The sequence below is a fragment of the Pristiophorus japonicus genome, unplaced genomic scaffold, assembly GCF_044704955.1.
Source record: "Pristiophorus japonicus isolate sPriJap1 unplaced genomic scaffold, sPriJap1.hap1 HAP1_SCAFFOLD_30, whole genome shotgun sequence".
Taxonomy (NCBI): domain Eukaryota; kingdom Metazoa; phylum Chordata; class Chondrichthyes; family Pristiophoridae; genus Pristiophorus; species Pristiophorus japonicus.
Window position 1 is genome coordinate 12366144 of NW_027252779.1, and position 72089 is coordinate 12438232.

General features: G+C 46.9%; 1 protein-coding gene and 2 non-coding genes across 3 annotated transcripts; all 3 read left to right on the plus strand.

Annotated features, from left to right (window-relative positions):
• Nucleotides 1–11505: 11505 nt before the first annotated feature.
• On the plus strand, nucleotides 11506–22524 carry LOC139248892 (zinc finger protein 664-like). The gene is made up of 2 exons (XM_070872241.1): nucleotides 11506–11706; nucleotides 21354–22524. The coding sequence occupies exon 2, from the start codon at nucleotides 21461–21463 to the stop codon at nucleotides 22052–22054; it is 594 nt and encodes a 197-aa protein (XP_070728342.1). The 5' UTR covers nucleotides 11506–11706; nucleotides 21354–21460; the 3' UTR covers nucleotides 22055–22524.
• An 18837-nt stretch (nucleotides 22525–41361) lies between these two features.
• trnae-uuc (transfer RNA glutamic acid (anticodon UUC)) lies at nucleotides 41362–41434 on the plus strand. Its single transcript has one exon. It is a non-coding gene; the product is annotated as a tRNA-Glu (tRNA).
• Nucleotides 41435–55755: 14321 nt separating this feature from the next.
• Nucleotides 55756–55828, plus strand: trnak-cuu (transfer RNA lysine (anticodon CUU)). The gene has a single exon. It is a non-coding gene; the product is annotated as a tRNA-Lys (tRNA).
• The last annotated feature ends 16261 nt before the right edge of the window (nucleotides 55829–72089 follow it).

The following is a 72089-nucleotide window of genomic DNA, read 5'->3' on the forward strand; positions in this document are numbered from 1 at the left end:
TGAATTAATGTGGGTAGTGTTAATTGGGATAGATTTTAGTGGGATCATTCTGTGCTGAATGCGTTGCTGGTCTGCGGGGTTGTCCACAGTCCCAATGATGAGGTGCTGTTGACAACAAATCCAGGATTCCCTTACATTGTGACACCAAATCCAGGGACCACTTACATTGTGACACCAAATCCAGGGACCACTTACATTGTGACACCAAATCTGATATGTCCTTACTATACCGTATAAATGCACACGAGGCCCATACTTGAGAGAAGGTCACTCTGTGACCAGTTACCTTTATTACCAATACCACAAGTGATGAAGGTGGGTGGAGCTTCCCCTTTTATACTTGAAGTCCAGGTTAGGAGTCTCTCCCACAAGTTCACCCCATTGTGGTCAATGTTCTCAAGGTGTACAACTTCGGTCAGCTTATACATGTGTTACAATGATAGTTGAATACATGACATCACCTCCCCGCAAAGTCTTATTGAGATCACAGGTTAAGTATCTCTGGTGGTTTACACTCCCTAGTAGAGCGCCAGAGTTGGGGTTCCGGTTGTTGGGCGCTGGCCTGAGTTTCTGCCGTTTGCGCTACCTCAGGCCTGTCTGGACTGCCCACAGTGACTGGGCTCTCCTCCACTTGGTTCCGGTGTTCAGTCACCTGTGGTGGAGTAAACTCTACATCGTGTTCTTCCTCTGCTTCTTCTATGGGGTTGCTGAACCTCCTTCTAGTTTGATCCACGTGTTTGCGGCAGATTTGTCCATTGGTAAGTTTAATTACCAAAACCCCAATTCCCCTCTTTGACAATCACAGTGCCTGCAAGCCATTTGGGCCCTGCAGCTTAATTAAGGACAAAAACAGTGTATTGACATCAATAATTGCGCCCTCGCATTCCTTTCATGGTAGTCACATTGTGACTGACGCCTGCTCTCAACAATTTCTTTCATAGCAGGGTGTATAGGGATAACCTGGTTTTGAGAGACCTTTTCATTCGCAGCTCTGCGGGTGGAACCCCTGTGAGCGAGTGTCGTTTTGACCTATTGGCCTACAGGAGGCGTGATAAAGCACTTTGAAGGGAACCCCCTTGGATTCTGAGCATCCCCTGTTTGATTATCCTCACTGCTCGTTCCGCCTGGCCATTTGAGGCCGGCTTGAACGGTGCCATTCTGACATGGTTGATTCCGTTGCCTGCCATGAAGTTTTGGAAATCAATGCTTGTGAAGCACGGGCCATTGTAGCTGACCATGACATCCGGTAGACCATGGGCAGCGAACATTGCCCGTAGAATTTCTACCGTGGCAGAGGATGTGCTTCAATTTAAAATGGCACACTCAATCCATTTGGAGTAGGCGTCTACTACAACTAAAAACAGTTTTCCCATGAAAGGACCTGCATAGTCCACATGGATGCGTGACCATGGCTCGGCGGGCCAGGACCAGGGGCTAAGGGCGGCTTCCCTAGGTGCGTTGACCAGCTGAGCACACATGTTGCACCTGCGAACACAAAGTTCCAGGTCTGCATCTATTCCTGTCCACCAAATGTGTGACCTGACAATTGCCTTCATCATGATAATGCCCGGGTGCTCATTGTGAAGTTCTCTGATAAACACCTCTCTGCCCCTCTGGGACATGACTACTCGGTTTCCCCATAGTAGGCAAGCGGCCTGAATCTAGAGTTCATCCTTGTGCCTATGAAACGGTTTAAATTTCTCAGGGCATGTCCTGTACGTGGCTGCCCAGTCCCCTTCAGGACACATTTCTTAACTAAAAAGACAGTAGCCGGTCTTTATTTGTCCAGACTTTAATCTGACGGGCTGTCACAGGTGAACCTTCGCTTTCGAAAGCTTCAACAGCTATGACCATCTCAGCATCATGCTCAGTTGCCCCCTCAGTGGTGGCAAGTGGGAGCCTGCTGAGTGCGTCGGCACAGTGTTCAGTGCACTGTCTATGCTGAATTGTGTAGTCATAGGCAGCTAACGTAAGTGCCCACCTCTGTATGCGGGCCGACGCATTCGCATTTATGGCCTTTTTGTCGGCCAAAAGGGATGTTAGGAATTTATGATCTGTCTCCAGCTCAAATTTCCTGCCAAACTAGGGCCTTCCAAGAGCAATTCTTTTACGTCAGCCTGAGCCAGAAGCAGTGTGGGAGCTGTCTGCTCTTTACAACGGAGGTGTTCACAGAACTCTGCCACCTCTTGTACCCAAACCTGAAGCATCACTCCATGACAAGGACAGTGCTGCTACTAGCTGTGAAGGTGACCGTGATTCTGAATTTCCTCAGTCTGGGATACTTCCAGGCAGTCTTCTCTCTTTCCAGAGAGAAGCAGGTAGAGCATGGGCCATGTAATGTTAACAGTTTGTTGGAGCATAACAAGTTGCGTGCTCTATCAAAAGCAACTTTCCTGGCTGTTCCCCCAGACCCAATCGCGACCTTTGCGTGGGAGCACGTGTAGCGGCTCTAACAGCATGCTCAATTTGGGAAGAAAATTCCCAAAATATTTCAGGAGCCCCAGAAATGAATGCAGGTCCGTCGTGTTACTGGGTATGGGTCCTCTCCGGATCGCTTCCGTTTTGGACACAGTAGGTCTGATCCCATCTGCTGCTACCCTCCTCCCCAGGAATTCTACCTCTGGAGCTAAGAATACGCACTTTGCCTTTTTCAGTCGCAGCCCTACCCGGTCCAGTCTGTGTATCACTTCATCCAGGTCGTGGAGGTGTTCTTCAGCATCGCGACCCGTGATGAGGATGTCGTCCTGAAAAACCACTGTCCTTGGAATCAACTTGAGGAGGCTTTCCATATTTTGCTGAAAGATCACGGTGGCTGAACGAATCCCGAACGGACATCTGTTATACTCACACAACCCCTTGTGTGTCGTGATGGTGGTCAGCCTTTTCGACTCACTCGCCAGCTGCCGGGTCATGTGAGCTGAGGTCAGGTCCAATTTTGAAAATGGTTTTCCAGCGGATAGTGTCGCAAAGCGGTCCTCCGCTCTCGGTAGTGGGTACTGGTCTTGGAGTGACACCCGATTGATGGTGGCCTTGTAAGCACCAAATATCCTGATCGACTCATCCGCCTTGACCACCGGCACAATCGGGCTCGCCCAGTCACTGAATTCAACTGGCAAGATGACGCCTTCCCTCAGCAGGCGGTCAAATTTGCATTCTATTTTTTCCCACATCATGTACGGCACCGCTCTGGCCTTGTGGGGTATTGTCTGGCGTCCGGGTTTATGTGAATCACTACCGTAGCCCCTATGAAATTGCCGATGCCGGGTTGAAATAATGAGTCGAATTTGTCGAGGACCTGTGAGCATGTTACTCGCTCCATAGAAGAAATGCATTGACATCGCCCCATTTCCAGTTCATGACAGCAAGCCAACTCCTCCCCAGTAGTGTGGGACCATCCCCCAGGACAATCCAGTGTGGCAGCCTGTTCTCCTAATGATCTCCGTAGCTGTGCATCAATCGGCAATAATTTTGGCCTCCTGGCCTTGGACACCCACAATCTTTCAAACTGGTTGATACTCATCAAGGACTGGCTTGCCGCCGTGTCTAGCTCCATTAACACTGTGATGCAATTGAGGAGCACTTTCATCATTATCGGTGGCGTCTTGGTAAATGAACTGTATATGTGCTTCACATGAACTCGCTGAACTTCAGCTTCCAGTGATTTTCCCCAGTATTTATTTGGCCTCGTAGAGCTTACATCGGGCCCGTCCTCCTCGTACATTAACCTGGCTTCAGGCTTCCTGCACATACGCGCCAAATGACCGCTGACATTGCAGTTTCTGCAGGTATATTGCTGATACATGCGGGCTCTGGCTTGGTGTTTGGCTCCACACCTCCAGCATGAGCTGGAGGACCCGTTGTTTGAAACAAAAGGTCCATTACCAGTCGATCGTCTCTGACTGTCTCTGTAACTCTCCTTAAGTGTACCATTAACAGGTGTTGATGGCCCCATTACTGGCCGCATTGTCCATTGCAAGCGTATGAATCACCGTTCAGCTAGCCATTGTCTCTGTTGAATTCCCTTTTTGGGTTCGACTGCACGCTGGGGCATGTCCGATTGCCCTTGTCTGCGTGGAGAACTGTGTGCCGCGTTAACAATGTTGACTCCCTGGTCGTTTGCCGAATTTGAGCCAAGATTTTTGTCATACATCATTCTGGTCTCTTCCTCCCCTGAGATAAATGTCTGGGCTATCAGAGCCTCCGCTTCCAAGGTCAAGTCTTTGGTCTCAATCAGGTTCCTGATAACCCCAGCACGCCCGATGCCCTCAATAAAAAAGTCTCGCATCCTCTCTGCTCTGCCTGTATCTGTGAACTTACATACACTCGCCAGTCGCCGGAGATCTGCCATGAAGTCAGGAATGCTTTTCCCTTCTCACCGCCAGTGCATGTAAAACTGGTGTCTCGCTAATGTGCATGCTGCTTGCAGGTTTAAGGTGTTCCCCGATCAACTTACTTAGCTCTTCGAACGTCTTGTCCCCAGCTTCTCTGGTGCTGGAAGGGCCTTCATCAGGGAGTACGTTCTGGATCCACAAACCGTCAGGAGATGAGCTCTGCATTCGTCGGCCGAATCTTGTCCCAACCATTCCTTAGTGACAAAATTTTGATGTAGTCTCTCAAAGTCGTTCCAATCATCGCCAACACAGTACCTCTCTTCTGTGCTACCCGTGGCTTGCTCACGTGGTTTAAATCCCAGTTTGTCGTCGCCAATGATATGTCCTTACTATACAGTATAAATGGATACGAGTCCCATACTTGAGAGAAGGTCACTCTGTGACCAGTTACCTTTATTACCGAGACCTCAAGCGATGAAGGTGGGTGGAGTTTCCACTTTTATACCTGAAAGTCCAGGTTAGGAGTGTCTGCCACAAGTTCACCCCTTTGTGGTCAATGTTCTCAAGGTGTACAACTTAGGTCAGCTTATAAATGGATTGCAATGATAGTTGAATACATGACAACATCCAGGGACCACTTACATTAAAACACTAAATCGAGGAACCACTTGCATTGTGACTCCAAATCAGGGGACCATTTGTATTGGGGCATCAAATCCAGAGACCACTTAGACTGAGACATCAAATCCGTGGACCCCTTAAACTGAGGCACCAAATCCAGGGACCAGTTACAATGAATCATCAAATCCAGGACCATTACAATGAGACTACAAAATTACAGAATGACACAGAAATGAGCCATTCGGACTACCCAGTCCGTGCCGGTGATTATGCTCTGCTTGTTAAGGAGAGAGCTTCAGTATGGAGAATGGTCATGCCGGTGAAAGCAGCTCTAGTGGGAGAGGTGGATAATAAATGAAGAGACGATGGAGGAATCAGACGGTGACTGGTGGGGCATGGTGACAGATTATCGTCAGAAGTCCTTTTTAGGCAGGTTGATGATTAGATGTAACCAGTGCAACAATTGTATCTATCTGTTATTGTTCCAAAATTCACAAATCTAATGTCACTAATTTATTTTTCCATGAGAAATGTAGAGATTACGATGTGCTGTTGACAGAAAGAAGCGAGGAAACCAGGCTTGCGCAGGAAAGAAGGTTCCTTGAATGAATACATTGTGAGGCTGTTTTGTGACTCGGCTTGTGAGGTTAAAAACAGGAAATGGAAAAGAGCATGTCCAGTAACACTTACATTGCCAATAGTGCTTTCTAAGTTAATCATTATATCCTAAGCCGAATATCCTATTGACCATCTGAATCACTAATCCCAATCCTAACAAATAACCACAAACCACAACCACTAAACCTACATCTAAACCCAACCCTTAACCAAGGCTAAGAACATAAGAAATAGGGGCAGCAGTAGCCATCTGGCCCTTCCGCCCACCCCGCCATTCAATAAGATCTTGGCTGATCTGATCTTGGCCTCAATTCCATTCCCCTGCCCTCTCCCCATAAACCTTGTTCCACTATCTTTCAAAAATCACTCTATCTGCAACTAAAATATTTTCAGTGACCCAGACGCCACTGTTCTTTGGGGTAGATAATTTCAAAGATTCACGACCCTCTGAGAGAAGAAATTCCTCTTCATTTCCATTTTAAATAGGAGCCCCCTTATGCTTAGACTTTGCCACCTAGTTCTCGATTCCCCCACAAGATGCGGGAGATCGAGAGCCAGCGGCAGTTGGTGAGAGGGGAGCGACCTGTCAAAAGCCCAGCGGGAGATCGAGAGCCAGCGGCAGTTGGTGAGAGGGGAGCGACCTGTCAAAAGCCCAGCGGGAGATCGAGAGCCAGCGGCAGTTGGTGAGAGGGGAGCGACCTGTCAAAAGCCCAGCGGGAGATCGAGAGCCAGCGTACTGGTGCAGCTACAGCGGGAGAGAAAGCAAAATAGAAGTAGAAAGTAATCAAAAAGTGACGTCACAGCCAATGGGGTAAGTGATTGGCTGGTGATTGGTGAGTAGCTTTTCTTTTATTTTTTATATCAGTAAGTGAACTATAACATTGTTATTACCAATTTAAGGGTATCTAAGGTTAAGACATGGCAGGAGAGCTCGGTCATGTGATATGCTCCTCCTGTACCATGTGGGAACTCGGGGACACTTCCGGTGTCCCTGACGACTACGTGTGTGGGAAGTGTATCCGCCTCGAGCTCTTGACGGTCCGCGTTGCGGAATTGGAGCTGAAGGTGGATTCACTCTGGAGCATCCACGATGCTGAGAATGACGTGAGTATCACGTGTAGTGAGTTGGTCTTACCGCAGGAGAAGGGTCCACAGCCAGATAGGGAATGGAAGACCAACAGGAAGAGCAGTGCAAGAAAGATAGTGCAGGAGTCCCCTGTGGTCATCCCCCTGCAAAACAGATACACTGCTTTGAGTACTGTTGGGGAGGATGACTCATCAGGGGAGGGCAGCAGCAGCCAAGTTCATGGCACCGTAGGTGGCTCTGCTGCAAAGGAGGGCAGGAAAAAGAGTGGGAGAGCGATAGTGATAGGGGATTCGATGGTGAGGGGAATAGATAGGCGTTTCTGCGGACGCAACCGAGACTCCAGGATGGTATGTTGCCTCCCTGGTGCAAGGGTCAAGGATGTCTCGGAGCGGGTGCAGGACATTCTCAAATGGGAGGGAGAACAGCCAGTTGTCGTGGTGCACATTGGTACCAACGACATAGGTAAAAAAAGGGATGAGGTCCTACGAAAAGAATTTAAGGAGCTAGGAGCTAAATTAAAAAGTAGGACCTCAAAAGTAGTAATCTCGGGATTGCTACCAGTGCCACGTGCTAGTCAGAGTAGGAATCGCAGGATAGCGCAGATGAATACATGGCTTGAGCAGTGGTGCAGCAGGGAGGGATTCAAATTCTTGGGGCATTGGAACCGGTTCTGGAGGAGGTGGGACCAGTACAAACCGGACGGTCTGCACCTGGGCAGGTCCGGAACCAATGTCCTAGGGGGAGTGTTTGCTAGTGCTGTTGGGGAGGAGTTAAACTAATATTGCAGGGGGATGGGAACCTATACAGGGAGACAGAGGGAGACAAAAAGGAGGCAAAAGCAAAAGACAGAAAGGAGATGAGGAAAAGTGGAGGGCAGAGAAAACCAAGGCAAAGAACAAAAAGGGCCACTGTACAGCAAAATTCTAAAAGGACAAAGGGTGTTAAAAAAACAAGCCTGAAGGCTTTGTGTCTTAATGCAAGGAGTATCCGCAATAAGGTGGATGAATTAATTGTGCAAATAGATGTTAACAAATATGATGTGATTGGGATTACGGAGACGTGGCTCCAGGATGATCAGGGCTGGGAACTCAACATCCAGGGGTATTCAACATTCAGGAAGGATAGAATAAAAGGAAAAGGAGGTGGGGTAGCATTGCTGGTTAAAGAGGAGATTAATGCAATAGTTAGGAAAGACATTAGCTTGGATGATGTGGAATCTATATGGGTAGAGCTGCAGAACACTAAAGGGCAAAAATCGTTAGTGGGAGTTGTGTACAGACCTCCAAACAGTAGTAGTGATGTTGGGGAGGGCATCAAACAGGAAATTAGGAGTGCATGCAATAAAGGTGCAACAGTTATAATGGGTGACTTTAATATGCACATAGATTGGGCTAGCCAAACTGGAAGCAATACGGTGGAGGAGGATTTCCTGGAATGCATAAGGGATGGTTTTCTAGACCAATATGTCGAGGAACCAACTAGGGGGGAGGCCATCTTAGACTGGGTGTTGTGTAATGAGAGAGGATTAATTAGCAATCTCATTGTGCGAGGCCCCTTGGGGAAGAGTGACCATAATATGGTGGAATTCTGCATTAGGATGGAGAATGAAACAGTTAATTCAGAGACCATGGTCCAGAACTTAAAGAAGGGTAACTTTGAAGGTATGAGGCATGAATTGGCTAAGATAGATTGGCTAATGATACTTAAGGGGTTGACTGTGGATGGGCAATGGCAGACATTTAGAGAACGCATGGATGAATTACAACAATTGTACATTCCTGTCTGGCGTAAAAATAAAAAAGGGAAGGTGGCTCAACCGTGGCTATCTAGGGAAATCAGGGATAGTATTAAAGCCAAGGAAGTGGCATACAAATTGGCCAGAAATAGCAGCGAACCTGGGGACTGGGAGAAATTTAGAACTCAGCAGAGGAGGACAAAGGGTTTGATTAGGGCAGGGAAAATGGAGTACGAGAAGAAGCTTGCAGGGAACATTAAGGCGGATTGCAAAAGTTTCTATAGGTATGTAAAGAGAAAGAGGTTAGTAAAGACAAACGTAGGTCCCCTGCAGTCAGAATCAGGGGAAGTCATAACGGGGAACAAAGAAATGGCAGACCAATTGAACAAGTACTTTGGTTCAGTATTCACTAAGGAGGACACAAACAACCTTCCGGATATGAAAGTGGTCAGAGGGTCTATTAAGGAGGAGGAACTGAGGGAAATCTTTATTAGTCGGGAAATTGTGTTGGGGAAATTGATGGGATTGAAGGCCGATAAATCCCCAGGGCCTGATGGACTGCATCCCAGAGTACTTAAGGAGGTGGCCTTGGAAATAGCGGATGCATTGACAGTCATTTTCCAACATTCCATTGACTCTGGATCAGTTCCTATCGAGTGGAGGGTAGCCAATGTAACCCCACTTTTTAAAAAAGGAGGGAGAGAGAAAGCAGGGAATTATAGACCGGTCAGCCTGACCTCAGTAGTGGGTAAAATGATGGAATCAATTATTAAGGATGTCATAGCAGCGCATTTGGAAAATGGTGACATGATAGGTCCAAGTCAGCATGGATTTGAAAAAGGGAGATCATGCTTGACAAATCTTCTGGAATTTTTTGAGGATGTTTCCAATAAAGTGGACAAAGGAGTACCAGTTGATGTGGTATATTTGGACTTTCAGAAGGCTTTCGACAAGGTCCCACACAGGAGATTAATGTGCAAAGTTAAAGCACATGGGATTGGGGGTAGTGTGCTGACGTGGATTGAGAACTGGTTGTCAGACAGGAAGCAAAGAGTAGGAGTAAATGGGTACTTTTCGGAATGGCAGGCAGTGACTAGTGGGGTACCGCATGGTTCTGTGCTGGGGCCCCAGCTGTTTACATTATACATTAATGATTTAGACGAAGGGATTAAATGTAGTATCTCCAAATTTGCGGATGACACTAAGTTGGGTGGCAGTGTGAGCTGCGAGGAGGATGCTATGAGGCTACAGAGTGACTTGGATAGGTTAGGTGAGCGGGCAAATGCGTGGCAGATGAAGTATAATGTGGATAAATGTGAGGTTATCCACTTTGGTGGTAAAAACAGAGAGACAGACTATTATCTGAATGGTGACAGATTAGGAAAAGGGAAGGTGCAACGAGACCTGGGTGTCATGGTACATCAGTCATTGAAGGTTCGCATGCAGGTACAGCAGGCGGTTAAGAAAGCAAATGGCATGTTGGCCTTCATAGCGAGGGGATTTGAGTACAGGGGCAGGGAGGTGTTGCTACAGTTGTACAGGGCCTTGGTGAGGCCACACCTGGAGTATTGTGTACAGTTTTGGTCTCCTAACTTGAGGAAGGACATACTTGCTGTTGAGTGAGTGCAGCGAAGATTCACCAGACTGATTCCCGGGATGGTGGGACTGACCTATCAAGAAAGACTGAATCAACTGGGCTTGTATTCACTGGAGTTCAGAAGAGTGAGAGGGGACCTCATAGAAACGTTTAAAATTCTGACGGGTTTGGACAGGTTGGATGCAGGAAGAATGTTCCCAATGTTGGGGAAGTCCAGAACTAGGGGTCACAGTCTAAGGATAAGGGGTAAGCCATTTAGGACCGAGATAAGGAGAAACTTCTTCACCCAGAGAGTGGTGAACCTGTGGAATTCTCTACCACGGGAAGTAGTTGAGGCCAATTCACTAAATATATTCAAAAGGGAGTTAGATGAAGTCCTTACTACTCGGGGGATCAAGGGGTATGGCGTGAAAGCAGGAAGTGGGTACTGAAGTTTCATGTTCAGCCATGAACTCGTTGAATGGCGGTGCAGGCTAGAAGGGCTGAATGGCCTGCTCCTGCACCTATTTTCTATGTTTCTATGTTTTTTAAGATGAAACAGAGATCAGTGGGGAAGCTAAAGACCTGATAAAGGAAGTATTTAAACAATTATTTTGATGCAAGAAATACTGCAAGGTATGTTAGTAACAAGTAATTGTAATCAACTAACCCATCAAAATTAGCAAAGGCAATTACAAAGGTCAGAACATTTCAAAGTTGATCACATGCAGTTTGTGTGGAGATCTATTAAGCGCATTCAAAAATCGTTAAATACAGAAAATAACAGATTTACAGTCTTACGAAAGATAGTTCTTTCAAGGGTTGGTTGAAAGGAACGTCAAATGAGTGTAAAGTGAGTCACGCCGGTTCAGTCTGAGACATCCACAAGCCGTATACTCAAATGAAACAAGTTTGGGATTTGATGTGGTAAAGATGAATTACGTGAGAAGTGAAATAATCTAGAGAAAGAAAAGGCCCAAAATGGAAGGGAAGGGAACATTAATTAGTCTCTTTTTATGGAGAAATCACATATTGGACACAGGGTGTTTGAAACAAGCTGATTTATTCAGTATTGAGACAGAACATTAATCTCCAGCTCAGGGACAGGATTATTCAGAGCAGCAGAAACAAAGTCTGAGTGCCAGAATGAACATGGTTCAGTGCCCAATGGGAGCCCAGTAAATCCTGTCCCGTTCTCTCACCTGGTCTTTGGTATTTACCCAGCATTCCCCGCGACGGAGGATGTGCCGTCCCCAGCGACCCAGTGCGCAGGCGCGAGACCTGGCTCTGTTTGGAGCATGCGCGGTGAGTGCAATGGCGGCGTGGACATGGTGATTATCTTTTCCGCAAAACAGCTCACTGTCCGCGGGGCGGAGGTGAGTAATGGACCAGCGGGTAGCCGGGGAGGCTATATAAAGAACTGGTGCCCGCCGGAAGCCCGGAATAATAACCGGAATATCGGCGACTGCAGCCTCGAGGCTTTCTCCCGGTCACAGGCCCGGGGTAACGGCGGCCACCTTTGTACAGTAAGGCAGAGTCAGTCCTCCGCCATCTTGATTCAGTGAGCAGCAAAGCGCATGCGCGGCCATCTTGGTAAAGTAACAGCTGAGTTATTTTATTCTCACACCTCGGATTTCTCATTGTTCTGATCTCCAAAGTGTATCGTCCCAACCTTCTCAACCTGTCCTCATCAGAGAACCCCCTCCTCGCCGGAATCAGCCTCTGAACTGCCTCCAATGTAAGTATATCCTTCCTTAAACACACAGTATTCCAGGTGTGGTCCCACCAATACCCTGCACATTTGTAGCAGGACTTCTCTGCTTTTTATTCTATCCCCCTTACAATAAAGGCCAACATTACATTTGCCTTCCTGACCTATTCCTGAACCTGCAGACTCATTTTTGTGTTTTATGCACAAACACCCTCAGGTCTCTCTGTCCTGTAGCACTTTGCAATTTTTCTCCATTTAAATTATAATTTGCTTTTCTGTTATTTCTGCCACCGTGGATAACCTCACATTTTCCCATATTATACTCCATCTGACAAATTTTTGCCCACCCATTTAGCCTGTCTATATCCCTTTACAGATTTTTTGTGTCCTCAATTTGCTTTCCCACCCATCTTTGTATCATCAGCAAACTTGGCTACATTACACTCGGTCCCTTCTTCCAAGTCATTAATATAGATTGTAAATAGTTGAGGAGCCAGCACCGATACCAGCGGCACCCCACTGGTTACCATTTGCCAACTGGAAAAAGACCCATTTATCCCGACTCTCTGTTTTCTGTTACTTAACCAATCCTCTATCTATGCTAATATACTGCCCCCAACCCAGTGAGCTTTTATCTTGTGCAGTAACCTCTTATATGGCACCTTATCAAATGCCTCCTGGAAATCCAAATACACCAAATCCACTGGTTCCCCCTTACCCAGCAAATTTGTCAAAAATGATTTCCCTTTCATGAAGCCACACTGACTCTGCTGGATTGAATCATGCTTTTCCAAATGTCCCGCTTCTGCTTCCTTAATAATGGACTCCAGCATTTTCCCAATGACAGATGTTAGGCCAAGTGGTCTATTGTTTCCTGCTTTTTGTCTGCCTCCTTTTTTAGAGAGAGGCATTACATTTGCAGTTTTCCAATCTGTTGGAACTGCCCCAGAATCCAGGGAATTTTGGTAGATTACAACTCATGTGTCCACTATCTCTGCAGCCACTTCTCTTAAGACCCTACGATATAAACCATCAGGGCAAGGTGACTTGTCTGCCTTTAGTCCCATTATTTTACCGAGTACTACTTCATTATGAATAGTTATTGAATTAAGTTTTTCCCTCACTATAGCTCCTTGATTATCCACTTCGGTATTACTCTCAGTGACCGAGTGTTTTACTCTTATTAAACTGATCTCTGACTGTTTCTGTCAGATATTAACTCCTGCACGGTCCCAGCAAACACTCCCAGTCCCTCGTCCCTCCGATGTTGCTGCAGGATTTCTTTGTGAACACGGGCTCATGGAGAGAAACATCCTGTACGGAATGATCCCAAATTGATCATCTCCAAGGGACAAGGCTTGCAGCTTTAATCATTCTCTATCCTTTTCCCCCAGGCCCAGTTCCTTTGCTCCGATTCTGATAAAAGTAAATTGGGAAAAGTGCACTTTAATTTTTACAGATTGAATTATTGCAGAGAGCTGCACATGCGCGGTTCAGCCCCACCCCCTGTGTCGATTCCCAGTGAGCAGAAGAGCGCATGTGCCCTCCCCTCCCCCAGCCCTGCCCGTGATCGCCATTCACTCAGTGAGCGGAAGAAGATGGTTTAAAACAGCCAGGAATGGAGACACCGCGGCCCCGGGGTAAGGCAGCGAGCAGCAGCCTCCTTACAGCAGCACAGCGCATTGGGAGCGTGTCCGCAGATGGGCTCAGAGATCGGCATTGCGTCCGGGGGGAGTTCAGGGGGAGTCGGGGGCTGTGTGTAAGAGGCAGAGTGGACCAAGAATCAGTGTCAGTGTGTGGTGTGAGTGGGGGAAGGGAGAGGCCATTCTCGGGCTGTGTGTGGACAGCGTGTGTCCAGGGTAAGGGAGACAGAATGGGCAGAATCTGCTGTTTTCAATCTGCTGCTTTCTCTCTCCAAACCAGGAGTGAACGTTCCTGGTTTAGTTCCCTCGGGGGCTGTGTGTAAGAGGCAGAGTGGAGCAGGAACTCGTTCTGGAACATGATGTGAGTGGGGGAAGGGAGAGGCCATTCTTGGGCTGTGTGTGGACAGTGTCAGGTAACAGAGAAAGTAAACCACCTCGCTCTTTCAAATCATTGCTGCTTTCTTTCCCCACATCAGCAGTGAATGTTCCTGATTCAGTTCCAATCTCACCGTGTCTGTTGTTCTTGGGCAGTGAGCAGTGGAAACACAGCCTGACAGTGAGGGTGTGGGCAATTTCACAAAGTGCATCTATTGCAGGCACCAGGAGAGGAGTGTGGGAGAAGATATTTTAAACACCGTTTATATTGTTTTGGTGAGCTGAGTTCTCCAGAACCATGTTGCTGATGATCAAGAGATACATTGTCGCTCCTTCATATTCTCCCCTGCATCCATATCTTAGAACTAATAATGTTCTCGTATTATTATTCTCAGAGCAAAATTCTTCAGCCAGAACAAATGTGAGCTTTCCTCCACCTGGAATACAAGGAATAGTGCAGGTAGCTCCTTCTCACACACAGTAAGTAGATTATCACTCACAGAGCGCAGAGACAGAACTGGCCTCAATTCTATTGTCACAGGCAGCAGAAGCTGTCAGTCCCACAGTGATTCGAAGTGGCAGAGTTACATTGTGAATCTTACAGCCACATGGAGCAGTATAATCACATGCTGTTTCACCATTGAAACAGATCACACTGAAAGGTACATTAAACACCCACACTCACTTGCCAGAAACTGGCAGGTAGAGAATAAAAGACAATCATCTATCAGAAAAAATGTCCAATAGAATGTATAAACCACACTCTCATATCAGAAGCTGATGGGTACAGAGCAAAAGCCATATTCATGTTTCAGAATCTGACAGATTCATTATTTAAACCCCTGAACATACCAGAAGATGACAGGTGCAGAATAAAACCCACATTCCTGTACCATAGACTGACAGATACAATATACAACACACACCCACATATATGAAAGTGACAGTAACAGAATAAAATCCCCACTTGCATACCAGAGAGTGAGAGGTAAAGTGTAAATCCCATGAGCACATGTCGGAGAACTGAAAGGCAGTAAGTAAAATTTTTACTTGCTTCGCAGAAACTGATAGGGGCAGAGTAAACCCCACACACACATCAGAAAAATGACAGGTAGAAGGCAAAATCTTCACTCACATATCAGAGAAATACAGGTTAAAAGTAAAATTGATTCTCATGTTCACATACCAGAGACAAGCAGATACAGAGTAAATTCCATACACACATAGCAGCAACTAACAGGTACAGTCTAAAACATACAATCAAGAAGCAGGAACAAATAGGTACATTCTAACATAGCAGAAACTGAGAGGCACAGATTAAACCTGAACACACAACAAAACCTGACAGTTACAGAAAAATACACACACTTGCATATGAGAGACTGAGAGATACAGTATAATACCCATACTCACATATCAGAGGCTAACTTATTACAATCCTATTCCCATAACATAAATTGACATACAGTGACATGCCCAGACTCATGAACCAGTAATTGACAGGTACAGGGTAAAGACCTCTCTTTCATTCCAGAAACTGACAGGTACAAAGGAAAGCCCACTCACAATTAAGCAGAAACTGGCAGGTATAGAGTAAGGCTCATAATCACATGTCAGAACTTGATGGGTACAAAATAAAACCCAGACTCCCATAGCAGAAATGGAGAGATACAGAGAAAGGCCCACACTCACACAGCAGAGACAGATAGATACAGAGTGAAACTCAGACTCATTTACCAGAGACCGACAGATTCAGCATAAACACTCGCCTCCATAACACAAATTTACAGTTAGAAAGTAAAACGAATACTCTATCAAGAATTGGGGGTACACAGTAAAACAATACTAACAGACTGGAGAATGACGGGTATGGAGAAGAGCTCACATTCACATAACAGAGATGGACAGATACAGCACAAAATACACACTCACTCACCAAGAATGGAAAGATACATTGAAACATTGAAAATAGGTGCAGGAGCAGGCCATTCGGCCCTTCGAACCTGCATCACCATTCTATAGGATCATGGCTCATCATGCAACTTCAGTACCTCATTCCCGCTTTCTCTCCATACCCCCTGATCCCCTTAGCCGTAAGGGCCACATCTAACTCCCTCTTGAATAAATCCAACAAACTGGACTCCACAACTTTCTGTGGTAGAGAATTTCGCAGGTTTACCACTCTCTGGGTGAAAAAGTTTCTCCTCATTTCAGTCCGATAAGGCTTACCCCTTATCCATAGACTGTGACCCCTGATTCTGGACTTCCCCAACATCAGGAACATTCTTCCTGCCTTTAACCTGTCCAGTCCCGTCATAATTTTATATGTTGGTATGAGATCCCCTCTCATTCTTCTAAATTCCAGTGAGTATAAGCCTAGCCGAGCCAGTCTTTCTTCATATGTCAGTCCTGCCATCCCATGAATTTGTCTGGTGAACCTTCGATGCACTCCCTCAACAGCAAGCACGTCCTTGCTCAGATTAAGAGACCAAAACTGCACACAATACTCAAGGTGTGGTCTCACCAAGGCCCTGTACAATTGCAGTATGACTTCCCTGCTCCTATACTCAAATCCCGTCGCTATGAAGGCCAGCATGCCAGTTGCTTTCTTTACTGCCTGCTGTTCCTGCATGCCTACCTTCAGTGACTGATGCACCATGACACCCAGGTCTATTTGCACCTCCCATTTTACTAATCTGTCACCATTCAGATAATCTGCCTTCCTGTTTTTGCCCCCAAAGTGAATAACCTCACATTTATCCACATTATACTGCATCTGCCATGCAATTGCCCATTCACCTAACCTGTCCAAGTCACCCTGCAGCCTCTTAGCATCCTACTCACAGCTCACACTGCCACCCAGCTTAGTGTCATCTGCAAATTTGTTGATATTACGTTAAATTCCCTCATCTAAATAATTAATGGATGTTGTAAATTGCTGAGATCCCAGCACTGAACCTTACGGCACCCGACTAGTCAATGCCTGCCATTCTGAAAAGGACCCGTTTATTCCCACTCTTTGCTTCCTGTCTGCCAACCAGTTCTCCCTCCACATCAATACATTACCCCCTATACTATGTACCTTAATTTTGCACACTAATCTCTTGTGTGGGACGTTGTCAAAAGCCTTTTTTAATTCCAAATACACCACATCCACTGGTTCTCCCTTATCCCCTCTACTAGTTACATCCTCAAAAAACTCAAGAAGATTTGTCAAGCATGATTTCCCTTTCATAAATCCATGCTGACTTGGACCGATCCTGTCACTGCTTTCCAAATGCTATGCTATTACATCTTTAATAATTGATTCCAGCATTATCCCCACCACCAATGTCAGGCTAACCGGTCTATAATTCCCTGTTTTCTCTCTTCCTCCTTTTTAAAAAGTGTGGTTACATTAGCTACCCTCCAATCCATAGGTACTGATCCAGAATCTATAGAATGTTGGAAAATGACCACCAATGCATCTGCTATTTCGAGGGCCACTTCTTTAACTACTCTGGGATGCAGACTATCAGGCCCTGGGGATTTATCGGCCTTCAGTCCCATCAGTTTCCCTCCAACCATTTCCTGACTAATAAGGATTTCCCTCAGTTCCTCTTTTTCGCGAGACCCTCGGTCTCCTAGTTTTTTCAGGAGGTTATTCGTGTCTTCCTTAGTGAAGACAGAACCAAAGTATTTGTTCAATTGGTCTGTCATTTCCTTGTTCCCCATTATGAATTCACCTGATTCTGACTGCAAGGGGCCGACATTAGATTTCACTAATCTTTTTCTCTTCACATATCTATAGAAGCTTTTGCAGTCAGTTTTTTATGTTCCCTGCAAGCTTACTCTCATACTCTATTTTCCCCCTCCTTATTCCTCCTCTGCTGAATTCTAAATTTCTCCCAGTCCTCAGGTTTGCTGCTTTTTCAGGCCAATTTATATGCCACTGTCCCTAATTTCCCTTGTTAGCCACGGTTGAGCCACCTTTCATGTTTTATTTTTACGCCAGACAGGGATGTATAATAGTTGTAATTCATCCATGTGATCGTTAAATGTCTGCCATTGCCTATCCACCATCAACCCTTTAAGTATCATTCGCCAGTTTATCCCAGCCAAATCACGTCTCATACCACTAAAGTATCCTTTAAGTTCAGGACCCTAGTCTCTGAGTTTACTGTGTCACTCTCCATCTTAATGAAGAATTCTACCATATTATGGTCACTCTTCCCCAAGGGGCCACGCGCGACTAATTGCTAATTAATCCTCTCTCGTTACACAAGACCCAGTCTAGGATGGCCTGCTCACTAGTTGGTTCCTCGACATATTGGTCGAGAAAACCATCCCTTATACACTCCAGGAAATCCTCCTCCACAATATTGCTACCGGTTTGGTTAGCCCAATCAATATGTAGGTAAAAGTCACCCATGTTAACTGCTGTACCCTTATTGCACGCGTCTCTAATTTCCTTTTTGATGCCATCCCCGACCTCCCTACTACTGTTAGTTGTGTTTGTTTACAGACCACCAAACGTTTTCTGCCCTTTGTTGTTTCGCAGCTCTCCCCATACAGATTCCACATTATCCCAGCCAATGTCCTTCCTTACTATTGCATTAACCTCCTCTTTAACCATTAACTCTACCCCACCTCCTTTTCTTTCTTCAATATTGAATACCCCTGCATATTATGTTCCCAGCCTTGGTTACCCTGGAGCCATGTCTCTGTAATCCCAATTACATCATATCCATTAACAGCTATATGTGCAGTTAATTTGTCCACCTTGTTACCAATGCTCCTCGCTTTGAGACTCGGAGCCTTCAGGCTTCTTTTTTTAACACTCTTTATCCTTTTAGAATTATGTTGTAATGTGGCCCTTTTTGATACAGAATGAAACCCACCAGCAATTACCAGAAATTGACAGGTACAGGATAAAATCCACGCTCTCGTATCAGAAACTAACATACAGAGTAAAACCCTCATCCACATACCAGAGATGGACAGATATGAGTAAAATCCACACTCCCATACCAGACTGCATAAGAAAATAAGAACATAAAAAATAGGAGCAAGAGCAGGCCATACGGCCCCTCGAGCCTGCTCTGTCATTTAATACGATCATGGCTGATCCGATCATGGACTCAGGACCACTTCCCTGCCCGTTCCCCATAACCCCTTATTCCCTTATCGGTTAAGACACTGTCTATCTCTGTCTTCAATATATTCAATGTCCTGGCTTCCACAGGTCTCTGAGGCAGCGAATTCCACAGATTTACAACCCTCAGAGAAGAAATTCCTCCTCATCACAGTTTTAAATGGGGGGGCCCTTATTCTAAGATTATGTCCCCTATTTCTAGTCTCCCCAATCAGTGAAAACATCCTCTCTGCTACCACCTTGTCAAGCCCCCTCATTATCTTATACGTTTCGATAAATCACCTCTCATTCGTTATTCTCAATTCAATGAGTAGAGGCCCAACATCCTCAACCTTTTCTCTTTAAGTCAACCCCTCATCTCCAGAATCAACCCAGTGGACCTTCTCTCAACTTCCTGCAAAGCAAGTGTATCCTTTCATAAATATGGAAACCAAAACTGCATGCAGTATTCCAGGTGTGGCCTCACCAATAACTTGTATAACTGTAGCAAGACTTCCCTGCTTTTATACTCCAGCCCCTTTGCAATAAAGGCCAAGATTGCATTGGGCTTCCTGATCACTTGCTGTACCTGCATATTAACCTTTTGTGTTTCATGCACAAGTACCCCCAGGTCCCGCGGTACTGCAGCACTTTGTAATCTCTCTCCATTTAAATAATAACTTGCTCTTTGATTTTTTTTTTCTGCCATAGTGCATGACCTCACACTTTCCAACATTATACTCCATCTGCCAAATTTTTGCCCATTCACTTAGCCTATCTGTGTCCTTTTACAGATTATTTGTGTCCTACTCACACATTGCTTTTCCTCCCATCTTCATAACGCCAGCAAACTTGGCTACGTTACACTCGGTCCCTTCTTCCAAGTCGTTAATATAGATTGTAAATAGTTGGGGTCCCAGCACTGATCCCTGCGGCACCCCACTAGTTACTGATTGCCAACCCAAGAATGAACCATTTACCCCAACTCTCTGTTTTCTGTTAGTTAGCCAATCCTCTATCCATGCTAATATATTACCCCCAGCCCGTGAACTTTTATCTTGTGCAGTAACCTTTGATGAGGCACCTTGCCAAATGCCTTCTGGGAGTCCAAATACAACACACCCACTTTATCCACCCTGTTCATTACATGCTCAAAGAATTCCAGCAAATTTGTCAAACTTAACTTCCCCGTCATAAATCCATGCTGACTGCCTGACCGAATTATGCTTTTCCAAATGTCGTGCTAATGCTTCTTTAAGAATGAACTCTTCAACATTTTCCCAACCACAGATGTTAGGCTAACTGGTCTACAGTTTCCTGCTTTTTGTCTGCCTACTTTTTAACTGAGCACGGCTCTCAGTCCCCGGGCAACACCGAGTGTGGCTCTCAGTCCCCGGGCAACACCGAGTGTGGCTCTCAGTCCCCGGGCAACACCGAATGTGGCTCTCAGTCCCCGGGCAACACCGAGTGTGGCTCTCAGTCCCCGGGCAACACCGAGTGTGGCTCTCAGTCCCCGGGCAACACCGAGTGTGGCTCTCAGTCCCCGGGCAACACCGAGTGTGGCTCTCAGTCCCCGGGCAACACCGAGTGTGGCTCTCAGTCCCCGGGCAACACCGAGTGTGGCTGTCAGTCCCCGGGCAACACCGAGTGTGGCTCTCAGTCCCCGGGCAACACCGAGTGTGGCTCTCAGTCCCCGGGCAACACCGAGTGTGGCTCTCAGTCCCCGGGCAACACCGAGTGTGGCTCTCAGTCCCCGGGCAACACCGAGTGTGGCTCTCAGTCCCCGGGCAACACCGAGTGTGGCTCTCAGTCCCCGGGCAACACCGAGTGTGGCTCTCAGTCCCCGGGCAACACCGAGTGTGGCTCTCAGTCCCCGGGCAACACCGAGTGTGGCTCTCAGTCCCCGGGCAACACCGAGTGTGGCTCTCAGTCCCCGGGCAACACCGAGTGTGGCTCTCAGTCCCCGGGCAACACCGAGTGTGGCTCTCAGTCCCCGGGCAACACCGGGTGCGGCTCTCAGTCCCAGGGCAACACCGGATGCGGCTCTCAGTCCCCTGGCAACACCGAGTGTGGCTCTCGGGGCCTGAGTCAGAGCCACCGGGCCCGGCACCAGCAACCCCCGGGGGCAGCACCTCCCCCACACCAGGAAAAAAACAACTTACATTTCTCCAGCAGGCCCAGCAATTCCCAGCCGCTCTGTACCAGGGTAGGCGCTGGATGTGGAAGTCACTCACTGGCCTCCTGTGTGGGTCTGTTTGTTACATCAGTTTGAGCTGGATGGAGAGCGGGGAGAAGCTGCTGGGTTTCACCCCCAGTACTTCTGGGCCCAGTGGGAACAACAATTTCCCATGTGGGCCTGTCGAAGGAGGTGGGTTCCCTTCCCTGAAGTACAGCAGTGACCCAGATGTGTTTTTACGACAATCCGGCAGCTTTCATGTCACTTTTTTCTAGTGCCGGCCCCACAAATGACCAGATTCATTAAGCTGAATTTCACAACCTGCCTTTGTGTTTTTGTAGGTTCTCTCTCACACTCCCTTTTACAGGGTGTTAAAAGGGGAGGATTTGTCGACTGGAAGCTCAAACCAAACATCACCTCAAGATCTTGCAGTCACTCGGTACATCCGGACTGGAATATCATCAGCTTTTGACCATGGAAGCAGAAGGGACCATTCACAGTGGGGAGAAACGGTCCACGTGCTCTGTGTGTGGACAAGGCTTCAGTCAATCATCCAAACTGGAGAGACACAAGTGCAGTCACACTGGGGAGAAACCATTTAAATGTGGGGATTGTGGGAAACGTTTCAACTACCCGTCCCAGCTGGAAACACATCGACGAGTTCACACTGGGGAGAGGCCGTTCACCTGCTCCGACTGTGGGAAGGGATTCATTCAGTCGTCCGACCTGCTGATACACCAGCGAGTTCACACTGGGGAGAGGCCGTTTACCTGCTCCGAGTGTGGGAAGAGATTCGCTGTATCATCCAGCCTGCTGACACACCAGCGAGTTCACACTGGGGAGAGGCCTTTTAAATGTTCTGAGTGTGGGAACGGATTCACTCGGTCATCCCACGTGCTGAGACACCAGCGAGTTCACACTGGGGAGAGACCGTTCACCTGCTCTGAGTGTGGAAAGAGATTCACTACCTCATCCAACCTGCTAACACACCAGTGCGTTCACACTGGAGAGAGGCCGTTCACCTGCTCTGAGTGTGGAAGGGATTCTCTCTGTCAGGCAACCTGCTGAGACACCAGCGAGTTCACAAGTGACTGCAGGGGTTGGATTCTGTTGTTATTGCTGCTGGTAATCACATCCTGGACTGAATTGTATTCATTCTGATAGTTGGGGTTTATAAATCCTGTAACGCTGATGTTAATAACTCCTGTCACTGGATTGGAGTTTAATATTTGGGATATAGACACACAAATTAGTGTTGCTTTCAACACATTGCTGTGGATTTTTGTCTTTCCCACCTGAGTGTTTAGCATCACCTGACTGGAGCTGAGAAAGGACAATCTGTGGGGAGGATTTTACAGGGGGAAACAGAACTTTAGCCTCGACACAGTCCTTCAGGGCCACAACAAGATCATCTCATTCTTCTGAACTCCAATGTGTCTCGGCCCAACCTAATCAACCTATCGTCATAAGTCAACCCTCTCATCTCCGGAATCAACTCTGGAATCTGCAGCAGACATTAGCAAGGACATGAGGCTTATTAAATGGCACATATTTCATTACAGACAAGGTTAGTCTGGGAGTAATGCTCAGTTACAACATGAGAACATAAGAAATAGGAGCCGGAGTTGGCCATTTGAGCCCTCGGGCCTGCTCCGCCATTCAATAAGATCATGGCTGATCTGATCATGGACTCAGTTCCACTTCCCTGCCCGCTGCCCATAATCCTTTACTCCCTTAATCGCTCAAACATCTGTCTATATTTCCGCCTGAAATATATTCAAAGACCCAGCCTCCACAGCTCTCCTGGGCAGAGTATTCCACAGATTTACAACCCTCAGAGAAGAAATTTCTCGTCTCAGTTTTAATTGGGTGGCCCCTTATTCTAAGACTATGTCCCCTAGTTTTAGTTTCCCCTATGAGTGGAAACATCCTCTCTGCATCCACCTTGTCAAGCCCCCTCATTATCTTATGATTCGATAAAATCACCTCTAATTCTTCTGAACTCCAATGAGTTTAGGCCCAATCTACTCAACATATTTTCATAAGTCAATCCCCTCATCTCCAGAATCAACCTCGTGAACCTTCACTGAACAGCCTCCAATGCAAATATATCCTTTCGTAAATACGGTGACCAAAATACGGAGTCCATTACAGGCAAAATGCCAATCAAACCAGCAGCACACTGGCAACTTAACAGTGTTTCATTGGCCTACAGGCTTTTCTTAAATAGATTTGCTGAGTGGATATAAACTTAAACCAGGTTTACAGGCGTGATGCTCTATTCACATATTGAAGGTAGACACATAGAAACATAGAAAATAGGTGCAGGAGTAGGCCATTCGGCCCTTCTAGCCTGCACCGCCATTCAATGAGTTCATGGCTGAACATGCAACTTCAGTACCCCATTCCTGCTTTCTCACCATACCCCTTGATTCCCCAAGTAGAAAGGACTTCATCCATCTCCTTTTTGAATATATTGAGTGAATTGGCCTCAACAACTTTCTGTGGTAGAGAATTCCACAGGTTCACCACTCTCTGGGTGAAGAAATTCCTCCTCATCTCGGTCCTAAATGGCTTCCCCCTTATCCTTAGACTGTGTCCCCTGGTTCTGGACTTCCCCAACATTGGGAACATTCTTCCTGCATCTAACCTGTCTAACCCCGTCAGAATTTTAAACGTTTCTATGAGGTCCCCTCTCATTCTTCTGAACTCCAGTGAATACAAGCCCAGTTGATCCAGTCTTTCTTGATAGGTCAGTCCCGCCATCCCGGGAATCAGTCTGGTGAACCTTCGTTGCACTCCCTCAATAGCAAGAATGTCCTTCCTCAGTTTTGGAGACCAAAACTGTACACAATACTCCAGGTGTGGCCTCACCAAGGCCCTGTACAATTGTAGCAACACCTCCCTGCCCCTGTACTCAAATCCCCTCGCTACGAAGGCCAACATGCCATTTGCTTTCTTAACCGCCTGCTGTACTTGCATGCCAACCTTCAATGACTGATGTACTATGACACCCAGGTCTCTTTGCACCTCCACTTTTCCGAATCTGTCACCATTCAGATAATAGTCTGTCTCTCTGTTTTTACCACCAAAGTGGATAACCTCACATTTATCCACATTATACTTCATCTGCCATGCATTTGCCCACTCACCTAACCTATCCAAGTCGCTCTGCAGCCTCATAGAATCCTCCTTGCAGCTCACACTGCCACCCAACTTCGTGTCATCCGCAAATTTGGAGATACTACATTTAATCCCCTCGCCTAAATCATTAATGTGCAGTGTAAACAGCTGGGGCCCCAGCACAGAACCTTGCGGTAACCCACTAGTCACTGCCTGCCATTCTGAAAAGTCCCCATTTACTCCTTCTCTTTGCTTCCTGTCTGACAACCAGTTCTCAATCCATTTCAGCACACTACCCCCAATCCCATGTGCTTTAACTTTGCACATTAATCTCTTGTGTGGGACCTTGTCGAAATCCTTCTGAATGTCCAAATATACCACATCAACTGGTTCTCCCTTGTCCACTCTACTGGAAGCATCCTCAAAAAATTCCAGAAGATTTGTCAAGCATGATTTCCCTTTCACAAATCCATGCTGACTTGGACCTATCATATTACCTCTTTCCAAATGCACTGCTATGACATCCTTAATAATTGATTCCATCATTTTACCCACTACCGATGTCAGGCTGACCGGTCTATAATTCCCTGTTTTCTCTCTCCATCCTTTTTTAAAAAGTGGGGTTACATTGGCTACCCTCCACTCCATCGGAACTGATCCAGAGTCAATGGAATGGTGGAAAATGACTGTCAATGCATCCACTATTTCCAAGGCCACCTCCTTAAGTACTCTGGGATGCAGTCCATCAGGCCCTGGGGATTTATCGGCTTTCAATCCCATCAATTTCCCCAACACAATTTCACAAATCCAAGTCAGCATGGATTTGTGAAAGGGAAATCATGCTTGACAAATCTTCTGGAATTTTTTGAGGATGTTTCCAGGAGAGTGGATAAGGGAGAACCAGTTGATGTGGATAAGGGAGAACCAGTTGATGTGGTATATTTGGACTTTCAGAAGGCGTTCGACAAGGTCCCACACAAGAGATTGATGTGCAAAGTTAGAGCACATGGGATTGGGGGTAGTGTACTGACATGGATTGAGAACTGGTTGTCAGACAGGAAGCAAAGAGTAGGAGAAAATGGGTACTTTTCAGAATGGCAGGCAGTGACTAGTGGGGTACCGCAAGGTTCTGTGCTGGGGCCCCAGCTGTTTACACTGTACATTAATGATTTAGATGAGGGGATTAAATGTAGTATCTCCAAATTTGCAGATGACACTAAGTTGGGTGGCAGTGTGAGCTGCGAGGAGGATGCTGTGAGGCTGCAGAGCGACTTGGATAGGTTAAGTGAGTGGGCAAATGCATGGCAGATGAAGTATAATGTGGATAAATGTGAGGTTATCCACTTTGGTGGTAAAAACAGAGAGACAGACTATTATCTGAATGGTGACAGATTAGGAAAAGGGGAGGTGCAAAGAGACCTGGGTGTCATGGTACATCAGTCATTGAAGGTTGGCATGCAGGTGCAGCAGGCGGTTAAGAAAGCAAATGGCATGTTGGCCTTCATAGCAAGGGGATTTGAGTACAGGGGCAGGGAGGTGTTGCTACAATTGTACAGGGCATTGGTGAGGCCACACCTGGAGTATTGTGTACAGTTTTGGTCTCCTAACCTGAGGAAGGACATTCTTGCTATTGAGGGAGTGCAGCGAAGGTTCACCAGACTGATTCCCGGGATGGCGGGACTGACCTATCAAGAAAGACTGGATCAACTGGGCTTGTATTCACTGGAGTTCAGAAGAATGAGAGGGGACCTCATAGAAACATTTAAAATTCTGACGGGGTTAGACAGGTTAGATGCAGGAAGAATGTTTCCAATGTTGGGGAAGTCCAGAACCAGAGATCACAGTCTAAGGATAAGGGGTAAGCCATTTAGGACCGAGATGCAGAGGAACTTCTTCACCCAGAGAGTGGTGAACCTGTAGAATTCTCTACCACAGAAAGTTGTTGAGGCCAATTCACTAAATATATTCAAAAAAGAGTTAGATGAGGTCCTTACTACTAGGGGGATCAAGGGGTATGGCGAGAAAGCAGGAATGGGGTACTGAAGTTGAATGTTCAGCCATGAACTCATAGAAGGGCCGAATGGCCTACTCCTGCACCTATTTTCTATGTTTCTATGTTTCTATAAGGATTTCCCTCAGTTCCTCTTCCTTACTAGACCCTCTGACCCCTTTTATATCCGGAAGGTTGTTTGTGTCCTCCTCAGTGAATACCGAACCAAAGTACTTGTTCAATTGGTCCGCCATTTGTTTGTTCCCCGTTATGACTTCCCCTGATTCTGACTGCAGGGGACCTACGTTTGTCTTTACTAACCTTTTTCTCTTTACATATCTATAGAAACTTTTGCAATCCGTCTTAAAGTTCCCTGCAAGCTGTGGGGTACATGCTAAGTCCAGTAGCTGAAAGTGATTAACAGACTGGGTTTTGTGTTTACTGATCCCAGGCATGTTACCAGTACCAGCAAAATCCAAGCCCATGGAATAATTGGGACACTGGCAGCATGGATATGAAAGTGGCTAAGTGATACAGACAGTAGTGGTGAATGGTTGTTTTTCAGACTGGAGGAAGTGCTGTTCCCCAGGGGTCGGTATTGGGGCCACTGCTTTTTTTGATCTATATTAATGACCTATGTACAGGGCACAATTTCCAAATCTACAGCTCACACAAAACTTGGAAGAACAGTGAACAGTGAGGAGGATGGTGATGGACTTCAGAAAGACATGTCCACGCATTCCACCAGCGTGTCTATGTGGCGGATGAAATTTAACGTAGAAAAGTTCAAAAGCGATACATTTTTGAAGGAAGAAAGAGGAGAAGAAATATAAACTAAAGGGTACAATTGTAAAGTGGTGCGTGAACAGAGAGACCCAGGAGTGTGTGTGCACCAATCACTGAAGTTTGCAGCGCTGGTTGAGAAAGTGGACACAAAGACTTACTGGATCCATTTTTCATGAATAAAGGTAAAGAGTACAGAAGTGTGGGTATTATGTTGAACCTGCATAAGACACTGGTTCGGCCTCAACTGGAGTATTGTGTGCAGTTCTGGGTCATCATCATCATAGGCAGTCCCTCGGATCGAGGAAGACATGCTTCCACTCTAAAAATGAGTCCTTAGGTGGCTGAACAGTCCAAAGCGAAACCACAGTCCCTGTCACAGGTGGGACAGATAGTCGTTGAGGGAAGGGGAGGGTGGGACAGGTTTGCCGCACGCTCTTTTTGATGCCTCCGGTTGACTTCTGCATGCTCTCGGCGATGAGACTCGAGGTGCTCAGCGCCCTCCTGGATGCACTTCCTCCACTTAGGGTGGTCTTTAGCCAGGGACTCCCAGGTGTCAGTGGGGATGTTGCACTTTATCAGGGAGGCTTTGAGGTTGTCCTTGTAACGTTTCCTCTGCCACACCTTTGGCTCGTTTGCTTTGCGAGTCTCGTGTCTGGCATGCGAACAATGTGGCCTGCCCAGCGGAGCTGATCAAATATGGTCAGTGCTTCAATGCTGCAGATGTTGGCCGAGTCGATGACGCTAACGTTGGTGTGTCTGTCCTCCCAGGTAATTTGTATGATCTTGCGGAGACATAGTTGTTGGTATTTCTCCAGCAACTTTAAGTGTCTACTGTACATGGTCCATGTCTCTCAGCCATACAGGAGGGTGGGTATTACTACAGCCCTGTAGACCATGTGCTTGGTTGTAGATTTGAGGACGTGGTCTTCAAAGACACTTTTGCTCAAGTGGCGGAAGGCTGCACTGGAGGCGGTGTTGAATCTTGTCGTCGATGTCTGCTTTTGCTGACAAGATGTTCCTGAGGTATGGGAAATGGTCCACGCTGGCCAGGGCCGCGCCATGGATTTTGATGACTACGGGGGGGTGGGTGGAGGGAGTGCTATGTGGTGAGGACAGGCTGGTGGAGGACCTTTGTCCTATGGATGTTTTGTGCAAAGCCCATGCTTTCGTAACGTCAGTAAATAGGTCGACTATAACTTGGAGTTCAGCCTCTGTATGTGCGCAGACACAGGTATTGTTCGCGTACGGTAGCTCAACGACAGAGATTGGGGTGGTCTTGGACCTGACCTGGAGACGATGAATGTTGAACAGGTTCCCGCTGGTTCTGTAGTTTAGTTCCACTCCGGCGGGGAGCTTGTTGACTGAACTGGAGCAATTCTGGCTACAGCATTTTAGTAAGTATACAAAGGCCTTTTGAGAGCGTGCAGAAAAGATTTAGGAGAATGATTCCAGGGATGAGGGACTTCAGTTACGTGGATAGTCTGGAGAAGTTGGGATTGTTCTCAGAACAGAGAAGATTGAGAGGAGATTTGACAGAGGTGTTCAAAATCATGAGGGGTCTGGACAGAGTAGCTAGAGTGGGATTAGTAGAAGCTCTTGCAGATAGCCGGCATGGGCTCGACGGGCCAAATGGCCGCCTTCCATGTTGTAACCAGTCTCTGATTCTATGATGATGAAAAATGTGTTGCCCAGAATGCTCCATCTCCCGGGCACTGGGACCCAGTTGGGAACAGAGACACTGAAGCCCCGCCCACTCTCTGTTCCTGAACCAAGATGGCCGTGCATGCGCCCTGGTCCCGCCCTGTGCAAGATGGCGGCCAGAGACCCCGCTCCCCCGGGCCTGTCACCACGGGGCCTGTGGGATCTAATTCGGGGCCTGAGATTTATTCTGTGTCTAAGCCGTGCTGTACCTGCCCTGGGATTGTTTGATGAGATCGTGTAGAGGGAGCTTTACTCTGAATCTAATCAGTGCTGTACCTGCTCTGGTCGTGTTCAACAGGACAGTGTAGAGGAAACGTTTTAATACATATGATAAATGACGGACAGGTAAAGACCATCTGGTCCATCAAGCCTGTCCCACACAATTGCGTTATATCACAGCGAAGACACTCCAATCCACCCGAATCCATGTGATACTTGGGAGAGGCAAAAATACAGATTTTTTAAAAAACATAGGATAATTTGGGAAAATAAAATCTGGGAAATTCCTCTCCAACCCATGTAAGCGATGGAAACTAGTCCAGGAGATCACTCTGACCATTAAACTCCCTGCAGTACCTACCTTCTGTAAGTGTTAATCTCCGCCACAGCCAGAAACAGATCCAGCTTTTACTTGAAGGAATTCAGTGAGTCTGTATCCACCACATGAGAGGGCAGCTTGTTCCAGATGTCTACTGTTCTCTGGGAAAAGAACCACCTCCTGATGTCTAACCTAGATCTAGCCTTGTACAACTGAAATTTGTGTCCCCTGATGCTGCCTAACCTATTTAATTGAAATAAACAGTCAGCTGGAACACTCTTTCACGTTCATTATCTTGTAAACCGCAATCATATCGCCCTAAGTCTTATTGCTCTAAGGTAAAGAGTCCCAACTCTTTTAACCGATCTTGGTAACTAAGATGCTTTAGACTTGGAATTCGTCTAGTGACCCTTTCCAGAACCTCAATATCACCCACCATGTGAGGACACCAAAACTGGACACAGTATTCCAAGTGTGGCCTGACTAAGGTCTTGTATTAGGACAAAACAGTACTCCTCGACTTATACTCAATTGTCCCATCGATCCACCCCAACACCCTATTTGCTCTAACTGTCGCTACACTGCATTGCTCGTGTGCCTTTAAGGATGTATTCACTAGAATGTCCAAATCTCTTTCTATCTCCACCATCATTAATGCCTTTCCCTAGAGGGTGTATGAATGTTGAGCATTTGCCCTGCCCACATGCATCACACTGAACTTATCTAAGTTATACATCATTTTCCAGTCATGAGGCCAGTGTCCCAACACTTCAAGTTCTGCCTGAATCAGACGAGCCTCTTCTACAGTTCGAGCACTCGCACAGATATTGGTATCATTTCAAAATTGTGCCCCCAACCCCAAAATCCAGATCATAAATAAAAATAGCAAAAAGCAACGGTGCCAACACTGAACATTGCAGGACACCACTGGTGACCGGTCTCCAAACAGATCCAAATCCATCTATAACTGCTCTTTACCCACATCCTGCCGGCCAGTTCTGTATCCAGCTCAATATATTATCAGTACCAGAGGCTCCGATCTTATAGAGAAGCCTCTTGTGTGGTACCTTTTCAAAAGGTTTTTGGAAATCTAAGTAGACAATGTCTTCTGGGCTTCCCTCATCCACCAACTTTGTAACTTCTTCAAAAAATACAATTAGAGTTGTGAGACATGAACTCTTTATGAAGCCATGTTGGCTTTCCCTAATATCTTCCTCCCTATCCAAGTATTCATATATTGCATCCCTTATGATTCTTTCCAGCATCTTACCTATTACTGATATTAAACTGATGGGCCGATAGTTACCCAGGTCTGCTTTGTCACATTGTTTTAAAAATGGGGATTACTTTAGCCTCCTTCCTATCTGTAAGGACCATTCCAGAGTGCAGTGAGTTATTAAACATACAGGCCAGGGGCTCACACAGCACATGTCCCATCTCCCGGAGGGGCTCACAGAGCACATGTCCCATCTCCGAGAGGACCCTCACACAGCACATGTCCCATCTCCCAGAGGGGCTCACACAGCACATGTCCCATCTCCCGGAGGACCCTCACACAGCACATGTCCCATCTCCCAGAGGGGCTCACACAGCACATGTCCCATCTCCCGGAGTACCATCACACAGAACATGTCCCATCTCCCGGAGGACCCTCACACAGCACATGTCCTATCTCCCAGATGACCGTCACACATCACATGTCCCATCTCCCGGAGGGGCTCTCACACCGCACATGTCCTATCTCCCGGAGGGGCTCTCACACAGCACATGTCCTATCTCCCGGAGGGGCTCTCACAGCACATGTCCCATCTCCCGGAGGGGCTCTCACAGCACATGACCCATCTCCCGGAGGGGCTTACACAGCACATGACCCATCTCCCGGAGGGCCTCAAACAGCACATGTCCCATCTCCCGGAGGGGCTCACACAGCACATGTCCTATCTCCCAGATGACCGTCACACATCACATGTCCCATCTCCCGGAGGGGCTCTCACACCGCACATGTCCCATCTCCCGGAGGGGCTCTCACACAGCACATGTCCTATCTCCCGGAGGGGCTCTCACAGCACATGACCCATCTCCTGGAGGGCCTCACACAGCACATGTCCCATCTCCCGGACGGCCTCACACAGCACATGTCCCATCTCCCAGAGGACCCTTGGCTGGCTGCTCTATGTATTTTTATGTGGTTATTTTTTTTCTAAAACAATATTCTTATCTATTATAATGTTACAGAGAAAAACTAGTGTTATTAAATTCTAATATTTGAGCATGATCTTCAAGGGTGAAGACTGATGCAAAGTACTCATTAATATTTCCGCCATACTCAGTGAGTACTTTGTAAACTGTCCTTGAACACCCTTCAGTGGCCCAACACAGTCTTTGATCGTTCTCTGACTCTTTCCATAAATAAAAAAGGCTCTTCCCATGGCTGCCACAGTTGCCTACAATTCTTTTTTGCAAATAACCTTTTTGCTGATCGAATAGCAGCTTCCGTTTTCTTTGAATTGAACACTATTTATTTGAGTGTTAAATTTCTTTAATTTATAGAGACATTTCTGTTTACATGTTATTTGTCTTTGTACAGAGCCAGTCAGCAACCTTGACTTTTTCTTACCACATTTCCATCTTTTGATTTTGGCTACGTTAGTTTTCAACATTTTATTTCTGAAATACGTTCCATTTATATTCAACATCGGTCACATCACCACCGAGTAGGGTTGGCCAATTTACCTGTTGCAAGTCCTCTGTCATTTTGGAGAAGTTTGTCTTTCTGAAATGCCGTGCGACTTGCAGGTTCTCAGTCACTTTGGTTCTCCCGGCCAATTGGGACCCTACAATGTGATCACTGTTGCCCAGATGTTCCCCCACACGGAGACCTGATACGAGGTCAGGCTCACTACTAAACACCACATCCAATATATAATTTTCCCAAGTTACCTCATCAACATGTTGAGTCAGGAAACATTCTTGTATATTTTCAATAAATAAGAACATAAGAACATAAGAAATAGGAGCAGGAGTAGGCCATAAGGCCTCTTGAGCCTGCTCCGTCGTTCAATAAGATCATGGCTAATGCGATCATGGACTCAGCTCCACTTCCCTGCCCGCTCCCCATAACCCCTTATCCCTTAAATAAATTTAAGACAGAAATAGACAGTTTTTTAATGTCCCAACTTCCCCAGCTCTCTGAGGCAACGAATTCCACAGATTCACAACCGTTTGAGAGCAGGAATTTCTTGTCTTCTCAGTTCTAAATGGGTGGCCCCTTTTTCTAAGATCAGGCCATCTAGTTATAGTCTCCCCCATAAGTGGAAACATCCTCTCTGCATCCACCTTGTCAAGCCCTGTCATAATCTTATATGTTTCTATAAGATCACCTCTCATTCATAGAAACATAGAAAATCGGTGCAGGAGTAGGCCATTCGGCCCTTCGAGCCTGCACCCCCATTCAATAAGATCATGGATGATCACTCCCTCAGTACCCCGTTCCTGGTTTCTCTCCATACCCCTTGATCCCCTTAGCCGTAAGGGCCATATCTAACTCCCTATTGGATATATCCAATGAACTGGCATCAACAACTGTCTGCGGTAGGGAATTCCACAGGTGAACAACTCACTGAGTGAAGAAGTTTCTATTCATCTCAGTCCTAAATGGCCTACCCCTTACCCTAAGACTGTATCCCCTGGTTCTGGACTTCCCCAACATTAGGAACATTCTATCAGCCTCTATCCTGTCCAGTGAGAATCTTTTATGTTTCTATGAGATCCCCTCTCATCCTTCTAAATTCCAATGTATAAAGGCCCAGGTGATTCAGTCTCACTTCATATGTCAGTCCTGCCATCCCGGCAATCAGTCTGGTGAATCTTCGCTGCACTCCCGCAATAGCAAGAACACCCTTCCTCAGATTAGGAGACCAAAGCTGAACACAATATTCCAGGTGAGACCTCACCAAGGGCCTGTGTAACTGCAGTAAGACCTCGCTGCTCCTCTACTCAAATCCCCTAGCTATGAAGGCCAACATATTTGCCTTCTTCACCGTCTGCTGAACCTGCATGCCAACTTTCAATGACTGATGAACCATGACACCCAGTTCTCGTTGCACCTCCCCTTTTCCTAATCTGCCACCATTCAAATAATATTCTGTCTTCGCGTTTTTGCCCCCAAAGTGGATAACCTCACATTTATCCACATTATACTGCATCTGCCATGCATTGACCCACTCACCTAACCTGTCCAAGTCAACCTGCAGTCTTTCAGCATCCCCCTCACCGCTCACACTGCCACCCACTTTAGTGTCATCTTCAAACTTCGTGATAATACACTCAATTCCTTCATCCAAATCATTGATGTATGTTGTAAAGAGCTGGGGTCCCAGCATTGAGCACTGCGACACTCTACTAGTCACTGCCTGCCATTTCGAAAGGGACTCGTTTATCCCGACTCTCTGCTTCCTCTCTGCCAACCAGTTCTCTATTCACGCCAGTATATTACCCCCAATGCCATGTGCTTCGATTTTGCACACCAATCTCTTGTTTGGGACCTTGTGAAAAGCCTTTTGAAAGTCCAAATACATGACTTCCACTGGTTCTCCCTTGTGCACTCTACAAGTTACATCCTCAAAAAATTGCAGAAGATTTGTCAAGCATGATTTCCCCTTCATAAATTCATTCTGACTTGGACCGATCCTGTCACTGCGTTCCAAATGCGCTGCTATTTCATCTTTAATTATTGATTCCAACAATGTCCCCACTAATAATGTCAGGCTAACCAGTCTATAATTACGCGCTTTCCCTCTCCCTCCCTTTTTAAAAAGTGGTGTTACATTAGCTACCCTCCAGTCCATAGGAACTGATCCAGAGTCGATAGACTGTTGGAAAATGATCACCATTGAATCTACTATTTCTAGGGCCACTTCCTAAAGTACTCTGGGTTGCAGACTTTCAGGCCCCGGGGATTTATCGGACTTCAATCCCATCAATTTCCCTAACACAATGTCCAACCTAATATGGATATCCTTCAGTTCCTCTTTCTCATGACGCACTCCATCCCCTAGTACTTCCAGAAGGTTATTTGTGTCTTCCTTCATGAAGACAGAACCGATGTATTTGTTCAATTGGTTTGCCATTTCTTTGTTCCTCATTATAATTTCACCTGAATCCGACTGCAAGGGACCTACGTTTGTCTTCACTAATCTTTTTCTGTTCACATATCTATATAAGCGTTTGGAGTCAGTTTTTATGTTCCCGGCAAGCTTCTTCTCATACTCAATTTCCCCCCTCTTAATTATACCCTTTGTCCTCCTCTGCTGAATATTAAATTTCTCCCAGTCCTCAGGTTTGCTGCTTTTTCTGGCCAATTTATATGCCACTTTCTTGGATTGAACACTATCCTTAATTTCCTTTGTTAGCCACGGTTGAGCCACCTTCCCAGTTTTATTTCTACTCCAGAAAGGGATGTACAATTGCTGAAGTTCATCCATGTGATCTTTAAATGTTTGTCATTGCCTTTCCACCGTCAAACCTTTAAGTATCATTTGCCAGTCTATTCGAGCCAATTCACACATCAAACTATCAAAGTTACCTTTCCTTAAGTTCAGGACCTTAGTTTCTGAATTAAGTGTGTCACTCTCCATCAGAATAAAGAATTCTACCATGTTATGGTCACTCTTCCGCAAGGGGCCTCGCCCAACAAGATTGTTAATTAGTCCGTTCTCATCACACATCACCCAGTCTAGGATGGTCAGCTCCCTAATTGGTTCCTCGACATATTGCCGTAGAAAACTATCCCTGATACACTCCAGGAAATCCGCCTCCACCGCATTGCTACCAGTTTGGTTAGCCCAATCTATATGCAGATAAATGTCGCCTATGATAACTGCTGTACCTTTATTGCATGCATCCCTAATTTCTTGTTTGATGCTGTCCCCAACCTCACTACTATTGTTTGGCGGTCTGTACACAACTCCCTCTAGCGTTTTCTGCCTTTTGGTATTCCGTAGCTCCACCCATACTGATTCCACATCATCGAAGCAAATGTCCTTTCTTACTATTGCATTAATTTCCTCTTTACTTAAAAATGACACCCTGCCTCCTTTTCCTTTCTGTCTACCCTTCCTAAATGTTGAATACCCCTGGATGTTGAGTTCCAAGCCTCGGTCACCCTGGAGCCATATCTTCGTGATGCCAATTACATCATATCAGTTATTTGCTCTCTGCACAGTTAATTTGTCCACTTTATTCCGAATACTCCTCGCATTGAGGCACAGAGCCTTCAGGCTTGTCTTTCTAACACACTTTGCCCCTTTAGACATTGGAAACGGTTCTGGGGGAGGTGGGACCAGTACCAACCGGACGGTCTGCACCTAGGCAGGACCGGAACCAATGTCGTAGGGGGAGTGCTTGCTAGTGCTGTTGGGGAGGAGTTAAACTAATATGGAAGGGGAATGGGAACCAATGCAAGGAGACAGAGGGAAACAAAAAGGAGACAAATGCAAAAGACAGAAAGGAGATGAGTAAAAGTGGACGGCAGAGAAACCTAAGGCAAAAAATAAAAAGGGCCACTGAATGTAAAGGGGCTGCAAGAAGGGTCAAAACTAAAAATAATCGTTTAAAAACTGGTATTAAAACAGTCTACCTAAACGCACGAAGCATTTGAAATAAAGTAAATGAGTTGACGGCACAAATCATTACAAATGGGTATGATTTGGTGGCCATTACAGAAACGTGGTTGCAGGGTGGCCAAGACTGGCAATTAAACATACAGGGGTATCTGACGATTCGATCATCCTCTGCCATGTGCTATGTCACAGCACGTTTGAACATTCACTGGAGGTACCGCATCGTTGTGCAGCCTTTGCACACGTAGTGCTTGAATCGACATTGATGTGCCCGATGATTACCCCAACAGCACCAACACGGTGCTAATAGAATCACATTCATCCCCGATGGCGCACTCTGAGTCATCACAGGTCTTGCAGCCACAGACGAATAGGCTCTGCCATATGCAGTTCGGCCTGCTAGCAACATCATTTTATGCACAGTACTTGCCGATGAGCTTCGATGTTGAGGAGATATCTGTTTGGTGTTTTCGTCCGTGGCCATGCATGCCTGGGCGATCGCGATGGCCCTGCTCAGGTCTCGGGTTTCAGCAGCCAGCAGCTTTCGAAGAATGACCTCGTGGCTGATGCCCAGCACGTAAAAGTCGCACAGCATTTGCCCCAACGCAGCTCCAAAATCGCAAGATCCCGCGAGGTGTCTCAGGTCGGTGACATAATCCGCTAGGTCCTGGTCCCCGGAACGATGGTGCGTGTAAAAACGATATCTGACCCTGAGGATACTCTCCTTCGGCTTGAGATAGTCGAAAAACCAGTGTGCACAAATTTGAATATTCCTTCCCCGTTGGTTTTGTCGGTGTGAGCAGATTCTTGATGAGGCTGTATGTTTTAGGCCCACAGACAGTGAGGAGAACCGCCCTGTGCTTGGCCACGTTAGTGTCTCCTTCTAGCTCGTTGGCCACAAAGTACTGGTCGAGCTGCTCGACGAAAGCTTCGCAATCATAACCCTTTAATTATCTCTCTAATATTCCAACACAGCCATGGTTGTGTGAAGGTTCGTATTCTGTTACTCGTCGCCAATAGTTGTGTAGAGAAGAACTCCCCGAGGCTGAGTACAGTGAGTTAAACTTAGTGTGACCTTAGTCTTCTTTATTAAAGAGTGCCTGAACTACATGGCAGCCTACCTTTTATATTGGCCCTGCGTGGGCAGGTGACCATTAGGAATCCAACAGTTGCGCCCTCTGGCGGCAAGTATTACAGAGTTATAGACATCACAGAATTGTTATCGTTAAGAAGTTATAATTCCAATGAATGCTTGAATCGTGCGAAAGGAGCCTGTTTGTAGGACAAGGCTACATATCAGGAAGGAGTGCAGTTAGATGGCAAGGGAAATGATACTCTGATTATAAGTTTGGAGAATAAAAAGAGTAAATGCTGGAATCACTGAGCAGGTCAGGCAGCATCTGTGGGGAGAGAAACAGAGTTAACGTTGCAGGTTAATGACCTTCCATCAGAAGTTGGGCAGTTGTGTTAGGTAATACTATTAAAAATTTCAATTGTCACGTAGCAGGGGTAAGGAAAAGATGGAAAATGTGGCATTTGGAACAGATAGTTTAGAATCCGATTAATGTTTGTTCAATTTGTACACCGAGCTGGGAACTGTAACGTGTTTGAGTTCTTCGGCTAACATTCGCAAGGTTTGGGTGTAAGTACTGTTGTTAAGTGTATGTTTAATTATTGTCTGCTTAATAACTCTGACATTTAATGTTGCGGACCCTATTCCTGCACTGCGCGTGTTCCAGCTCTGTTTGGAGCACCGATCCCTTCAATCCGTCGCTTACAGGGACAGTTGGATTCACCGTTTCTTTGTTTGGTGAAATTTCAAAGATTGAAAGCGGCGCACATCAACCTGTTCACCTACTCGCTAACCGCTACACACTGCTCCCGTGAGATGGAAGCCCAGTTGCTGCTTCAAAATTGAACGCAGGTACAAGCAGAACTCATTCATAGAAAGTCCAAGTCCCTGAGATACCTGATTCTTTGCACCGAACTCCTTCGCAAAGAGTTGCGGTTCGTGTGGGGTGATTTGGGCACATCTTTCCCCACACTACAACACTTCAAACATAACTCAACGGCTGTAAAGCGCTTTGGGGCGTCATGAGTTCCTGAAAGGTGTTGCAGAAATGCAAGTCCTTCTTTGCAAAAGTTCGATGCAATTTCAAAATTCGTGGGTAAACTGAGAGCTTGTCGGGGATTTGAACCAGCGACCTCTCGCAAATTTCAAATAACAACCCCAAAGTGAGAATCATACCCCTAGACCAACGAGCCAGCTCCTTGACAAATGTGGAGCTCAGGTGTAACCATTATTGAAGCATTTTTAGTGTGTTGCTATTCTTGATCGGAGGAGCACATGACACGAAATCAGTGACTTTGCTTTTTCGACCTGTCTTCTGAAGCACCGCATGGTCCCACTCCAACAGTCAATGAGCTGTTGGGTCGCTAGTGTATCCAGCCTGCGGGTGGCCAAAAGGCGCCTGGCTGCAATGAGCGATAAAATCCAGCGTTAGACAGAAGCCCGGCGTGCTCAGTTGGAAGAACATGAGATTCTTAATTACAGGGTCGTGGGTTTGAGTCCCATGTTGGGCGATTGCATTTCTGTTAATTTAATGTTGCTTTCATGGAAAATCATCATCAATTAACCCACAATCTTCTTTTGCACAATTAAAGAAATGCTAACTGAAGGAACTCCATAAATGAATCATTTCTTCTGTGCTCTGCAAGTGAACTCTGAAACCATAAACCATTTTACACACTGTGCATTCGGGGTCTGGGTCAAAATGTTCATTGCTGGTTACATCAACAGGAGACTGGGGAAACAGTGAGACTGACTTGAGAGCAAGGGTCTGGTTATTGTGAAACACCAAATAAAATAGCAATTCTGGAAGAATAACATCGAAATGAAATGTGAGATGACAACCAGAAAGAAGTGTTAAGGCAGAAGGTTAAATGCTGCATCCCTTTCTGCAAAAAATTCCTTTCACAAACATTTCAATGACCGAAACGGCACAAAACAAAAATGTTTCTTTCAAAGTCATTAAACTCCCGAATTTCCACGCCCCTCGAATCTCCTGAATCAGATGCCTCTAGTTTTGCCGACTCAATCCATGTCCATTTGCAATATTGTGCTCCCACCCACACTATGAAATGTGCCACGAACTTATCGAATCATGGAATGGTTACAGCACGGAAGGCCATTCGGCCCATCGAACCCGTGCCGACTCTCAGCGAGTCCCACTCCCCCGCCCTTCCCCCTTAGCTCTGCAATTGTTTTTAAATCAGACACTTATCCAACTCCCGTCTGAAAGATAAGATTGATTCTTCCTCCATCGCCCTTTCAAGCCGTGCATTCCAGATCCTAACCACACGCTGATAAATGGCCACCTCCTGTTCCTGTGTGTAAAGTCTGGGAAACTCGTGATCAATTCCTGCCACACTCACAGCCTTCCTAAATTTCGCACCGTCATTCTATTCTCCTAAAACCAGCTCCTGAAGTATCGGCCAGCTGTGTAGTTTAAAGCTCTGGTTATATTCCTAAGATTGTTTTAATCACACCGTTTCTGCAGTGTAGCAGTTATCACGTTGGCATCACACGCGAAAGGTCCCCGATTCGAACCCGGGCAAAAACATTATTTTGGAGACTATTTTTGCTGTGAAATAAATTGAACAAAAGTCGCCCATGTTTCCTTGTCGCATGAGCACTGAACATTTTAAACCAGTCTCCTAAATACAGAGTGTGTAAAGTCAGATAGGGGAGAAAACTTCATCAATGATTCAAAATCCTTGAATGATTAAAGTTCAGTAATTGAAGTTTCCACTGTCCCTCAGTAACAATTCTACAAAACAACGCTGTCAGTTAATGAATGGGGAATAAAACAAATAATCTTCACCCACCCCCATCCCCCGACACACAGTTTAATTAGTTGCATGTCATTATTTGAAATATTTTGAATGAAAGAGTTACTTTCTGAATCCGGGCTCCCTCTGTGAGCACCGCATCACTAAACGAGCAGGAAACACATTAAAGTGTTTACCACAATTGCTGATATTTCTTAGCTTTTTTCTTGTGTTTTTTCAGCTCTTCGTCCTTTTCAGCTCCTGACTGCGGATATAGCTGTGATTAAATCTGAACACAATGCAATGTTTCACAGCCGCTGCCTCGGTTAATTCCAGCAGATCTAAGCCGCATTTCAAACCCACAAACAACTCATTAGTTATTCGCTCTTCCCAGTTCCAGAGCTCAGAGGGTTGTTGTCCATCCCTGGGATGCAAGCTACCTCAGACCCAGGCCAAAGCTCGCCGTACACCGAGCACAGGCTGAGGAAAACTCCGGGGGAGAGGATATCCTATTGTGGGGGGCTACAGGACCCTCGGACTCTTTAATAATCACTCACAGCTCATCTGAAAGCAGCCGGAATGTGCCTGCCTCAGCCATGAGGTAACACATGTTTATTTATAAAAAGAGAAGCAACTATCCTCATTTAGCAGATATAAGGCAAGATATCATCAAAAGAGGTTTTTGGACATTTTAAGTGATGTGCTTAATGCTTCATTCTTTTTTGTGTTTAATTCCCACCTCCTCTCTGGCTGTGCCTGCACTGAGCTTACCTCTAGGTAAGGTTGTTCTGAACTTACAATAGTGGACACTTACTCCAGCCTAATTAGTTTGTAGTAAATTTTCACTGTCGAAACTTGAAAAACAGGCCTGAGTGGCTGGACACACCCCCTTTTGAAAAAAAATACCTTACCTGAAGCCAACCTCAACTAACTCAGTAGAACTGGAGCAAACTAATATCCGACACTTGCAATTTCTAACATTCTCAAAACTAAACTCGTTGCTCCAAAAAACTAGGAGCAACTCCACCCGAAACTTGGGCCCTCAGTGTGGGACAGAAGTTGTTTAAGGTTAGCCAACACATTCCCGATCAGCACAGATGGAACTCAGTGGTCAGCTGCCCTCTGTTGGGGCTGTTGTACCAGAAGTTTCTGTAAGGCAATAAACGGCAACGCTTCGGCGCGAATTAATCGGTGGGCACTCATGCTGGCGTCCTACGACTATAACATAAGGCACAGACCAGGCACAGACAACTGTGCCGACGTGCGCAGCAGGCTACCCCTGGCGACCACGGAAGGGTCTGACGAATAGGACTGTGAGATCGTCATGGCAATCAATGCCTTTGAGTCCACAGTTTCGCCCATAACAGCTCACCAAATCAGAGCCTGGACGTCCAGCGACCCCACGTTATCCTTAGTAAAAAAACGTGTCCTAACCAGTGACTGGGCAGAGGCTCGTGATGCCTGCCCCGAGGAATTAAAACCCTTTCACAGGAGCATGCATGAGCTATCACTACAAGCACACTGCCTGATGTGGGGCAGCCGAGTCGTCATGCCTCTGCGAGGCAGAGAGGCATTTGTCCGGGAGCTCTACCGCGAGCACCCGGGGATCGTTCTCATGAAGGCCATAGCTAGATCCCACGTCTTGTGGCCTGGTATTGACGCGGAATTGAAGGATTGAGAACTTTCAGTGTGGGACAGAAGTTGTTAAAGATGAGCCAACACATTCCCGAGCAGCACAGAAGGAGCTCACTGGTCAGCTCCCCTCTGTGGGGGGCATCTACCAGAGGTTTCTGTAGTGTAGTGGTTATCACGTTTGCTTTTCATGCAAAAAGTACCTGGTTCGATCCTGGGTAGAAACATTATGTTTAAACTTGCTGTGGATGAACAATCGGAGGCGAGTTTCGTCTCCCTGCAAATGTTGCCTGACCTGCTGAGATTTCCAACATTTGCTGTTTTTATTTGCTATTTATTCTCCTGGCAAAAGGGTTCCCTTATTCCTTAATTGCTTTTTATTTCACTTCAATAAATAGATAACTTTGAGTGAGAGAAAACGAATCCACCGAGGACCTTTCGCATTTTAGACTAACGTGATATCCGCTGCACTGCAGCCCATCAAAGGGCGAGAAACCACTGAATAAAAAGGATGAGCTGACAAATATCAGGGGCAGTGCAGTCTGGTCAACGTCAAACCCTCCTTTCTTATTCAGCAGTGGCATGAATGGGAGTCAGATGTCACAAAGTTTACTTAAAGACACAAATACAAGTAACACTTCGAAATCTTTTCAGTGTAAAATTCTTACACTTTATTTGAAATCCTACTGCGTTGAATCTGAAAATACGCGCAGTGGGATTTTATCTTCACTACTGATTGTATTTTGTGTGCATGGTAGGAATAAGCGGTGCTGTTAAATTTGATAAAAGTTGCCCCAGATTCGTGGTGTCATTGGCAATGAAGACTTTGAACCAGAAAGCTAAAATACAGTGAGTAAAATGGGATATGGTTTAACAGTTAACATGCAAAGCACAGGAAAATGATTGAAGTATGGACTGTCCCTGAGTTAGCATTTGTTTGATTGTGCAAAAGTAGGTGAGGGGTGAATTAATGCTGCTTTCCTGTGAAAGCAAGAGAAAAGTTTTCGAACAAACCATCCGGTGACTGTCAGGTGAGCGCTGCTTGTGATACCTGGTGGGAATGGACGGGGATTTTAAAGCCCCTTGTATTGCAGAACCGTCATATAGACGAACATCCCTTAACTTATGTGTAGACCTTGTGGTGCAACGGTAGTGCGTCTGACTGTAGATACAATGGTTGCGTGCTCAAATCATGGCGGGTTCACTGTTCTTTTAGCAATTGCTGTTTCACAATAACCAGACACTTGCTGAAATTTCTGTCTCACTGGTTAGTAGTGGTAAGGTTGGGGAGAGCATCAAACAAGAAAGAAGGGATGTGTGCAGTGGTGGAACAGCAGTTGTCATGGGTGACTTTAATCTACATAGTGATTGGGCTAACCACATGGTTGAAATGTGGTGGAGGAGGATTTCATGGAGTATATTATGGATGATTTTCTCAACCAAGAAGAGAGCTGGCCATCCTTAACTGGGTGATGTGTAATGAGAATGGATTAATTAGCAATCTTGTTGTGCGAGGCCCCTTGGGGAAGAGTAACATAATATGGTAGAATTCTTCATTAAGATGGAGAGTGTCACAGTTAATTCAGAAACTTGGGTCCTGAACTTAAGGAAAGGTAATTTTGATGGTATGAGGTGTGAATTGGCTAGCATAGACTGGCCACGGATACGTAAAGGGTTGACGGTGGATAGGCAATGGCAAACATTTAAAGATCACACGGGTGACTTCAGCAAATGCACATCCCTGTCTGGAGTAAAAATAGAACGGAGAACGTTGCACAACCGTGGCTAACAAGCGAAATTAAGGATAGTGTTAAAACCAAGGAAGAGGCAGATAAATTGGCCAAAAAAAGCAGCAAACCTGAGGACTGGGAGAAATTTAGAATTCAACAGAGGAGGACTAAGGGTTTCATTAGGAGGGGGAAAATGGATTATGAGAGGAAGCTTGCTTGGAACATTAAAACTGACTGCAAAAGCTTCTGCAAATATGTGAAGAGAAAAAGATTAGTGAATTTAACTGTAGCTCCCTTGCTATCGGATTCAGGTGAATATATAATGGGGAACAAAGAAATGGCAGACCAACTGAACAAATACTTCAGTTCCGTCTTCACGAAGGAAGATACGAATAACCTTCCAAAAGTACTAGGGGACTGAGGGTCTAGTGAGAAGGAGGAACTGAAGGATACCCTTATGAGGTGGGAAATTGATGGGATTGAAGGATGATAAATCCCTGGGGCCTGATAGTCTGCATCCAAGAGTACTTAACGAAGCAGCCCAAGAAATGGTGGATATATTGGTGATCATTTTCCAACAGTCTATTGACTCGGGATCAGTTCCTATGGGCTGGAGCGTAGATAATGTAAAACCACTTTCTAAGAAGGGGGAGAGAAAGCGAGTAATTATAGACTGGTTAGCCTGACATCAGTCATGAGGAAAATGTTGGAATCAATTATTAAGGATGAAACAGCAGCACATTTGGAAAGCAGTGACAGGATCGGTCCAAATCAGCATGGATTTATGAAAGGGATGGATTTAAGCTTGACAAATCTTCTGGAATTGTTGAGGATGTAACTAGTAGAGTGGACAAGGGAGAACCAGTGGATGTGCTGTATTTGGACTTTCAAAAGACTTTTGGCAAGGGTCCACACAAGAGATTGGTGTGCAAAATCAAAGCACATGGTATTGGGGGTAATATACTGACGTGGATAAAGAAATGCTTGGCAGACAGGAAGCAGAGAGACGGGAAAAAAGGGTCCTTTTCAAAATGGCAGACAGTGACTAGTGGAGTGCCGCAGGGCTTAGTGCTGGGACCCCAGCTCTTTACAGTGTACATCAATGATTTGGATGAAGGATTTGAGTGTAATATCTCCATGTTTGCAGATGACACTAAACTGGGTGGCGGTGAGAGCTGTGAGGGGAACGCTAAGAGACTGCAGGGTGCTTTGACAGTTTAGGTGAGTGGGCAAATTCATGGCAGATGCAGTATAATGTGGATAAATGTGAGGTTATCCACTTTGAGGGCAAAAACGTGAAGACAGAATATTATCTGAATGGTGGCAGATGAGGAAAAGGGGAGGTGCAACGAGACCTGGGTGTCATGGTTCATCAGTCACTGAAAGTTGGCATACAGGTAGAGCAAGCAGGAAAAAGGTAAATGTTATGTTGGCCTTCATAGCCAGGGGATTTGAGTATGGAAGCAGGGAGGACTTAATGCAGTTGTACACAGCCTTTGTGAGGCCTCACCTGGAATATTGTTTTCAATTTTGGTGTCCTAATCTGAGGAAGGACGTTCTTGCTATTAAGGGAGTGCTGCGAAGGTTCACCAGACTGATTCCCGGAATGGCTGGACTGACATATGAGGAGAGACTGGATCAACTGGGCCTTTATACATTGGAGTTTAGAAGGATGAGAGGGGATCTCATCGAAACATACAAGATTCTGATGGTACAGGACTGGTTAGATGCGGGTAGATTGTTCCCGATGTTGGGGAAGTTGGAGCAGGATCGAGGGGCTAGATGGCCCACTCCTGTTCCTAATTCTTATGTTCTTATGTTCTTATAGCAATTCTGGAAGAATAACATTGAAACGAAATGTGACCTGACACCCAGAAAGAAGTGTTAAGGCAGAAGGTTAAATGCTGCATCCCTTTCTGCAATAAATTCCTTTCACAAACATTTCTCTGACCGAAACGGCACAAAACAAAAATGTTCCTTTCAAAGTCATTAAACTCCCGAATTTCCACGCCCCGCGAATCTCCTGAATCAGATGCCTCTAGTTTTGCCGACTCAATCTATGGCGCTTTGCAATGTTGTGCTCCCACCCACACTATGAAATGTGCCACTAACTTATCGAATCATGGAATGGTTACATCACGGGTGGCCATTCGGCCCATCGAGCCCGTGCCGACTCAGCGAATCCCACTCCCCCGCCCTTCCCCCGTAGCTCTGCAATTGTTTTTCCTTCGGATACTTATCCAACTCCCGTCTGAAAGATAAGATTGAGTCTGTCTCCACCGCCCTTTCAAGCCGTGCATTCCTGATCCTAACCATTCGCTGCTAAATGGCCAGCTCCTGTTCCTATGTGTAAAGTCTGGGAAACAAAAGATCAATTCCTGCCACACTCACAGCCTTCCGAAATATAGCACCGTTATTCTATTCTCGTCATACCAGCTCCTGAAGTATCGGCCAGCTTTGCAGGTTAAAGCTCTGGTTATGTTCCTAGAACTGCTTCAATCGCAGTGTTTCTGTAGTGTAGTGGTTATCACGTTTGCTTAACATGCGAAAGGTTCCCAGTTCGTAACCGGGTGGGAACATTATGAACATTGTTCAATTAAATATTAGAAAAAATTGAATAATTGACATTAATGGTTCAATATTAACAAAGTGCTGTTTGTTTCTGCTGATGTTAATAACCCTTCAAGTCGGCTGGAGTTTAATATTTTGATATTTCAAATAACAGTGTTGATATTTGATGTTTCCAAGATAAGAGAGACTAATTGATGTCCTGTTTCTGACTGCTCCATTTTTGATCGGGGCCCAGGAGCGTCGTGATCAGGGCTCAGGAGAGGCGAGAGCCCAGGGGCAACACGGACCAGCCCACACTGCGATCTATGGATAGTCGGCGCATGTGTGCACACTAGGTCCATGCAGCAGAGCTTGGTCTATGGTGGTCTTGGTTAATCCTTGCCTCTGGACCAAGACCAAGCTCTGTCAAGCCCGTGTGGTGGCTGGTGTGCAATGGTCACCCCACGTTAAAACAATCCACCCACAGGCATCTTCCACCCTTCAGGATTTAGTTCGGGAGCAAGAATGTCAGGTCCCTCATCGAAACACCTGTGAACTCATCCCTTTTTGGTGTGGAAACAAGTCATCCTCGATACGAGGGACTGCCTAATACTATACTATTAACAAAATGCAGTGTTTCACAGCCCTGTGACATTGGCTGATTCTCTGTACAGTTCTGTACACACTCAAACTCTACACAGTGTCTCTCACTCCCTCCCGTTTCCAGCCCTGACGGTGCAGAAAGCCCCTCTCAAAGCTGCACGTTCCGGCTGCTTTCAGTAGAGTTGTGAGAGATCATTAAAGGATCCTGCAGCTCCGCCTCGCTTCACAAAAGCAGATCGAAGCCACATACAACCCATCGACCAATCGCTTGTCCCCAGCTCCAGTGTGAGTGAGGCCGGGACTGCCATGTATTCAACGAGCATTGTAACCCATGTATAATCTGACCTAATTTGTACACTGTGAGAACAATAACCACGAGCTGGTGAACTTGTGGGAGACACTCCTAATCTGGACCTTCAGATATAAAAGGGCAAGCTCCACCCACTTCCATCACTTGAGTGCTAAGAAATAAAGGACAGGTCACAGACTGACCTTCTCTGAAGCATGGGCCTCGTGTGCATTTACACTGTATAGTAAGGACGTATCAATGGCGACGAGAAACTGGGATTTAAACCACACGAGCATGGCCACTAGCAGAACAGACGAGAGATACTGTGTTAAGCAATGGTTGGGACAGAGATTCAACATTGTTAAAGCATCACACAGTCCACCAGGCAGACAAGGGCAATCGAGCATGCCCCAATATGTAGCCGAACGCAGAGGGGGAGTTCGACAGAGACAATGGCAAGCTGAACGGCGATTCACGCCATTGCAAGGGACAATGCGGCCAGTAAAGGGGCCATCAACAACTGTTAATGGTGCACTCAAGGACAATGACGGGGCAGTCAGTGACGATCGACTGGCAAGAGACCTTTTGTTTCCAACAGCAGCTCATTTTGGAGATGTGGAGGCACACACTCAGCCTAGAGTTTGCAGAGATGAGCAAAATACCTGCAGAAATTGCAGAAATGAACACTGGGGGAAATCGCTTGAAGCTGAAGTTCTGTGAGTTCATGTGGAGCACGGATACAGTTCATACACCAGGAAGTCACCGATAATGCTGAAGTGCTCCTCACTGGCATCCCAGTATCAGTGGAGCTCGACACGGGTGCCAGCCAGTCCCTGATGGGTACCAAACAGTTCGAAAAGTTGTGAGCGTCCAAGGACAGGAGGCCAAAATTATCGACGATTGACGCACAGCTACGAACATACACAAAGGAGATCATTTCGGTGCTAGGCAGCGCCACGGTAGTCGTGACCCACAAAGTTGGATTGCTGTCATGAACAGGAAATGGGGCGGTGTCAATGCATTTTCCTCTGTGGAGTGACTATCATGCTCACACATCCTGGACAAATTTGACTCATTATTTCAACCCGGCATTGGCAATTTAATGGTGGCCAAGGTTGTGATTCACATAAACCCGGACACCAGTCCACCACAAGGTCAGGGCGGTGCCGTACGTGATGCGAGAAAAGATAGAAGGCGAATTGGACCGCATGCTGAGGGAAGGCATCTTCTCGCCAGTCGAATTCAGTGACTGAGCGAGCCCGATTGTGCCGGTGCTCAAGGCGGATGTGTCGGTCAGGATATGTGGTAATTAAAAGGCTATCATCAATCGGGTGTAACTCCAAGACCAGTACCCGTGATGGAGAGCGGAAGACCTCTTTGCGACGCTATCTGGTGGCAATCTTTTTTCAAAATTAGACCTGACCTCAGCTTACATGACCCAGGAGCTGGCGAGTGAGTCGAAGAAGCTGATCACCATCACGACACACAAGGGGTTGTTTGAGTAAAACAGATGTCCGTTCTGGATTAGCTCGGTTGCCGCGATCTTCCAACGAAATATGGAAAGCCTCAAGTCGATTCCAGGGACGGTGGTTTTTCAGGACGACATCCTCATCACGGGTTACGATGCAGAAGAACACCTCCACAACCTGGAGGAGGTGCTACGCAGATTAGACCGGGTAGGGCTGCGACTGAAAAAGGCTAATTGCGTCTTCCTATCTCCAGTGGTAGAATTCCTGGGGAGGAGGGTAGCAGCAGACGGGATCCGCCCTACTGCCTCCAAAACGGAAGCGATCCAGAGAGCACCCAGACCCCATAACACGACGGAGCTGCGTTCGTTCCTGGGGCTGCTGAACTATTTTGGCAACTTTCTTCCCAAATTGAGCACGCTGCTAGAGCCGCTAAACATGCTCCTACGCAAAGATCAAGAATATGTCTGGGGGGACAGCCAGGAAAGGGCTTTTAATAGAGCACGCAATTTGTTATGTTCCAACAATCTGTTAACGCTATATGACCCATGTGAGAAAATTGTGTTAACGTGCGATGCGTCGTCCAATGGTGTCGGGTGTGTGTTGCAGCATGTCAATGCCAAGGGTCAGTTGCAGCCGGTAGTTTAGGCCTCCAGAAGTCTGTCCCAGGCAGAAAGGAGTCACGGGATGGTAGAAAAGGAGGCGCTCGCATGTGTATATGCGGTAAAGAAAATGCACCAGTACCTGTTTGGCAGGAAATTTGAGCTGGAGACAGATCACAAACCCCTCACGTCCCTTTTGGCGGACAACAAGGTCATAAATTCAAACGCATCGGCCCGCATACAGAGGTGGGCACTCACGTTAGCCGCCTATGACTACACAATTCGGCACAGACCGGGCACCGAAAACTGCACCGAAGCACTCAGCAGGCTCCCACTAGCCACCACTGAGAGGGCTACCGAGCATGGTGCTGAGATGGTCATGGCTGTTGAAGCTTTTGGAAGCGAAGACTCACCCGTGACAGCCCGTCAGATTAAAGTCTGGACAAATAGAGACCCGCTATTGTCTCTAGTCAAGAAATGTATCCTGAATGGGGACTGGGCAGCCACGTACAGGGAATGCCCTGAGGAAGTTAAACTATTTCACAGGGGCAGGGATGAACTCCCGATTCAGGCCGATTGCCTACTTATGGGAAATCGCGTAGAAACCAGATAGGCAGAGAGGTGTTCATCAGAGAACTCCACAATGAGCACCCGGGCATTGTCATGAGGAAGGCAATTGCCAGGTCACACGTTTGGTGGCCAGGGATAGACGCAGACCTGGAACTTTGTTTTCGCAGGTGCAACACGTGTGCCCAGCTGGGTAATGCGCCTAGAGAAGCCCCCCTTAGCCCCTGGCCCTGGACCACCAAGCCATGGTCACGCATTCATGTGGACTATGCAGGTCCTTTCAAAAATGTGTTTGGTTGCATTAGACGCCTACTCCATAAGAAACATAAGAAACATAAGAATTAGGAACAGGAGTAGGCCATCTAGCCCCTCGAGCCTGCTCCGCCATTCAACAAGATCAAGGCTGATCTGGCCGTGGACTGAGCTCCACTTACCCGCCCGATCCCAGTATCCCTTAATTCCCTTAGTGGTTAAAAATCTATCTATCTGTGACTTGAATACATTCAATGAGCTCGCCTGAACTGATTTTTTGGGAGAGCATTCCACAGATTCACAGCCCTCTGGGAGAAGAATTCCTTCTCAACTCGGTTTTAAATAGGCTCCCCCGCATTTTGAGGCTGTGCCCCCTAGTTCTAGTCACCCCTACCAGTGGAAACAACCTCTCTGCCTCTATCTTGTCTATCCCTTTCATTATTTTAATTGTTTCTATAAGATCACCCCTCATCCTTCTGAACTCCACCGAGTAAAGACCCAGTCGACTCAATCTATCATCCTAAGGTAACCCCCTCATCTGCAGAATCAGCCGAGTGAATCGTCTCTGTAACCCCTCCAAAGCCAGTATATTCTTCCTTAAGTAAGGTGACCAAAACTGTACGCAGTGCTCCAGGTGCGGCCTCACCAATACCCTATGCAGTTGCAGAGGACCTCCCTGCTTTTGTACTCCAACCTTCTTGCAATGAAGGCCAACATTCCATTCACCTTCCTGATTACCTGCTGCACCTACAAACTAACTTTTTGGGATTCATGCACAAGGACCCCCAGGTCCCTCTGCACCGCAGCATGTTGTAATTTCTCCCCATTCAAATTATATTCCTTTTAACTGTTTTTTTTTCCCAAGGTGGATGACCTCACATTTTCCGACATTGTATTCCATCTGCCAAATCTTAGCCCATTACATTAACATATCCAAATCTCTTTGCCGCCTCTCTGTGTCCTCTACACAACCTGCTTCCCCACTAATCTTTGTGTCATCTGCAAATTAATTTACACTACACTCTGTCCCCTCTTCCAGGTCATCTGTGCATATTGCAAACAGTTGTGGTCCCAGCACCGATCTTTGTGGCACACCACTAACCACCGAATTACAACCTGAAAAGGACCTATTTATCCCGACTCTCTGCTTTCTGTTCGCCAGCCAGTTCTCTATCCATGCTAATACATATCCTCTGACTCCGCGTAACTCTATCTTCTGAAGTAACCTTTTGTGTGGCAACTTATCGAATGCCTTTTGGAAATCTAAATACACCACATCCATCGGTACACCTCTATCCACCATGCGCGTTATATCCTCAAAGAATTCCAGTAAATTAGTTCAACATGATTTCCCCTTCATGAAGCCATGCTGTGTCTGCTTGATTGCACTATTCCTATCTAGATGTCCCGCTATTTCTTCCTTAATTATAGTTTCAAGCATTTTCCCCACTACAGATGTTAAACTAACCGGCTTATAGTTACCTGCCTTTTGTCTGCCCCCTTTTTTATACAGAGGCGTTACATTAGCTGGTTTCCAATCCGCTGATACCTCCCCAGAGTCCAGGGACTTTTGGTAGATTATAACGAATGCATCTGCGATAACTTCCGCCATCTCTTTTAATACCCTGGGATGCATTTCATCAGGATCAGGGGACTTGTCTACCTTGAGTCTCATTAGCCTGTCCAGCACTACCCCGCTAGTGATAATGATTGTCTCAGGGTCCTCCCTTCCCACATTACTGTGACCAGCAATTTCAGGCATGGTTTTTGTGTCTTCCACTGTGAAGACGGAAGCAAAATAATTGTTTAAGGTCTCAGCCATTTCCACATTTCCCATTGTTAAATCCCCCGTCTCATCTTCTGAGGGAACAACATTTACTTTAGTCACTCTTTGCCGTTTTATATATCGGTAAAAGCTTTTACTATCTGTTTTTATGTTTTGCGCAAGTTTAATTTCGTAATCTATCTTTCCTTTCTTTATTGCTTTCTTAGTCATTGTTTGCTGTCGTTTAAAATTTTCCGAATCATCTAGTTTGCCACTAACCTTGGCCACCTTATACGCATTGGTTTATATTTGATACTCTCCTTTATTTCATTGGTTATCCACGGCGGGTTATCTCTTCTCTTACTGCCCTTCTTTGTCACTGGAATATATTTTTGTTGCGCACTATGAAAGAGCTCCTTTAAAGTCCATCAGCTGTTCCTCAATTGTGCCACCGTTTAGTCTGTGTTCCCAGTCTATTTTAGCCAACTCTGCCCTCATCCCACTGTAGTCCCCTTTGTTTAAGCATAGTATGCTCGTTTGAGACACTACTTTCTCAACCTCAATATTACAAATTCAACCATACTGTGATCACTCATTCCGAGAGGATCTTTTACTCGAAGATCGTTTATTATTCCTGTCTCATTGCACAGGACCAGATCTAAGATAGCTTGCTCCCTTGCAGGTTCTGTAACTTATTGTTCTAAGAAACAATCCCGGATGCATTCTATGAATTCCTCCTCCAGGCTACCCCGTGCGATTTGATTTGACCAATCGATATGAAGTTTAAAATCTCCCATGATTACTGCCGTGCCTTTTTCACATGCCTCCATTATTCCCTTGATTATTGCCCACCCCACCGTCAAGTTATTATTTGGGGGCCTATAAACTACGCCAACCAGTGACTTTTTCCCCTTACTATCTCTAATCTCCACCCACAATGATTCAAACTTTTGTTCATTAGAGCCAATATCATCTCTCACAACTGCCCTGATATCATCCTTTATTTACAGAGCTACCCCACGTCCTTTCCCTTCTTGACTATCTTTCCGAATTGTCAACTACCCCTGCATGATTAATCCCCAGTCTTCGCCACCCTGCAGCCACGTTTCTGTAATGACCACCAAATCATACCCATTTGTCATGATTTGTGCCGTCAACTCATTTACTTTATTTTGAATACTGCGTGCGTTTAGGTAGAGTGTTTAATACTAGTTTTTAAACCATGATTTTTAGTTTTGACCCCTCCGGCAGCCCCTTTATATTCATACATATTGTCCCTTCCTATCACCTTGTGGTTTACACTTACCCCAGTGCTACTCTGCTCTGTTGCCTCCTGCCTTTTGCATTCTTTCTTGGGGTCCTGTTTATCTGCGCTCTCACCCACTCTAACTAGCTCAGAGCCCTCTCCTGCGTTCTGAATAGTCCTCGCATTGAGGCACCGAGCTTTCAAGCTTGCCTTTTTATTACACTTTGCCCATTTAGAATTTTGCTGTATAGTGGCCTTTTTTGTTTTTTGTCTTGGGTTTCTCTGCCCTCCACTTTTACTCCTCTCCTTTCTGTCTTTTGTTTCTGTCTCCATTTTGTTTCCCTCTGTCTCCCTGCATTGGTTCCAATCCCCCTACCATATTAGTTTAACTCCTCCCCAACAGCACTAGCAAACACTCCCCCGAGGACATTGGTTCCGGACCTGCCCAGGTGCAGACTATCTGGTTTGTAATGGTCCCACCTCCCCCAGAACCGGTACCAATGCCCTAGGAATTTGAAACCCTCCCTGCTGCACGACTGCTCAAGCTACGTATTCATCTGAGCTATCCTGCGATTCCTACTCTGACTCGCACGTGGCATTGATAGCAATCCCGAGATTACTACTTTTGAGGTCAAACTTTTTAATTTAGCTCCTAGCTCCTTAAATTCGACTCGTAGGACCTCATCCCTTTTTTTTACTTAAATCTTTGGTACCAATGTGCAACACTACAACTGGCTGTTCACCCTCCCTTTTCAGAGTGTCCTGCACCCGCTCCGAGACATCCTTGACCCTTGCACCAGGGAGGCAACATGCCATCCTGGAGTCTCGGTTGCGGCCGCAGATACGCCTATCTATTTCCCTTACAATCGAATCCCCTATCTCTATCGCTGTCCCACTCTTTTTGGTGCCCTCCTGTGCAGCAGAGCCAGCCACGGTGCCATGAACTTGGCTGCTGCTGCCCTCCCCTGATGAGTCATCCCCCTCAACAGTACTCAATGTGAGGCAAACGTGATATCCGCTACACTGCAGCCCATCAAAGGGCGAGAAACCACTGAATATAAATGATGAGCTGACAAATATCAGTGGCAGTGCAGTCTGGTCAACGTCAAACCCTCCTTTCCTATTCAGCAATGGCATGAACGGAAGTTAGACGCCACAAAGTTTAATTAAAGACACAAATACAAGCAACACTTGCCAATCCTTTCAGTGTAAAATTCTTTCACTTTATTTGAAATGCTACTGCGTTGAATCTGAAAATACGCACGGTGGGATTTTATCTTCACGACTGATTGTATGTTGTGTGCACAGTAGGAATAACCGGTGCTGTTAAATTTGATAAAAGTTGCCCCAGATTCGTGGTGTCATCTGCAATGAAGATTTTGAACCAGAATGCTATAATACAGTGAGGAAAATGGGATATGGTTTTCGAGTTAAGATGCAAAGCACAGGACACATGATTGAAGTATGGACTGTTCCTGAGTTAGCATTTGTTTGATTGTGCAAAAGAAGGTGAGGGGTCAAGTAATGATGGTTTCCCGTGATAGCAAGAGAAAAGTTTAAGGAGAAACCATACGGTGCCTGTCAGGTGAGCGCTGCTTGTGATACCTGGTGGGACAGGGCGGGGATTTTAAAGCCCCATGTATTACAGAAACTTCATATAGACGAACATCTCCAGCTTACTGTGTAGGTAGCATGGTGTAACGGTAGTGTGTCTGACTCCAGATTAGAAGGTTGCGTGTTAAATCATATCGGGGTCACTGTTTTTTTGAATATTGTTCTGCCAGAATTAATATTTCCTTTGCTGTTTGGCAATAACCAGACACTTGCTCCAAGGTCTGTCTCACTGTTTCCCCGGTGTCAGGCAGAGATTTTTTTTTATTTAAAAAAATACTTTATTCATATAAAAATGTGTGCAGTACATTCAAAAGCAGATCAGTACATTTCGCTGCGGTCAGTAATAGCATACACTACATTTGTGTGCTGACGGCAGTTCCGTTCGATATATTCCCTTGTTTTCCAGTTCCAGTACAATTCGGTACAATACGGGATACCTTGTAGTAGATTCAACAAATTACATCACACGTGTCACTATACAGTACATGGACTGGGTGACGGTACATTTACACTTTTTTTCAACGTGCATCACGAAACAGACCTTACATTGTACATGGCACTACATAGGTGTTTACAGATCATGGTGCTCCATGTACACAATAAAGAAGTTACAAGTACGGCCCGAGGGGAGTTTTATACTGATTCCTGCCCCGGGGTTTACCGTGTCAGAAGGGCTTTTAACTGTGGCCCTTCCCCACCCTGCCTTTGCGGCAACGACACCAATTTTAAGTGCGTCCCTCAGCACATAATCCTTATCTTGGATTGCGCCAGTCTGCAACACGCAGACGTGGACATCTCCTTGCTCTGGAAGATCAGCAAGTTTCGGCAAGACCAAAGAGCGTCTTTGACTGAGTGGATGGCCCTCCAGCAGCAGGTGATGTCTGTCTCGGTGTGTGTCCCTGGGAACAGCCCGCAAAGCACAGAGTCCTGTGTTGCGGAGCTGCTCGATGTGAATCTCGACACAACCACTGCGTCTCTTTTCAAACCAGGTTTCCTGATGGTCCAGTGGTTAGGAATTGCTGCTTTCACGGCCGCGACCCGTGTTCAATTCCCAGTCAGGGAAATTCAAAACCTTATAAATAACTAATTCATCTATTTTATATATCTTCATGCATCTCCTGCGTAAAAAAAAGAAGCATTGATTTAAACATCATTAATTAATTCGTGAAATTCTATTGTCATGTGATATATTTTGCCCTGAGCATATGAGGAAGTTTTCTCCCGATCCCATTCGGTTTAATTCTGGTAATCTGGTGCTGAAAGTGGAGATGTTTCCGCAGTGTAGCGGTTAACACGTTCGCCTCACACGCAAATCATAGACACCATCAGAGGCAGTCCCTCAGGATCGAGGAGGACTTGCTTCCACTCCCAAAGTGAGTCCTTTGATGGCGGAACAGTCCGATACGAGAGCTACAGACCCTATTACAGGTGGGACAGACATACGTCGAGGGAAGGGGTCGGTGGGACTGGTTTGCCGCGTGCTCCTTCCGCTGCCTGCGCTTGGTCTCTTCATGCTCCTTGCGTCGAGACTCAAAGAGCTCAACGCCCTCCCGGATGGACTTTCTCCACGTCGGGCGGTCTGCGGACACGGTCTGCCAGGTGTCAGTGCTGATGTCGCACTTTACCAGGGAGGTTCTGAGGGTGTCCTTGCAACGTTTCCGCTGTCCTCCTTTGCTCGTTTACCCTGAAGGAGCTCTGCATAAACACGTAAGGATTAGGGGCCGGAGTTGGCCATTCGGCCCCTCGAGCCTGGTCCACCATTCAAGAAGACCCTGGCATTTCTTCAACAGCAATTTTCAACATCTGGGGCGGAGCCAACAGCCGCCTGACTGCAATGAGTGATAAAAACCTTCGCTAGACAGAAGCCTGGCTAGCTCAGTCTGTTGAGCATGAGACTCTTACTCTTAGGGTCCTGGGTTCGAGCCCCAAGTTGGGCGATTGCAATTCTTTTCATTTAATGTTGCTTTCATCGAACACCTCTGACCGAAACGGCACAAAACAAAAATGTTCCTTTCAAAGTCATCAAACTCCAAAATTTCCTCGCCTCGCGAATCTCCTGATACAGATGCCTCTAGTTTTGCCGACTCAATCCATGGCCCTTTGCAATGTTGTGCTCCCACCCACACTATGAAATGTGCCACTAACTTATCGAATCATGGAATGGTTACAGCACGGATGGCCATTCGGCCAATCGAGCACGTGTCGACTCTCTGCGAGTCCCACTCCCCCGCCCTTTCCCCGTAGCTCTGCAATTGTTTTTCCTTCAGACCCTTATCCAACTCCTGTCTGAAAGATAAGATTGCGTGGGCCTCCACCGCCCTTTCAAGCCGTGCATTCCAGATCCTAACCACTAGCTGCTAAATGGCCATCTCCTGTTCCTATGTGTAAAGTCTGGGAAACAAGAGATCAATTCCTGCCACACTCACAGCCTTCCTAAATATAGCACCGTCATTCTATTCTCGTAAAATCAGCTCCTGAAATATCGGCCAGCTGTGTAGGTTAAAGCTCTGGTTATATACCTAAGACTATTTTAACTGTAGTGTAGTGGTTATCACGTTTGCCTCACACGCGAAAGGTCCCCGATTCGATCCCGGATGGAAACATTATCTTAGAGACTATTTTTGCTGTGAAATAAATTGAACAAAAGTCGCCCCAGGTTCCTTGTCGCATGAGCACTGAACATTTTAAACCAGTCTCCTAAATACAGAGTGTGTAAAGTCAGATAGGGGAGAAAACTTCATCAATGATTCAAAATCCTGAAATAATTAAAGTTCAGTTATTTGAAGTTTCCACTGTCCCTCAGTAACAATTCTACAAAACAACGTTGTCGGTTAATGAATGGGGAATAAAACAAATAATCTTCACCCATCCCCATCCCCCGATACACAATTTAATTAGTTGCATGTCATTATTTTTAAGATTTTGAATGAAAGAGTTACTTTCTGAATCCGTGCTCCCTCTGTGAGTGCCGCATCACTAAACGAGCAGGAAACACATTAAAGAGTTTACCACAATTGCTGACATTTCTTAGCTTTTTTCTTGTGTTTTTTCAGCTCTTCGTCCTTTTCAGCTCCTGACTGCGGAAATTGCTGTGATTAAACATGAACACAATGCAATGTCTGTTTCACTGTTTCCCCGGTGTCAGGCAGAGATACGCCTGCTGCCCTCATTTATTTCATGTGACAGGACACAAAAGTTCAAAATCAACCTGCAGGTGGCCACACACAGCACGGGATAGTCAGGATGGCCGAGTGGTCTGCGGTGCTATTTGCATCTCCCTGTCTCATCTGGAGATGTGGGTTTATGTCCCACTTCTGATAGTATTTTTGAACCAAAAACTAATGTGCGATAAAATGGAACAAGAGCAGTCCGGGCTCCATTGTCACATGATGCAAGCTACCTCGGACCCGGACCAAAGCTCCCGGTGCACCGAGCATAGGCTCAGGAAAACACCGGGGGAGAGGGTATCCCGGTCACTGGGCCTTCCAGCAACACTGAACAAGTGCCCGGTCTGAAACTTTTGGAGTAATAACTTGTAACTGGAGCTTCCAACTGTCAGGATGGCCAAGCGGTCGAAGGTGCTGCGTTCAAGTCACAATCTCCTCTGGAGGTGTGGGTTCATATCCCACTCCTGACATTTACTGTTTTGAATTACAAACTCATTTGTTTGGACACCACTTTGAAGTGCTTTGGGACATCCATCGAACTTAATAAAATGAGCCCACTTCAATTACAAACAATGATATCAAAGTTACTTCTCAAACCTGGAATCGACCCTTGGTGGCAGGAGCGAAAGGAATGGTTTTATGAAGCATTGAAATGTGCCCTCTAAATATCTCGCACTGCTAACTTAAAAACACGGTTATAATTTGTTTCAGTGCGAAAGAAGGCAGGCTCAAATGGCCGACTCCTGCTCCTGGTTCTTGTGTTCTTATACAGAGCATAGAACAAATGATCAAATAATCAACTCTACCTCAGTTCGCATTTCTTTCATTGTGCAAAAGGAGATTATGGGTTCATTAATGATGTTTTCCTGTGAAAGCACCATAAAAGTTTAAGGAAAATAATTCACCCAACATGGGGCTCGAACCCACGACACGCAGATTAAGAGTCTTATACTTTATCGAACGAGCTAGCCGGGCCTGCTTAAGTTGCATCTTCCTGTCGCTCATTGCTGCCAGGCGCCTGTTGGCATCGCCCCGTGGGTTCATCTCGAGCTTCAAGCCACGAAACCGGTTCTCCTAAATTTCAAGGCTTGTACGGAGATCAATCATCAAAAGCTGTCATTAACCACAGCTGGGCCGTCAATTTTCTGATCGCAAAGTGCTTTCAGTCCTTGTCACTATCTGTTGTCTATTTGCCGGTGTTTCCAGATTCTGTCGGTCTCTCTGGATCTTTAATCTGTGTGTGGTCACCTGTCGGTTGATTCTCGATGAATGCCTGTGTTTGTGTCTTCAACAACAATAGAAAATGTTTCTTATATATTTCTTACGTTCTCTCCAATGCCTTGATATCCTTCCTAAATTGTGATGTTCAGAACTGTAAACACATCTACAACTGAGGCCTAAACCGGGATTGAAAAGGTATGGTATAACTTCCTCGCTGGTGTCCTTTATTTCACTACATATAAAGCCAAGGGGCCTGTATTCTTATTAAACAACTTAGCAACTTAACTACCCAGCTTCTATGATTTCTGTGTGTAAATCACTCAATCCTTCTGCTTCCCTTTTAACACAATACCATTTCGTTTATGTTTTCTCACATCACCTCCCTTTGTTTCCCAGACCTTACACACAGGTACAGGAGGAGGCCCATTCAGCCCCTTGAGCCTGTTACACAGGAACAGGAGGAGGCCCATTCAGCCCCTTGAGCCTGTTACACAGGAACAGGAGGAGGCCCATTCAGTCCCTCGAGCCTGTTGCACACCAACAAGGAGGCCCATGCCGCCCATTGAGCCTGATACACAGGAACAGGAGTAGGCCCATTCAGCCCCTCGATCCTGTTGCACAGGGACAGGTGGAGGCCCATTCATCCCCTCGAGCCTGATACACAGGAACATGAGGAAGTCCATTCAGCCCCTCGAGCCTGTTGCACAGGAACAGGAGGAGGCCCATGCAGCCCATTGAGCCTGTTACACAGCAACAGGAGTAGGCCCATCCAGCCCCTCGATCCTGTTGCACAGGGACAGGTGGAGGCCCATTCACCCCCTCGAGCCTGATACACAGGAACACGAGGAAGCCCATTCAGCCCCTCGAGCCTTTTACACAGGAACAGGAGGAGGCCATTCAGCCGCTCGAGCCTGTTACACAGGAACAGGAGGAGGCCCATTCAGGCCCTCAAGCCTGTTACACAGGAACAGGAGGAGACCATTCAGCCCGTCGAGGCGGTTCCGCCATTCAAAGAAATCATGGCTGATCTGTGAGCAAACTCCATACACCAGCCTTCGGCCCATATTCCTTTATACCTTTGGTCAAAATGCGATGGAAAATGAACAACTGACCCAGCACCAACTGCCCTTTGCAGAAGGGAGTTCCAAACCTCTCCCACCCTGTGTGTGTAGGAATGTTTCCGAATTTCACTCCTGAAACATCTGGCTTTAATATTTAGACTATGGCCCCTAGTCTGGGACTCCCCAACCAGCGGGAATCATTTCTCTCTATCTACTCTATCTGTTCCCTTCTTATCTTGGAAATTTTGATCAAATCAATGCTCGACTTTCTAATTTCCAGTGGGTGTAATCTCATATCTTAATTTAAACCATGGAATCCTGGTATATTTCTGGGAAACTGACACAATGCTCCCTCCAAAGACAATACAGCCTTCCTAAGGCAAGATCAGTGAAAACTGAATCAAGGGACGGGTCTTATTAGATTTAATCTGATGGTTTCCAGCAGGCATTTGGTAAGGTCCCACACATCATCATCATCATCAGAGGCGGGTCCTCGAACGACGAAGGCTTATTTCCACATGGGTTCACAGGTGTTTCAATGAAGGACCCGATGTTCCAGTCCTGAACTCCAATCAAAGGGTGGAAGATGCCTGTGGGTGGATTGGTTTAACATGGTTTGACCGTTGCATACCAGCCACCACACGGGCTTGACAGTACGAGGTCTTGGTGCAGTGGCAAGGGTTAACCAGGACGGCTGGAGACCTGCTGTGCTGCACGTCATCAAAATCCAGGTCGCCGTTTGGTGCGTTGGCAGGAACATCGGCGGGACCCAGGTAGAGCGGAGGAGCGGGAAGGTCAGTGTGGAGGAACGGTGAGAGATCGTGGTGGAGGAGCGGTGAGAGATCGTGGTGGAGGAACGGTGAGAGGTCGTGGTGGAGATACGGCGAGAGATCGTGCTGGAGAAACGGTGAGAGATCGTGGTGGAGGAACGGTGAGAGATCGTGGTGGAGGAGCGGTGATAGGTTCGTGGTGGAGGAGCGGTGAGAGGTCGTGGTGGAGAAGCGGTGAGAGATCGTGGTGGTGGAATGGTGAGAGGTCGTGGTGGAGGAGCGGTGAGAGGTCGTGGTGGAGGAGCGGTGAGAGGTCGTGGTGGAGGAGTGATGAGAGATCGTGATGGTGGAACGGTGAGAGGTCGTGGTGGAGGAGTGACGAGAGATCGTGGTGGAGGAACGCTGAGAGATCGTGTTGGAGGAACAGTGAGAGGTCGTGGTGGAGGAACGGTGAGAGATCATGGCGGAGGTGCGGCGAAGGTTAAATTCAAGGGATGTTGGCAGAAGTCAAAGATGAGGCAATGTATGTGTTGTGTATCTGTAAAGCATGCACTCCCATGTTCCGCCACCAGGGAGTCCATCCCCTGTAGTCCCAAGGGATCCCAGCACCCCTTGGGAGCACTTTATTTAAGCCGACCACTAAGGCCAGTTTCTCACTCTGGAGTGTCTTATGAAAGACTGTGATCACTGTTACTTTAACCTCCCTGTATGCAGCATCATCTGTGTTAGGAACACTATAACTGGCGACGAGTATACGAATCCAACACAAACTTGCAGCAAACTGTAGGCCTCCTGGAGAAGTTCTCAGAGGGTGAGGACTGGGAAGCCTATGTCGAACAGCTCGAACAGTACTTTGTTGCCAATGCGCTGGACGGAAAAGGAAATGCTGCAAAAAGGAGAGCGGTCCTCCTCACGGCCTCAATAAGAATCTTCTGGCTCCAGTGAAACCAACAGATAAGTCGTATGAGGAGCTGTGTACACGAGATCGGGAGCATCTTAACCTGAGGGAGAGCGTGCTATGGCAAAGTATCGGTTCTACACGTGCCAGCGATCTGAAGATCTGGAAGTGGCGAGCTACGTGGCCGAGTTAAGGCGAATTGCAGGATAATGCGAGTTTGATGGCTACCTGGAGCAAATACTCAGATACTTTTTTCTACTGGGCATTGGCCACGAGACCATTCTACAAAAACCTTTGGCTGTAGAGACACCGACCCTGAGTAAGGCCATTGCGATAACACAGGTATTTATATCCACAAGTGATAACACCAAACAAACCTCTCAGCACACAAGCGCTAGCAATGTTCATAAATTAACTGGATCTGTGTCTGTGAGCAGACATGTACAGGGCAGAAACCACGAGTCTGCAACTGCCAGCAGGCCTCAGGTGACCCAGAGTCCCCAACAAAGGATGAATGCAAGGCAATACACACCTTGTTGGCGTTGTGGAGGCTTCCATTTAGCCTATTCATGCCGCTTCAAAGGGTATGTTTGCAATAGCTGTGGAACAATGGGCAATCTCCAACGGGCTTGCGAATGAGCTGCAAGCTCTGCAAAACCTGCTAACCACCATGTGGCAGAGGAAGATCGGTCCATGGTGGATCAAAGCAATTTAGAGCCTCAGAGAGAGGAGGCAGATGCCGAAGTACACAGGGTGCACACATTTTCGACGAAATGTCCTCCTATAATGCTAAATGAAAAATTGAATGGCTTACCCATAACCATGGAAACACTGGCGCTAGCCAATTCATCGTGAGTAAAAAGATGTTTGAGAGACTGTGGTGCAACAAGACATTCAGACCAGCCCGAAGCCCCATCCACATGAAACTGACAATGTACACCAAAGAGCTTATCACTGTCCTGGGCAGCACCATGGTCAAGGTCACCTACGAGGGCACCGTGCACAAACTGCCACTCTGGATTGTCCCGGGCGATGGCCCCACACTGCTTGGAAGGAGCTGGCTGGGCAAAATCCGCTGGAACTGGGATACAATCCGAGCGCTATCACATGCCGATGAGGCCTTATGTACCCAGGTTCTGAACAAATTTCCTTCCCTTTCTGAGCCAGGCATTGGAAATTTTTCCGGGGCGAAGGTGCGGAACCACTTGGTCCCAGAGGCACGACCCATTCACCACAAGGCGCGAGCGGTCCCTCACATGATGTGGAGAGAGTGGAAATCGAGCTGGACAGGCTGCAACACGAGGGCATCATCCCGCCAGTGGAATTCAGCGAGTGGGCCAGCCTGATTGTTCCAGTACTCAAAAGTGATGGCACGGTCAGGGTTTGCGGCGATTATAAAGTAACTGTTAATTGTTTCGCGCTACAGGACCAATACCCGCTACCTAAGACAGACGACCTATTTGGCGCGCTGGCAGGAGGCAAGGCGTTCACCAAGCTTGACCTGACTTCGGCCTACATGACGCAGAAGCTGGAGGAGTCTTCGAAGGGCCTCACCTGCATCAACACGCACAAGGGACTATTCATCTACAACAGATGCCAGTTTGGAATTCGGTCGGCTGCAGCGATCTTCCAGAGAAACATGGAGAGCCTACTCAAGTCGGTACCGCACACGGTGGTCTTTCAGGACGACATATTGTTTATGGGTCGGGACACCGCCGAACACATACAAAACCAGGAGGAGGTCCTCCAGCGACTGGACCATGTAGGGCTGCGGCTGAAGAAGTCGAAATGCGTCTTCATGGCAACAGAATTGGAGTTTTTGGGGAGAAAGATCACGGCGGATGGAATTCGGCCCACAGGCGCCAAGACAGAGGCTATCAGGAATGCGCCCAGGCCACAGAACGTCACGGATCTGCGGTCGTTCCTGGGACTCCTCAAACATTTTGGTAACTTCCTACCCGGGTTAAGCACCTTTTAGAGCCCCTACATGTGTTATTGCACAAAGGTGAGAACTGGGTATGGGGAAAAAAACAAGTAATTGCTTTTGAGAAAGCCAGAATCCTTTTATGCTCCAACAAGCTGCTTGTATTGTATAACCCGTATAAAAGACTTGTGCTAGCATGTGATGCGTTGTAGTACGGAGTCGGGTGTGTATTACAACAAGCTAACATTGCGGGGAAGTTGCAACCTGTCGCCTATGCTTCCAGAAGCTTGTCAATTGCCGAGAGGGCCTACAGCATGATTGAGAAAGGGGCATTAGCATGTGTGTTCGGGGTAAAGAAAATGCATCAGTATCTGTTTGGCCTCAAATTTGAGCTGGAGACCTTTCACATGCCCCTCACATCCCTGTTCGCTGAAAACAAGGGGTTAAATACTCATGCCTCAGCCCGCATACAAAGGTGGGCACTCACGTTCTCAGCGTATAACTATACCATCCGCCACAGGCCAGGCACTGATGCTCTCAGTCGGCTACCATTGCCCACCACGGGGGTGGAAATGGCGCAGCCTGCAAACTTGTTGATGGTGGCGCAGCCCGCTGACTTGTTGATGGTCATGGAAGCGTTTGAAAATGAATAATCACCTGTCACGGCCCACCACATTAGGACTTGGAAAGCCAAGATCCTCTGCTGTCCCTAGTAAAAAAACTATGTACTGCATGGGAGCTGGCCCAGCATCCCCGTTGAAATGCAAGAGCCAATCAAGCCGTTCCAGCGGCGAAAGGACGGGCTGTCCAGTCAGGCAGACTGCCTGTTGTGTACCGTATAGTGAGACCAAAAAAGGGCAGGAAGACGTTTATCTCGGATCTCCACAGCACACACTCGAGTTTAGTTATGATGAAAGCGATAGCCAGATCCCACGTGTGGTGGCCCGGTGTGGACTCTGACTTCGAGTCCTGTGTACGACAATGCAGCGTGTTTGCTCAGTTAACCAACGCGCCCAGAGAGGCAGCACTAAGTTTGTGGTCCTGGCCCTCCAGAACATGGTCGAGGATCCATGTCAACTGTGCGGGCCCATTTCTTGGTAAAATGTTCCTGGCGGTGGTGGATGCTTTTTCAAAATGGATTGAATGTGAAATAATGTCGGGAAGCACCGCCACCACCACCATGGAAAGCCTGAGGGCCATGCTTGCCACACACGGCCTGCCTGACATACTGGTCAGTGACAACGGGTCATGTTTCACCAGCACCAAATTTAAAGAATTCATGACGCGCAATGGGATCAAACATGACACCTCGACCCCATTTAAACCAGCCTCCAATGGGCAGGCAGAGCGGGCAGTACAACCCATCAAACAGAGCCTTAAACGAGTCACAGAAGGCTCACTCCAAACCCACCTGTCCCGAGTACTGCTCAGCTATAGCACGAGACCCCACCCGCTCACAGCCGTGCCCCCGGCTGAGCTACTCATGAAAAAGACACTTAAAAGCAGACTCTCGCTGGTCCACCCCAACCTGCATGATCAGCTGGAGAGCAGGCGTCAGCAACAAAATGTAAATGATGGTCGCGCCACTGTGTCACGGGAAATTGATCTGAATGACCGTGTATGTGCTAAACTGTGGACATGGTCCCAAGTGGATCGCGGGCAAGGTGATAGCTAAAGAAGGGAGTAGGGTGTTTGTCGTCAAACTCGACATTGGACAAATTTGCAGAAAGCACCTGGACCAAATGAGGCTACGGTTCACAGACTGCCCTGAACAACCCACAGCAGACACCACCTTTTTCGAACCCACAACACACACCCAAAGGATCAACGACACGACGTCGGACCAGGAAATCGAACCCATCACGCCCAACAGCCCAGCAAGGCGAGGCTCACCCAGCAGCAATGCAGGGCCAACAACACGCCAGTCCAGCGAGGGCACAGCCAGCACACTGGAAAAGACATTTGCACCGAGGCAGTTCTCCAGGGAAAGAAAGGCTCCCGACTGCCTCACCTTGTAAATAGTTTTCACATTGACTTTGGCGGGGGTGTGATGTTGTGTCTCTGTGAAGCATGCACTCGCATGTTCCACCACCAGGGAGCGCATCCCATGAAGTCCCAAGGGATCCTAAGGGACTGTTGGATGCTCGAGTTACAAGTTCTTACTCTGGAAAGTTTCAGACCGGGCACTTGTTCTGTGTTGCTGGAAGGCCCAGTGACCGGGATATCCTCTAACCGGGGTTTTCCTGAGCCTGTGCTCGGTGTACGGGGAGCTTTGTTCCGGGTCCGAGATAGCTTCCATCATGTGACAATGTACCCCGGACTGCTCTTGTTCCATTTTATTTTCCACAAGTTTTCACAAACATTTCTCTGAACGGAACTGCACCAAACAACAATGTTCCTTTCAAAGTCATTGAACTCCGCAATTTCCACGTCCGCAATTTTAAGGACAAGGACTGAAAGCGCATTGCGATCAGACAATTGCCGGACCCCCTGTCGTTAATGACAGAGCTTTTGATGGTTGATCTCCGCACACACCTTGGAATTCAGGAGAACCTGTTTCGTGGTGTGAAGTTGGAGGTAAACCCACGGGGCGGAGTCAACAGGCGCCTGGCAACAATCAGCGACAGAAAGATGCAACTTAAGCAGGCCCGGCTATCAACGGCATTACCATCGCTTAATCCCCCGCGATCAACAGCCTGGAAAGTTTCAGACCGGGCACTTGTTCAGTGTTACGGGAAGGCCCAGTGACCGGGATATCCTCTCCCCCGGGGTTTTCCTGAGCCTGTGCTCGGTATACGGGGACCTTTGACACGGGTCCGAGGTAGCTTAGATGTGTAGGCTGCTTGCGGGCTTCAGGTGGTCTCTTACCAGTGTGCTCAATTCTTCAAACGACTTGCTTGCTGGTTTCTCGGGTGCCAGCAGGTCCTTCATTAAAGCGCATGTTTTCGAGCCACAGCTGGTCAAGAGATGGGCTCTTCTCTTGTCTGCCTTATTGTCGCCGAACCAGTCTTTGGTTACAAAGCTCTGCTGGAGCCTTTCTATAAAGTCGCCCCAATTATATCCAGCATTGTATTTTTCATCTGAGCCGTTGGTCGCCATTCTATGGATTCTGTAATCCCGTAACTCGTCGCCACTGTAAAGTCCTGACCCTGTAGTACAGACTCACACGAGGCACATACTTAATTCAAGGTCACTCAGTACCTGCACCTTTATTACACAGCTCTCGAATGTCACACTTGCCTGAGACCTGTCCTTATATACCTGTCTGAGAAAGGTATCCAGTGCCTCCTGCAAATGCACCACTGGTGGTAAGGTAAGCTTGTGGTTACAGGTCATCTCTGGTTAAAGTCATGTATGGCATGGTAAGGTACAGTTATGTACAGTAGTGTGAGATAAATGACAGTATTGGTATTCATGGTGATTAAAGCAATTATTAATCGTCTCACAGACCTCAATTATTTTTATGCGATGAATTGATCGAGGATTGAAACCAGGTTAGTGCGCCAGATCCTAACCCCTCGACCACCAGGGAACAGTTACGATACATGTCGATATACTTATATATGAACCTGAATATCAATGGCTACCTCCCTAGACCTCATGGTGCAACGGTAGTGTGTCTAACTTTGAGTGAGAGAAATTGTTCCACAGTGACACCCATTTCATCTTTTGTTCCATTTTAAACACTAGAAACTGAGACAGGGGAATAAATAGAGAAACCAAAGCACAGGGATATAGACAAGAGGAAGAGAGAAGTGTAAAGATACTGTCCCCACCCAGAACTAATGCAGAAACCCCTCTGCTGTGCTCGGGGTGACGAGCCCCAGCCTGGATACACGAACGTCCCAGCAGCTCACTGACTGTCGGAGTGGGACCGTGCGGTGCTTCAGAAGACAGGTCGAAAAAGCAAAGTCACTGATTCCGTCACATGTGCTCCTCGGATCAAGAATAGCAACACATTAAAAATGCTTCAATAATGGTTACACCATATCTCCACATTTTTCAAGCAGTTGGCCCGTTGGTCTAAGTGTATGATTCTTGCTTCGGGGTTGTTGCTTCAAATTTGCGAGAGGTCCCAGCTTCAAAGCCCAGACGAGCCCTCAGTTTACCCAAGAATTTTGAATTTGCATCGAACTTTTGCAAAGAAGGACTTGAATTTCTACAACCCCTTTCAGGAACTCAATCACTTTACCGCTGTTGAGTTATGTTTGAAGTGTTGTCGTGTGGAGAAAGATGTGCCCAAATCACCCCACACGAACCGCAACTCTTTGCGAAGGAGATCGGTGCAAATAATCACTTGCCTCAGGGACTTGGACTTTCTCTGAATGAGTTCTGCTTGCACCTGCGTTCAAGCTTGAAACAGTAACTGGGCTTCCATCTCACGGGAGCAGCGTGCAGCGGTTACTGAGTAGGTGAGTAGGTGACCAGGTTGATGTGCGCCGCATTCAATCTTTGAAATTTCACCAAACAAAGAAACGGTGAATCCAACAGTCCCTGTAAGCGACGGATTGAAGGGATCGGTGCTCCAAACAGAGCTGGAACACGCGCAGTGCAGTATTAGGGTCCGCAACATTAAATGTCAGAGTTATTAAGCAGACAATAATTAAACAGACATTTAACAATAGTACTTACACCCAAACCTTGCGAATGTTAGCTGAAGAACTAACATTCCTAGCTCGATGTACAAATTGATCAAACATTAATCGGATTCTAAACTATCTGTTCCAAATTCCACATTTTATATCTTTTCCTTACCCCTGCTACGTGACAATTGAAACTTTTAATAGTATTACCTAACACAACTGCCCAACATCTGATGGAAGGTCATTAACCTGAAACGTTAACTCTGTTTCTCTCTCCACAGATGCTGCCTGGCCTGCTCAGTGATTCCAGCATTTACTCTTTTTATTCTCCAAACTTATAATCAGAGTATCACTTCCCTTGTCATCTAACTACACTCCTTCCTGATATGTAGCCTTGTCCTACAAACAGGCTCCTTTCGCACGATTCAGGCATTCATTGGAATTATAACTTCTTAACCATAACAATTATATGATGTATGTAACTCTGTAATACTTGCCGCCAGAGGGCGCAACTGTTGGAGTCCTAATTGTCACCTGCCCACACGTGCAGGGCCAGTATAAAAGGTTGGCTGCCATGTTGTTCAGGTACTCTGGAGTTGTAATAAAGAAGACTAAGGTCAAACTAAGTTTAGCTCACAGTACTCAGCCTCGGGGAGTTCTTCTTTTCACAACAATTGGCGACGAGTAATAGAATATGAACCTTAACGCAACCATGGCTGCTGTTGGAATATTAGAGAGATCCATTGAGAGTGATGATTGGGAAGCCTTCGTCGAGCAGCTCGACTAGTACTTTGTGGCCAACGAGCTGGAAGGAGACACTAACGTGGCCAAGCACAGGGCGGTTCTCCTCACCGTCTGTGGGCCTAAAATAAACAGCCTCATCAAGAATCTGCTCACACCGACAAAACCAACGGAGAAGCAATATTCAGAGTTGTGCACACTGGTTTGGGACGACCTCAAGCCGAAGGAGAGTATCCTCATGGCCAGATATCGTTTTTACACGCACGGGGACCAGGACGTGGCGGATTATGTCACCGACCTGAGACACCTCGCGGGACCTTGCTACGTTGGGGCAAATGCTGTGGGACTTTTACGTGCTGGGCATCAGCCACGAGGTCATTCTTCGAAAGCTGCTGGCTGCTGAAACCCGAGACCTGAGCAGGGCCATCGCGATCGCCCAGGCAGGCATGGCCACGGACGATAACACCAAATAGATACCTTCTCAACATCGAAGCTCACCGGCAAGTACTGTGCATAAAATGATGTGGCTAGCAGGCCGAACTGCATATGGCAGGGCCAATACGTCTGTGGCTACAAGACCTGTGATGACTCAGATTGCGCCATCGGGGGTGAATGTGAATCTATTCTCCCCGTGTTGGTGCTGCGGGGGTAATCCTCGGGCCCATCCATGTCGATTCAAGAACTCTGTGTGCAAAGGCTGCACAACGATGGGGTACCTCCAGTGAATGTGCAAACGTGCTGTGACATACCACGTGGCTGAGGATGATCGATCCGGCATGGATCACGCAGCACAGGCAACTCAACCCGAGGAACAAGGATTCCCAGGTGCCGGTGGGGATGTTGCATTTTATCAGGGAGTCTTTGAGTGTATGCCCGAAACTTTTCCTCTGCCTGTAAAATCCTGAACCTTGCAGTACAGACTTACACGAGGCACATGCTGATGTCAAGGTCATTCTGGACCTGCACATTTATTTCACAGCTCTCAAGTGCCACACTTGCCTGAGACCTGCCTTTATATACCTGTGTGGAACAGATATGCAGTGTCTCCTGCAAGTGCACCCCTAGTGGTAAAGTACGCTTGTGGTTACAGGTCATATCTAGTCACAGTCATGTATAGCATGGCAAGGTAAAGTTATATACAGTAGTGTGAGATACATGACATAAACCTCCCACAAGGTCTTATTGTCTTCAAAGTTTCAGACTCTCAGTTGGTCTATGCTCTTACGTGGAGCGTCTTATTTGTGGTTCAGTTGTTTGCCTTTGTGCCTTCTTTTCTTTCGGTGTGATTGCTGGTATTTCGCCTGGGCTGTCTGTTGTGACTGCCCTTTTCTCAGGTTGTTCCCTCTGTCTGTCCACCAGGTGTGGTGTGAGTTCCACATTGTAGTCTGCCGCTGGTTCTGCAGTGTTATCAGTGAATCTACTTTTTACTTGGTCTACATGCCTCCGGCAGGTTTGGCCATTGTCCATTTGTACCACAGTAGCCTGTTTCCTTCTTATCTGTTACTGTCCCTGCAAACCATTTGGGACCCAGGCCATAATTTAGCACAAACTCTTTGTCCTCTATTTCATTCCACCTCTCCCTCGAATTTTTGTCATGGTACTCAGTTAGCTTCAGGCGCTTTGCCTCAACAATTTCATGCATGTCTGGGAGGATTAAAGGGAGTCTCGTCTATCAGGTTCTTTTCATCAATAGTTGCGCGGGGGGAACCCCAGTCAACGAATGCGGACAAGGTCTGTATGTCAGCAGCAGTCGCGACAGGCGGCTCTGCAGCGTGGGACCTTTGATTTTTAGCCTACCTTGTTTCACGATTTGCACTGCTCGCTCCACCTGGCCATTGGAGGCTGGCTTGAACGGTGCCGTCTTAACGTGATTTATGCCGTGGTCAACTATGAAATCTTGAAATTCTGCGCTGGTGAATCACGGACCATTATCATTGAGCAATATGTCAGGGATTCCGTGCGTTGCAAAATTGGTTCTAAGGCTCTCCACAGTGGTGGATGTGGTGCTCGAGTTTAAAATGGTGCATTCGATCCACTTTGAAAATGCATCGACGACTACGAGGAACATTTTGCCCATGAATGCGCCCGCATAGTCTACATGCACCCGCAACCACGGTTTGGTGTGCCAGGGCTAGGGGCTTAGGGGGGCCTCCCTGGGGGTATTACTGCTTTGGGCACAAATGGTGCAACGCCGGACGCAGAGCTCCAAGTCCGCGTCAATGCCAGGCCATCAGACGTGGGATCTGGCTACGGCCTTCATCAGGATGATCCCTGGGTGCTCGCGGTGGAGCTCCCGGACAAACGCCTCTCTATCTCGCAAGGGCATAACTACTCGGCTGCCCCACATCAGGCAGTCTGCCTGTAGTGATAGTTCATGCATGCGCCTATGGAAAGGTTTGATCTCCTCGGAGCAGGCATCACGAGCCTCTGCCCAGTCACCAGTTAAAACACATCTTTTGACTAAGGATAAGGTGGGGTCGCTGGTCGTCCAAGCTCTGATTTGGCGAGCCGTCATGGGTGAACGTGTGGATTCAAAGGCATTGATTGCCATGACCATCTCACAGACCTGTTCGTCGGACCCTTCCATTGTCGCCAGGGATAGCCTGCTAAGCGCGTCGGCACAGTTGTCTGCGCCTGGTCTGTGCCTTATTGTATAGTCGTAAGACGCTAGCATGAGTGCCCACCGCTGAATGCGCGCCGAGGCGTTGGCGTTTATTGCCTTGCACTCGGATAGCAGGGACGTGAGGGGCTTGTGGTCAGTTTCTCACGCGAACTTGTCCCCGAAAAGATATTGGTGCATCTTTTTGACACCATACACGCACACGAGCGTCTCCTTCTCAACCATACTGTACCCGCGCTCCACCCGCGAAAGTGACCTGGAGGCATAAGCTATGGGTTGTAATTTACCCGCATCATTGACATGTTGTAAAACGCACCCGACCCCATACGCTGACGCATCACATGTGAGAACGAGCTTTTTACCTGGATCAAAGAAAACCAAAACACTGATGGAACATAGAAGGTTGCATGCCTTATTGAAGGCGCGTTCCTGGGTGTCCCCCCAAAACCAATCGCATCCCTTCCTGAGTAGCACATGGAGAGGCTCCAGCAGCGTGCTTAAGTTCTGCATAAAGTTCCCTAAGTAATTGAGTAGCCCGAGAAAGACACGCAGTTCTGAGACATTCCGGGGCCTGGGTGCCAGGCGAATTGCTTCTGTTTTGGATTCTTTTGGGCAGATTCCATCAGCGGCAATCCTTCTGCCCAAAAAGTCAACCTCGGGCGCGAGAAATAGACACTTGGATTTCTTAACTCTTAGGCCTATCCGATCCAATCGACTTCGTACTTCCTCCAAATTGCAGAGATGGGAGTCGGTGTCCCTGCCCGTGATAAGTATGTCATCTTGAAATACAACCGTCCCCGGGGTGGACTTGAGCAGACTCTCCATGTTGCGCTGGATTATAGCAGCTGCCGACCTGATGCCGAATGGGCATCGATTATACATGAAAAGGCCGCGATGTGTGTTGATGGTGGTGAGTAGCTTAGTCTCTTTGATCAGTTCTTGCGTCATATACGCAGATGTGAGATCTAGTTTCGAGAAAAGATTTCCTCCAGCCAATGTGGCAAATAGATCCGCCGCTCTGGGCAGCGGGTACTGGTACTGTAGGGAGACTCTGTTTATGGTAGACTTATAATCCCCACAGATTCGTACGGATCCATCAGGCTTCATGACGGGGAAGATGGGACTTTCCCAGTCGCTAAATCCCATGGGTGAGATAATGTCTTCCCGCAGAAGCCGGTCCAGTTCATGTTCAATCTTTTCCCTCATCACATAA

What these genes read in the sequence shown, in the direction of transcription:
- LOC139248892 (XM_070872241.1), top strand. Translation starts at nt 21,461, where the DNA reads ATGGAAGCAGAAGGGACCATTCACAGTGGGGAGAAACGGTCCACGTGC.